The sequence below is a fragment of the Impatiens glandulifera genome, chromosome 9 (assembly GCF_907164915.1).
Source record: "Impatiens glandulifera chromosome 9, dImpGla2.1, whole genome shotgun sequence".
Taxonomy (NCBI): domain Eukaryota; kingdom Viridiplantae; phylum Streptophyta; class Magnoliopsida; order Ericales; family Balsaminaceae; genus Impatiens; species Impatiens glandulifera.
Window position 1 is genome coordinate 38551668 of NC_061870.1, and position 70443 is coordinate 38622110.

At 34.1% G+C, this 70443-nt stretch overlaps 8 protein-coding genes across 12 annotated transcripts; 5 read left to right on the forward strand and 3 right to left on the reverse strand.

Annotated features, from left to right (window-relative positions):
* The first annotated feature begins 9599 nt into the window (after positions 1-9599).
* LOC124914032 (calcium sensing receptor, chloroplastic) lies at positions 9600-14843 on the forward strand. Of its 3 annotated transcripts, none has more exons than XM_047454491.1 (13): positions 9600-9869; positions 10009-10902; positions 11256-11356; positions 11637-11751; positions 12023-12100; positions 12194-12286; positions 12717-12800; positions 13045-13143; positions 13493-13555; positions 13869-13899; positions 14035-14081; positions 14311-14369; positions 14471-14843. In XM_047454491.1, the coding sequence occupies exons 1-13, from the start codon at positions 9813-9815 to the stop codon at positions 14688-14690; spliced, it is 1941 nt and encodes a 646-aa protein (XP_047310447.1). In that variant the 5' UTR covers positions 9600-9812; the 3' UTR covers positions 14691-14843. The 3 variants fall into 3 exon arrangements, with proteins under 3 accessions (XP_047310447.1, XP_047310449.1, XP_047310450.1); XM_047454493.1 differs by having other exon boundaries at positions 10012-10902; XM_047454494.1 differs by having other exon boundaries at positions 9601-9869; positions 10045-10902.
* A 591-nt stretch (positions 14844-15434) lies between these two features.
* Positions 15435-17937, forward strand: LOC124913999 (cysteine synthase, chloroplastic/chromoplastic-like). Its single transcript, XM_047454457.1, has 11 exons — positions 15435-15809; positions 15931-16040; positions 16173-16230; positions 16313-16576; positions 16710-16847; positions 16977-17028; positions 17124-17173; positions 17271-17330; positions 17413-17493; positions 17575-17749; positions 17830-17937. The coding sequence occupies exons 1-10, from the start codon at positions 15585-15587 to the stop codon at positions 17665-17667; spliced, it is 1131 nt and encodes a 376-aa protein (XP_047310413.1). The 5' UTR covers positions 15435-15584; the 3' UTR covers positions 17668-17749; positions 17830-17937.
* A 3275-nt stretch (positions 17938-21212) lies between these two features.
* Positions 21213-22489, forward strand: LOC124916457 ((+)-neomenthol dehydrogenase-like). Its single transcript, XM_047457172.1, has 2 exons — positions 21213-21603; positions 21930-22489. Exons 1-2 carry the CDS (start codon positions 21213-21215, stop codon positions 22487-22489), a joined length of 951 nt encoding a protein of 316 aa, XP_047313128.1.
* A 7357-nt stretch (positions 22490-29846) lies between these two features.
* LOC124915644 lies at positions 29847-32534 on the forward strand. The gene is made up of 6 exons (XM_047456400.1): positions 29847-29984; positions 30436-30716; positions 30823-31136; positions 31219-31278; positions 31388-31881; positions 31977-32534. Exons 2-6 carry the CDS (start codon positions 30454-30456, stop codon positions 32256-32258), a joined length of 1413 nt encoding a protein of 470 aa, XP_047312356.1. The 5' UTR covers positions 29847-29984; positions 30436-30453; the 3' UTR covers positions 32259-32534.
* A 620-nt stretch (positions 32535-33154) lies between these two features.
* LOC124916742 (protein IQ-DOMAIN 14-like) lies at positions 33155-35894 on the reverse strand. The gene is made up of 5 exons (XM_047457502.1): positions 35477-35894; positions 35073-35305; positions 34510-34968; positions 34153-34395; positions 33155-34083 (listed from the first exon to the last, which is right to left on the reverse strand). Exons 2-5 carry the CDS (start codon positions 35193-35195, stop codon positions 33340-33342), a joined length of 1569 nt encoding a protein of 522 aa, XP_047313458.1. The 5' UTR covers positions 35196-35305; positions 35477-35894; the 3' UTR covers positions 33155-33339.
* Positions 35895-39625: 3731 nt separating this feature from the next.
* On the reverse strand, positions 39626-42758 carry LOC124915547 (transcription factor bHLH153-like). Its single transcript, XM_047456287.1, has 6 exons — positions 42681-42758; positions 41459-41584; positions 40768-40833; positions 40439-40504; positions 40256-40303; positions 39626-39975 (listed from the first exon to the last, which is right to left on the reverse strand). Exons 1-6 carry the CDS (start codon positions 42687-42689, stop codon positions 39817-39819), a joined length of 474 nt encoding a protein of 157 aa, XP_047312243.1. The 5' UTR covers positions 42690-42758; the 3' UTR covers positions 39626-39816.
* Positions 42759-53449: 10691 nt separating this feature from the next.
* On the forward strand, positions 53450-59351 carry LOC124915064 (DNA polymerase I-like). Of its 2 annotated transcripts, XM_047455711.1 has the most exons (15): positions 53450-53700; positions 53833-54052; positions 54172-54251; positions 54334-54372; positions 54478-54496; positions 55147-55200; positions 56895-57022; positions 57100-57168; positions 57707-57792; positions 57978-58087; positions 58447-58497; positions 58621-58676; positions 58770-58814; positions 58917-58991; positions 59071-59351. In XM_047455711.1, exons 1-15 carry the CDS (start codon positions 53482-53484, stop codon positions 59182-59184), a joined length of 1365 nt encoding a protein of 454 aa, XP_047311667.1. In that variant the 5' UTR covers positions 53450-53481; the 3' UTR covers positions 59185-59351. The 2 variants fall into 2 exon arrangements, with proteins under 2 accessions (XP_047311667.1, XP_047311668.1); XM_047455712.1 differs by lacking the exon at positions 55147-55200.
* Positions 59352-60458: 1107 nt separating this feature from the next.
* LOC124915256 (DNA-directed RNA polymerase II subunit 4) lies at positions 60459-62145 on the reverse strand. Of its 2 annotated transcripts, none has more exons than XR_007096847.1 (6): positions 61969-62145; positions 61772-61880; positions 61525-61602; positions 61348-61381; positions 61094-61260; positions 60459-60667 (listed from the first exon to the last, which is right to left on the reverse strand). XR_007096847.1 is itself a non-coding variant. In XM_047455940.1 (6 exons), the coding sequence occupies exons 1-6, from the start codon at positions 62018-62020 to the stop codon at positions 60590-60592; spliced, it is 420 nt and encodes a 139-aa protein (XP_047311896.1). In that variant the 5' UTR covers positions 62021-62145; the 3' UTR covers positions 60459-60589. The 2 variants fall into 2 exon arrangements, 1 of the variants encoding a protein (XP_047311896.1); XM_047455940.1 differs by having other exon boundaries at positions 61192-61260.
* Between the last annotated feature and the right edge of the window lie 8298 nt (positions 62146-70443).

The following is a 70443-nucleotide window of genomic DNA, read 5'->3' on the forward strand; positions in this document are numbered from 1 at the left end:
GAATTGGTACAAATTAATTTTTTAAAATACAAATTATCCTTAATATATACTACGTACCTAATGATGTTTATGTTGGATTAGTTTTAATTAAATTTATGAACATTAATATAAATGATAGCATTAAAATGTATTGAAAATTAAAGATAAAATGATGATTTGGTTGTTTAATTCAATTTGCAACATTTTCTTTCAAATTAGTGTAACAAACGCAAATTTATTTAATTTTCTAATTATCACTCTGCACAGACATGTCTTTACTGGAAGGATTTCTTAAATTTTTAATATCTTTTGTTTGAGCACCTATATATAGGCTCATGAGAGTGAATATCGTACATATAGCTTGTTTCCTTAAAAGGGAAATTGGATGAAATGACCCCCCAAATAAGGCTATTTGCATCCGTGGTAATGTTTAATAATTTTTGATCTGATGACCACTTATTTTTTTTTGACGATTTTACCCTTTTCGCGTAACGCGAAGGGAGTTCGCGTTTCGCGAAGTGAAACAGTCTTGATATATATACTCAAATTTTTTCATTTCTCTCATTTTCTTTCTCTCTCCTCCTTTCTTTCCTCCGGATTTTGTCGCCGGCGGCGTAAACTCCGGCGACTTCGACTATTATGAATGAAATCTACAAGATAAGAAACCTAATCCCCGAATCTATGTTTGTATAACAGATTTATGTTCTTATTTGTATTTCTTAATGAAACCCTAACCCTAAATATGTTCTTTTTGGTGATATTTGTTCATATTGAATCATATTTGTTCATATTGGGTTATATTTGTTCATATATGTTCATATTTGTTCATATATTGGTTTATTAGTTCATATTGGTTCATCTTATTGATTGTTCTTTTGGCTGTGATGATATTTGCAGATGATATCGTTTCTGCTAGTTACTTAACGAAGCGTTAAGTACTTAGCGAAGCGTTATGTACTTAGCGAAGCGTTAAGTACTTAACGCTTCGTTAAGTACTTAACGCTTCGTTAAGTACTTAACGCTTCGTTAAGTACTTAACAAAGCGTTAAGTACTTAACGCTTCGGCACGCGCGCGTAGGAAGACGAAGAGGCGCGCGTATATGCACGCGCCATACCATATATTTTAAAAAATAAAACATTTGGACATTCATTTGTTTCCCTCTTCTATCCTCTCGATTCCTCTCTCTCTACAACCGTCTCACTGAAGAACACATTGACAAGGCCGATCTTCCCGTCCCCCTCGTGTCCTCCCTCTCTATCATTTATTCCCCATAAATCTCAGGTTAGTTTTATTTTGGTTGTTGCATGTCTTTTTTTGGTTATGGGTTTTCATATTTGCATGTTTAGTTTTAGGGTTTTGGCTGTTTCAGTTTATTTGGTTAGGTTTAGCGTTTAATGTTTGTTTCTGGTTATTGATTATTGCATTATATTTGCATGTTTGTTTCTGGTTGTTGGTTATTGTTTCTGGTTTAGGGATTCGCGAAGTACTTAACGCTTCGCTAAGTACTTAACGCTTCGTTAAGTACTTAACGCTTCGTTAAGTACTTAACGCTTCGTTAAGTACTTAACGCTTCGTTAAGTACTTAACGCTTCGTTAAGTACTTAACGTTTGATGTGGTCTATGTATATGATCTTACATTTTTGTTGTTGTTCCTTTTGTAGATGGCAGAAACCACCGTTCCTGATTTCCCTGGACGGATTTCTTGGAAAAGCGCCCTCTGCCTTAAGAAGATTGTAACGAAGTTTGAGGAAATGGATCTTGTGGAGAAGGTGTACAATACCCAATTCCGATATATAGTCTCTGCCCCAGTGTTGCAGTTCTCAGGAACTATTGTACATCACATGTTGCTTAGGAGGGTAACCTCAACCTCCAAGGAGATTACTTTCAATATCAATGGGAAAGAACTTGTGTTTGGTATGAAAGAGTACGCCTTGGTGACGGGCCTAAACTTCGGAAGGTTTCCTGAGGTGAACGAAGAAGAATGCCGAGGTTGTCCACCTCTGTTGGTAAAATATTTTAAAGGGAAGTCGAGTGTAGTAATGCAAGACTTGGAGACTGCTTTTTTGAGATGTAGAGATAAGGAAGATGCCTGGAAGATGGGGCTGGTATGCTTGATTTGCCTGTACCTATTTTCATTTGACCCAAGGAGGGTGGTATTTGCCAAAATCCTCCACATGGTCGAAGACGAGGAAAGTTTCCTCCGATTTCCTTGGGGGAAAGTGACCTTTAGAGCCACCCTCAAGGGTTTGAACAAGAACATGAGACATCTCAGTCACACATATTATAAGAAGAATAAGAAGAGTACTACTGATCCTTATGCTCCTTTTGCTTATAACATTTATGGGTTTGCACTGGCATTTCAAGTGTGGACATATGAGGTCATCAAAGGTTTTGTTCCTAAATTTGCTAGAAAGAATGAGCTTAATGATCCTCTACGCCCAAGGTTGTTAGTCTATCATTCCAACAGGAAGAACACCTTGATCGAGATAAAGACTGCCCTGGAGACAACGGATCTGACTGAGATGGAAGAGTCCTCCATGGAGAAGAGGTTATACAGTGGTGAGGACTTTGAACAAATAGATGAGTCAACTGATGAATTTTTTGAGGGATTTACAGAAGGGAAGTTAGTGAAGGAGGATTATGATGATGAAGAGGAGGGAAGTGAACTTGAGGATGAACATGAAGAACCTACTTCCAAACCAAACACCCGGAAGAGAAAGGCTGCGCTTAATCTCAAAGAAGCCGTAAACCTGAAGAGGAAGCTTGCTTATGAATCTAGTCCTGCCCACATTCCTAGCCCTCCATCCGCTACTAGTCCTGGATTACCTCCAACATCTTCTGTTGGATGTAAATGTGAAGAGCTGAAAGAGGAGGTAAAAGCGCTGAAGGAGGAGCTCAAAGAGATGAAAACAGCTTACGAAGAAACTCAAACAAATCACAAGGCTTATATGAAAAAGTTGGTTGTTAGTATGTGCGAACAGTTATTAGCCAAATCCAACCAAAGGATGGCCACGTTAATTGTCAAATTAGATAGTATGGAGGAGGAGAGGAAGAAGAAGAAGAAGAAGAGCAAATTGGAAAAGAAGGGCAAGACTGAGGTAAGATGAAGATACTTATCGCTTCGTTAAGTACTTAACGCTTCGTTAAGTACTTAACGCTTCGTTAAGTACTTAACGCTTCGTTAAGTACTTATCGCTTCGTTAAGTACTTATCGCTTCGTTAAGTACTTAACGCTTCGTTAAGTACTTAACGCTTCGTTAAGTACTTAACGCTTCGTTAAGTAATTATCTTTTGTTGTTCTTAACTAACCACACTGTTGTTTTATTTTTGCAGGAAGGGAATGTGGAGGAGATGAAGACGAATGAGATGGAGATGAAGGATGGGAAGGTGGAGGAGGAGAGTGAGAAGGTGGAGGATATAACTGAAGTAAGTTTTACTTAGCGAAGTCATATGTTTCGGGAAGTAAACGCTGACCACACTGTTATTCTATTTTTGCAGGATGGGAAGGTGGAGGAGATGATAACGAATGAGATGGAGATGACGGATCGGAAGGTGGAGGATAAAACTGAGAGTGTTAATGTGAAGGTGGATGGTGGGGAGATTGAGAACGATGTGAAGGTGGACGATGTGAAGGTGGATGGTGTGAAGGTGGAGGATAAAACTGAGAGTGTTAATGTGAAGGAGGATGGTGGGGAGATTGAGACTGATGTGAAGGTGGATGGTGGTGAGACTGAGAATGATGTAAAGGAGGATGGTGGGGAGATTGAGACTGATGTGAAGGTGGATGGTGGTGAGACTGAGAATGATGTAAAGGTGGATGGTGGAGAGATGTTGCTCTCCGATATGATGCAAGAAATAATTGAGAAAAAGAAGGATAAGGTCAAGGTTGAGAAGGTTGAGAAGGTTGAGAAGAAAGCCAAGGTTGGGAAGGTTAAACTCAAGGTTGGGAAGGTGGAGAAGAAAGTCAAGGTTGAGAAGGATGCCACGGATGGGAAGGATGAGAACGATGGGAAGGATGGGAAGGATTCGAGGGCTGGGAATGATGAGAACGATGATGATGACTTCCAATTATACAACACTCCACCTAAAGGAGTAGTTCCCAAAAAAAGAGTGAGGAAGCAGAAGAAAGATGAAGACTACACCAACCCTTCTTTGTCAAAACAGCCAAAGACGAATGATCCATTAACTATCAATCCCCTTCAAAAATTTGATGATGAGTTGTTGGTTCAATTACAGAATTGGTTGAAAGATGAAGCTACCAATGATGAGACAAAGACTGTGTTTACTTGCGAAGCACGAAAGAAGTTGTTTGTTAGAGTTCTAACAAAGTCCACATGGCTTAAAGATCCTGTAAGTCTTGCATTTCATATTAATTCTTTAACTTATGAATAAGGTTTTTGATATATGCTGCCTTTTGTAGGAAATCGACGCAGTGTGCCACTTGTTGCGCAAAAGGATTGAGCAATATCCCAAGACATATAAACATTGTAAAGTATCAATAGGGGATTGCTTATTAGCAGATATGATGAGGCGAGAGTACCCGAACTATAAACAAGATCCTGAAAATTTTCCAATATCAGACGTCTTTTCTCAGTACTTCTGGGGAGCGCCTCATAGACATATGCCAGAATGGCCACACGTAGACGATATTTACGTGCCTTTGAACATTGGCAACAAGCATTGGGTACTGTGCGTCGTTCGTGTACAAGATAATCACATTGACGTTTATGACTGCGACTCGAGTATTTATAGGAATCTCGATCCATACATGAGACCTTTGTGTGAGATGTTTCCACGAATATATGCAATGGGAGCCAGTGATGCTGAGCTAAAACGGTATCCTAATTTCAATTTCCAGAAACTGACATATAAAAGGTTGCCACACCCAGCCAAAAATGCAGTCGCCAAATATGGGGAAGTCCCTAGAGCAGATGGAAGTGGGGATTGTGGTGTATTTATGCTTATGCACATGGAATACTTGACTGCTGGTTTAGGTGTAGAGAAGGTGACTTCCAATGAAATGGAGTTTTTTCGACAAAAGATGGCGGTCCGGTTATTTCATCAAATTATAGAACCTTAGTTTGTATTGTAATGGTTTATTGATTTTTGGATAGAACTTGACTTGTGCTTATGTATTCTGAACTTGTATTACTTTTTGGGTAGAACTTCAACTTAAGTTACATTTCATGTTAAAATATTTTTAGTTTTAATGTAGTCTGGTTTGTTGGTAGTCTGATATTTTAAAAACCAAAGAATTGAACATATAAATCAATGTACCAAGTAACTAACTTAAACTCACTTAAACCCAGTTTTACTTAACGAAGCGCTTAACGAAGCGTTAAGTACTTAACGAAGCGTTAAGTACTTAACGAAGCGTTAAGTACTTAACGAAGCGTTAAGTACTTAACGAAGCGTTAAGTACTTAACGAAGCGTTAAGTACTTAACGAAGCGTTAAGTACTTAACGAAGCGTTAAGTACTTAACGAAGCGTTAAGTACTTAACGAAGCGATAAGTACTTAACGAAGCGTTAAGTGCTCCTACAGTAAGCAGATAAACTAGATACAACATACAGATTACAACTTATCCGATTACAACTTATCCGAGTTCAACTTATCCGAGTACAACTTATCCAAAACATAATACAACATATCCAAAACATAATACAAATTATCCAAAACATAATACAACTTATCCAAAACACTTATACAACTTATCCCAATCCCAATCAATCTAAAGGCTCATATTGTTGAGATGATGGCTCGTGCTGTTGAGAAGATGAGTCATGATGCTTAGATGATGATGCTTTTGCAGTAGATGGAGCAGGCATGACTGCTTTGCATGTGGCCCTATTATGTCCTAGTCCACCACATGAGGTGCATCGTCTCGGAGCCTTACGTACCTCACCTTGAGATGACCTACGCTTTGTTTGTGGACGCCCTTTCTTAACCTTCACGGGTGGTTTTAGACATACTCGTTCCTTGATCATTTCGGGAATATCCCAATCGTCTTCATCACCAGTAGGGTAACATGTCTCCGCATATGCATTCATCCAAGATTCAGTTGTGTAATATCTGTAAGAATGGAAAATAAAACGATTAAACAATTGGTTAAATAGATTGAACATGTGAGCTGAATAATACCTTGAACAAAAGTCATAACAAACCAAATTGCGGTGACGGGCAGCAGCCATTGCATGAGTACAAGGAAGACCAGAAACTTCAAATACCCTACAAGTGCAGTTCATGTCTTTCAAATTGACTTTAAAATGAGACTGATTGTCATGCACATAAAACTCGAATCGGTTAAGCGATGATACTGTATAGAATCTAGCCTTCTCGAATCCCTCACGTAACCACTTTTCATATGTTGGAGATAACACTTCTCGGTGGTTGGACGCTCTTTCTCTTCTCTCATTAAACCAACCTTGTATTGTCACTCTTAAATACTCCGCCATTGAGGAAATGGGGTACTTTCTGGCTTCCCTGCTCTGACTATTAAAACTCTCAGCATAATTGCTTGTTAGTTGATTGTATCGCTTACCGGGGAAAAATGCTCTACTCCATCTTTAAAATCCAATTTCTTCCAAATAGGCAGCAATCCTATTATCTTTAACCCTTATCTTGTCAAAAAAACGATTGAATTCGTGGACGGTGTACGCACGAGAAGCCATATCAAACTCCATATGACAATTATTAGTTTTGAATTTCGCGTTGATATTCATCTTTATGTGATATGTGCACGCACCGTGGTATGCTTCTGGAAAAACAGCACATAAGGCATTGGCGATGCTTGGGTGTCTATCGGATACGAAGACGAGATCATCAACTAATCCAATTGCTTCTCTCAATTTTTGCATAAAATAAGTCCAAGAGTTATTATTCTCTGAATCAACAACTCCGAATGCGACAGGATATAATTGTTCATTAGCATCTAATGCAATAGCCACCAATAGTTGACCTCCCACCTTGTGCTTAAGAAAACTGGCATCAACACATAATACGGGACGACAAAATGCTTTGAAACCCCTAATAGAGAGGCCTATGGACATGAACATATACTTGAAGTGCCCGAACTCGTCTGTTTGGATGTCTGTTATGGTACCAGGATTATGCTTCTCCAACATGTATAAGTATGAGGGTAATTTTTCATATGAATCCTCAACCGTTCCTCGCACCGCCACTAATGCCATTTCCCTAGCCCTCCAAGCCTTATTATAAGTCAAATTTACCCCATAAGTTGTCTGCATGTCTTCAATTATTTTCTTAGGCAAGTGATTATGGTGATGGTCCATATACTTACTCTTCACGCACTGCCCAATAACCCATGCTGGTGTTTGCATTTTTTTCTCTGGCCTAGATAGAACTGAGCATGAGTGTTGTTGGTCGAATTTCCGGATCTCAAACATCTCAGATAATTTACCTTTCACGGCACGCAATCTCCATTTGCATTTCTCATCCAAACATTTCACATACCAAAGATGTTTTCTTGACTTCTCCACCTTGAATTCAAAATGATTAGCCATCGCATATTTATATAGCATCAGTTGTAGTTCTTTTTTATTTTCAAAGAAGGCACCGACTTCCAATACAGTTTCAGTAGTTAACGCCAACGCAAATGAGGGGTCTGTCGGTGATATGTCTGTCAGTGATATGTCTGTCGGTGATATGTCTGTGGGTGATATGTCTGTCGATGGTGTACCAAATGATGACCTTCTTGCACTACTTGGTGTACCAAATGATGATCTTCTTGCACTAGTAGGTGTACCCGTTGATGCTCTTCTCGCACTATGCGGTGTAGGTAACGATGCATGCAAGTCCTGAGTAAGTGGGATGTGAGGCAAAGAGTTATCTCCGGCTTCATTACTTTCAACAAAGACCTCCGAGGGTAAAGCTTCTGGTACAATTTTCTGAGTAAATTGTGGGAGAATACTTTCTTGAGTTGGGTAGGTAAGTAGTGATATCTTTTCTTTAGTAAATTGTGACTTCTCTACTACAGACACAAACAATGGTGACACAGTTCTACCCAAAATCAAGCGTGATAAATATATGTTCAGATCCTCATCATCTTCAATAAAAACGGGTTTAGGATTTGTGATATTCGGAATATCATACTTCACTTGCAGCACTAAATCATAGGTAGATTTCTGCACTTGAAGTCTTTCATGGAGTTTATCAATTAATTCAGCATAACGAGTACTTTGGGGTAAATCCAATGTTTTGATTGAAGAGGCATCAAAAAACCATATTCCATTAGCATCAACTTTCCACTCTCCATTATAGAAAACGAAAACTTCGGCTGCAAGATAAATTGGAAACGGGATAATTAATACTGTGAAATGGAAACCCTTCGCGAAACGGGAAGTACTTAGCGAAACGGGAAGTACTTAGCGAAACGGGAAGTACTTAGCGAAACGGGAAGTACTTAGCGAAACGGGAAGTACTTCGCGAAACGGGAAGTATCATCAGATGAAACCCTAAACAACGCAGTGATTCGAAAATGCATAAATGAACAACAATAAACTTGAAATACATAAACTTACCAATTGTTACAGTGCTTGTGCTCGTCGTGGAGCTCATTGAGTGCCGCCGTTGAACTCCGTCGCCGGCGAGATTAGAGAGAAGGAGGAGAAAAGAGGAAGGGAAGAGAGAGAAGAAGAAGAAAAGAAATGAAAAAAGATGGCCGGATTTTATTATATAGTAAGGGTATTCTGGACTTTTCACAGAGTCTCACTTCGCGAAACGCGAAGTCCCTTCGCGTTACGCGAAAAGGGTAATTTCGTCCAAAAAAAATTAAGTGGTCACCAGATCAATTTCAATTATCTGGTGACCACGGATGCAAATAGCCTTATTTGTAGGGTCATTTCATCCAATTTCCCCCTTAAAATAAATCATAATTTAAAAAAAAAGAAGTAAAGATATAAATAATAACATTCAATTATTTCTTCTTTATTATTTTACAATTTTATGTTATAATATATTCATAACATTTATACATTTGCACTAGCTCCCAACAAAAATTTCCTACGTCTCATCGAGTTTCGTTTCAAAAAATTAATGCAGTTCAGTTCACACGTTAGAGATTCTCACATTAGATTCCATTACAGGGTTACCGGATTTGTATCAACTTCTCGAAATGAAATTTTGAAAATAGGTTTCCGGCAAAGAAATTAGTACCTTGCTCAACGGACGATTTGTCTAATGCTTCATCTACTGCAATGTTGTATTTGTTGGTTTTCTGAACATTAAACATGAATAAATTCGTTATTATACAAATAAAAAATAAAATAAATATTTTATATAACTAAATATAAAAAATATACCATGAGCTTAAAAGAAAAAAAAAATTGGTAAAAAAGAAAAATAATTGAAAGATTCAAATATTTTTTATTTTTTTCCTCTCTAATATATATATTGTCATTAATAATAATAATAATAATTATTGAATAGAAAAGAATAAAGAAAAAAAATGAGAGGTTTAGAGAGAAGGAGGAGGGTTGGAGAAGAAGCCAGAAGATTCCCTTGGGTGCGTTACTACCTCACATTGAGACATTTTAATGTTAATTCATTGGATTATTCTGCTTCCAATATCCATATCCATTATCCTCATTCCTCTCATTATATTTTAATTTCTCTTCTTCAATCAACCTCTTCCTTATAGTGTGCTTCTCCTTAATTTGTTCCAATTTAATTCAATGGTGGACTGATTGATTAACCTGAAGCGCTCCTTCCTTCCTTCCTTCCTTCCTTCCTTCCTTCTTCTTTTACTAGACCAACTACAATGATCCTTTGATTGATGATCATAATTTTCGAGGTTAACTAACACCACAAGACAATGCTGCCTGTCTGCTCAATCATCACCACCGCCACCGCTTTTCCCTCCAATTCTCAGGTAAGAAGGCTTGCTTGCTTGCTTGCTTAGCTTTGTCATTTGTTTCACAACTTATTCAATATATAGATGCTTTATCTTCTTATACAAGCAAGTGTGTGTGTGTGCTTATTATTTATTATACCCATTGTCCTTGCATCAAAAGGCATTTCAAGCTAAGTATTTTATTATTCAACAGAGGACGACGATGATGATGATGATGATGATGGGTGGAACTCCTCATATTAATGGACTCTCTTGCAAAACTAAAGCTATTATTATTGCACCACCAGGCCACTCTTCGGCTTTCACTCACTCCCTCAGTAGTAGTAGTAGTTGTAGTAGTAGTAGTACCGTTGTTACCATGCCTCCTCCTCCTCCATATCAATATAAACTAGACTCCATCAGCTTCCACTTGTCAGATAATTCTAATTATACACCAGACACGGCAAATTACTTACATTCCACAGGGAACAACAGTTACCTCAAGTTTATAGACCTTGCCACTCAATCCCTTACACAAGATGAAGTCTTCACTCGATCATTCAACAATCCTACTCCTACCTCCATATCTGAAGAAAAAACACTGCTTCTAGATAACACTTTATCTTCCACTGTGAATGCCGATGCCCTCTCCCCCTTTAATGACTCTTTTAGTGCATCACTTCACAAAGGACAGGATTCCCTGAAAGACTCCCTTCATACAATCACTGCCACCATAACCTCTACCCTCACTTCCCTTAATGAAGCTGCAGATAATGTCATCGGTAAAATGACGTCCTCTCTTGATCAAACAGGAGAGGTAGCTACTAGTAAGTTTACAGCAGTAGCCAACAACGTAAGGGAAGCCTCAGGCAAAGCTGGTGCTATAACTGTTGATGCTTTGAGGCATTCGATTATTGTCATAGAGGATTCACTTGCCCAAGGCGCCAACTATGTTGTTTATGCTTACGAATATGCAAAAAGTACACTTCCTCCTCAAACCCAAAATGTGCTCAACTCCTCAGAAGACACAGCTGTAGCAATATTCCGTCCAGTAGGGACACTTCTTCAACAGGTATTCTCGTCAAGGTTTATCTCTTTCTTCTGTCTTCTGGGATGTGATTTTCTTCCTAAAATGGTTCTTATTTTGTTTGATGAAGAACCAACCACATACTATAATATATATAAAAAAAAAAAAAAAAACCTGTATTAGTTGACCAACCTATCAACAGTGATTGCTTATAAATGGATAATTACAAAATGAGTTTCTTCTTGTTATGCCTAATTACCGCGAAACTTTTTGCAAGAAATATTTTTAAATCAGAGAGTAGGTTTTCATTCATGCTATTCATTTCAAAGTGTAATCATGCTGATGATTATGTGTCAGTGCTTGTATCTTAAATTATTTCCCTTTTTTCAAATGAACAGATCTATATTGCCTTGGAGGTGCTAGAAAGAAGTGTTGGCTTGGATCCAAGCGATCCTATTGTTCCAACTGCTCTTTTCCTTGGAACATTAGCAACTTCATGGTGTGGGAATTGCACTAAAACTCTTCTATATGTTTTTTCTCTCCCCATATATGCATATTGTTAGGGACTGAGGCCCAAAGAAAATAAATAAATGAATGAATAGATTGCCTTAGAATTTAGGTTCATAAGGTTGACTTTTATTCATTGAAATTATGATCCGTGGTGGTCATGGTGATACTATGGCAGAAAATTCCTCTTGATTTTTCAGTGGAAGATGATTTTTATTTATTTTGTTATATAAAATCTTGAAGAAAACTTACTGTTTATCAGATCTATGCAGGGGGTTTTATTGGTTCTTCACATATGGGGGATATGCTGGCGATTTGTCTCCTAAATTGACTTTTGAGCTCTTGTCAGGAAAGGAAAATGTTGCTCTCATAGATGCCCGGCCTGAGGCAAGAGACTGTAATTTTTTTCTAGCCTTCACATTTATGAGATACTTAGTTCTATTCCTCCATGGTGTATAAAATGTTTCCACAGTTGGCCAACACTTTTTCAATTTAATTTTTATATGTAATGGCTTCACGTCTTAAGGTATTACCTTAAACTACACTACAAAGTTACAATTGTCTTTATTCTCTAGAACATGCACAAGATATAATTAATTAATTTGGTACTGATTCTCATTTGATTAACTCTATTTTCTTTGGGGATTGGTATATGAAGGATCTCAGGGAAAGGGATGGAGTTCCTGATCTCCGACGAGCAGCAAGGTTTCGATATGCCAATGTAATTCTTCCAGAGGTTAGTGGGCAAAAGCTTAGCATCTGGCTTGTCAAACGAAAAAGAATCTGATGATACTAAGGTGAATTGTTTTATTGATGTTGTAAATTTCAGGTAGATGATTCTGTTAAAAAGTTAATTTGGAGCGGAAAGGATCTTGAAGATTCTCTAACAGCTGTTGTCATCCGGAATTTGAAGATTGTTCAAGTGTGTAATCTTTATTTCTTTTTACTCTAGATTTTCTCCAATCATTAATGGTGTTTGCAATATCATGAAAGAAACTTAAAATGTTTATAAGTTTTTATTATTATTATTATTATTTCAAAGGGAGATTTTAGGATATAAGGGTATCATAGGGATCTTGTACATGCTTTTGTCGTTGTACTTAAACAATGCCAATTTTCTTTAACATGTAGCCAGGTTATTTCTGACGAATTATTCTGGAATAATCTTGTTTCTTAGAAAAAAAAACACATTTATGAGTAGAAGCAAATAGTCTTAATGACCAAAATTGCCAAGGCAAACAGGTGATTAGAATACAGATATGCTTTATGAGTTCCAAAATATTATTGTCATGCATTGTTTAATCCATAAAGCTTTAGTCTTCATTTGGGTAATGTAATTATCGTTCCTATAGGACAGGTCCAAGGTAATAGTTATGGATGCTGATGGAAGTCGGTCCAAAGGCATTGCCAGATCACTGAGGAAGCTTGGAGTTAAGGTAAGTATGTTATGGTAATTCATCAATGTTGTACGAATCATGACGTGAGATTAGAACTTACAAGTTATCCATCTTTGATGAAGCAAAATAATTTGATCACACTAGTCGGTTTAGTGATAGTGGATGTTGGTTACTTAATGCATTCAGTGCATGTTTTGTTTAATTAGCTCTATATAAGCTTCCTTCTGCATTATTCAATATTACATGGCTGAAAGAGTAATTTAATTTGTTTCCATGTATTTAGAGGGCATACCTGGTCCAGGGTGGCTTTCGATCCTGGGCGAGTGAAGGACTTCGTGTGAAGGAGCTAAAACCTGAGACTGCTCTTACTATTCTCAATGAGGTATGAGCCTCTGAAATTTACACTTGCTGACTCCATGTGAAGAGGATAATTTTTTATTGATAAGAGAAGAGTACATTCTATTTCCTCTTTATTTATAATTTTCTTTTTGGTATTCATGTTTTTATGGAGATTTGTTTGAACTGTTCCTTCCTCATATGATTTTCATCTGTGTAAAATTATGTTTCAAATTTTCTAAGCAAATAATTTAGTTTAATTGACAAATATGCACTTAGGAGAAAGTTAAGGAGGACATCAATTAGTTATTGAAAAGAAGGGAGAAATTCACATGCAAGAGATGTTTAACTATCTGACCTGATTTAAACTTGCATCCTTTTGAGGTAAATGTCAGGAAGCCGAGGCAATCCTAGAAGAAATCAAGCCAACTCCTCTACAAGTTCTTGGCTACAGCGTGGTAAGATTACTCTAGTATCAAGTTTGTTTCCAATGGTAATTTTGAAGACCTGCAGGCTTGTCTGAGAGTATAGACACTTTAGGCAAAGCAATTCAACCATTCTTTCCAAGTGATCATAGCCTAATAGTCTCACATTTAAAACCAGTTAACATTTCTTGTAGTTTTTGGATGTGTACACCAAACGTATTTTATTTTGTGTATGGTGAGGTGAGGTGAGGTGGTCAATCATATGTGTTTCTTTCATGCACTTTGGCTGTGTCTGTTCTTCTTTCCACATCTATAACTGATTTGGCTGTGTCTGTTCTGTTGTCAGGCTCTCGTTGCAGCAGCGTATGCAACCCTAGGTGTGTAAATAGCTAATTTGAAGTTTCCGCGTACTTACAAAGAAGTTACATTCTCACACAGACAGGCACACACACCATTTAAAATTTCTTGATTTTGCTGCTTGACTGACTTAGCATGAATTCTTTTTTTTTTAGATTGGGAGAAAACATTACAATATATTGGGGTCATTGGCATTGCTCAGGTGCGCTGTTTAGGAAGTTATCTGTGAAGATTTTTCATGTCTATCGATCATCAGTTCTCATTCTTTAGAAGAATTTCTTGTTTTTTTTAAACAAAAAAGGTGTACATTGAAACAAAAACAAAATAATACCCTTTGAAACAAAACCATCAATGCAACTTCATTGGAAAGCGAACAAGATTCTTTTGCTCGTTTGTTGTCCTTGGATTAATAGATGCACCTGTTTGTCCAGACTATATATAGAAGAGCCGCTTCTTACGAGAGTGCTGAAGACTTCAGAAAAGATGTGAGGTGAAATTCTTGAAATGAGATGACAGTTTGATGATGATGTTGCAACCTAGGTAGTCTATACTTATGAGCGTGTTTGTTGTTATATATATATATATATATAGGGTGATTCTGTCTCCTGTTAGACTCGGGGGCGAAGCAATTTCATGGGCTGCTGGGAAATGGGAAACAAATGGCATTGGTCTGCCAACATCCCCTTCATCCTCAGATGTCCAGAACCGGGTGTTGCAGGCTGCTGCAAAGCATGAATCTCAGCCTTCCGATGGGGAACAAGAGAATCGAGCCTTGTCAACCGATTCCACTGTTGATTTGTCGGAGGCTTAGAGGTTATTATAATTATCCTGTTTCTCCTATGAGTACCCATCAATACTGCAAAAATAATTGAAGCTTGTACATTTGAAACTGCATGCAGCCTTTTCTTTCTACATACACCTTCTTTGGATCTTTTTTTATATATATTATTATTGACTTGTTGTATGAGTAAGTGGTTATTGTGTAAAAGTAAAATAAAAATAAAAATTGCTTGACATGTATGTATAAGCAAAATGGGTTGAAAATGAATGTGTTTGTGTGTGTTTGTTTGTTTTCCATCCCTGAAAGAATGATTGAATGTCCTCCTCCTGAAAGAATTCAATTGTTCCTAAGTGTGCTTCACTGAGCATTGGCCTCAAGTGCTAAAATAACATAGGAGGAAGGAAGTTTGGCATGTCTTTCCTCATCAGAGGATGATCCCCAACTCGCATCTTTCAAGTTTGGTGTGGCTTGGCGGCGCTCCACATAGCCCAAAAATTGTTTTCTTTTGTGTTTGGGTCACTTTGATGGAAGCTCGGATATATTTATATATTTGAAGAAAATAAAATTTCAAATTGGAGTCCTAGGCAAAAGAAACACACTATTGTCCAGATATATCAAAATTTGATTTTGATATAAGAAGAAGTATTAAATTCAAGAAGTTTTTTGTTATTTATTTATTTATTTTTAATACGGAAGAGAAAGGCCTGGCCTGGCCTGGGGGGTTTATCGGTTGGTAAATTAATAATTTGCGAAAGTCTAGGATAAAGGGGAAACTGGAAAAGCCCCATCCTGTGTTACTGTTCCTACTTCCCAGAAGAGAGAAGAGAGAAGGAGAAAGGTGAGAAAAGAAGAGGAGGAGGAGGAAGAGACGGCGGCGGACAGACAGACAGACAGGCAGACAGGCAGCAACCAAGCCAATAAACGATGGCTTCAGTGATGAACAAGCCCTTGACTTCTCTCTACAGCTCCTCCCACTCAGACCCATCGATGTCCTCTGATGCTCGTCTTTCGAGGCGATGTCGGGTTGGGTTCAGTTCCCCGACTCTCAGAAAACCACGTAGGCTATCCTCTTCGATTATCTGCAAGGCAGTGTCCATGCAGCCCAAAACCCACATTGAAGCCCTTAACATTGCCGAGGATGTGACCCAGGTAGGTAACACAGACTTCATACCGCTTCTCCTTTCTCTCTAAAATCCATGGCCATTTGAAATTAGGAAAACTATTTTTTATTTTTATCTTTGTGTTTGAATGAATAGCTTGATTCTGTCAGCTAATCGGTAACACGCCAATGGTGTACCTAAACAATATTGTGAAGGGGTCTCTGGCAAATATAGCTGCCAAGCTCGAGACCATGGAACCTTGTTGCAGTGTCAAAGACAGGTTTCATAATAATATTATTTATTTATTTCAGAAGAAATGTATTGAATGGAATGGAATGGAATGGAATTAGGTTCTTTCTTTAAATATAATTAGTACTACTACTACTACTAATAATAATAATGTTGGTTTCAGAATAGGATACAGTATGATAGCTGATGCAGAGCAAAAGGGGCTTATAAAACCAGGAAAGGTACCATTTATACATCTCCAATTGATCATTAATTAACTAGGTTATTATTATTATTATTATTATTCAAATTGTTTGTTTGTAGAGCATTCTAGTGGAACCCACAAGTGGAAACACGGGGATCGGTCTTGCATTTATTGCGGCTTCAAAGGGATATAAACTCATCTTAACAATGCCTGCATCAATGAGTCTAGAGAGACGGGTCATCCTGAAAGCATTTGGAGCAGACATCGTGTTAACTGATTCCGCAAAAGGAATGAAAGGTGCAGTGCAGAAGGCTGAAGAAATTTTAAGCAATACACCCAATGCTTACTTGCTTCAACAATTTGATAACCCTGCAAACCCAAAGGTGTTTGTTTTGACACCCATCAACCATCCATGCTGCTTTGCTTTGCTTTGCTTTGCTTTGCTTTGCTTAACAAGGGTATCTTTATTATTAATTGTACATTGACAACAAAATACTACTACTGCTAAAATTGTAGATTCATTATGAGACAACGGGTCCAGAAATCTGGGACGATACAAGAGGGAAGGTAGACATTTTGGTTGCAGGGATTGGAACTGGCGGAACAATATCTGGGACCGGTCGATTCCTTAAGAACCAGAATCCTGACGTAAAGGTACGCATGTATGTATGTATGCATGCATATCTATATGCTCTAAACAAGTCTTGGGATTTTTTTTCTTGTATTCATGACCTTATCTGCTTTTTTCTCCATTGGGGGATCGGGTTCTCTATAATCAATCAGGTCATTGGTGTTGAACCGTTAGAAAGCAACATACTTTCTGGTGGTAAACCTGGTAAGAGCCCGTGATATGACCTCTTCTTGGTTTATTTTGTTTGTTTGTTATTATCAAAAGTGCAGATCCTCACAAAATTCAAAATATCGGAGCAGGTTTCATACCGAAGAATTTGGATCAAGAAGTTATTGATGAAGTCATTGAGGTTTGAGATTTGGTGTCCATAGATAGATAGATAGATAGATAGGTAGACCCTTGATGGTCATATGTTAAAATATTTGTTGTTTTATTTGGTTTCTCAGATATCAAGTGATGAATCTGTGGAAATGGCAAAACAGCTGGCTCTCCAAGAAGGCTTGCTGGTTAGTATATCGATTATTTGTTTCTCTGGGCTTGCTGTTTTGGGCGCTTGCTTAGTGAGCATGTTATCATTGTCATCGTCAGGTTGGCATATCCTCTGGAGCTGCAGCAGCAGCTGCTCTCATAGTTGGGAAGAGACCCGAGAATGCAGGAAAGCTCATTGCGGTAATGTCAAGACCATCATAACTACAAACTATATATGTCACGTTTTCAAATAATAAATATATTATCCTAAACTTGTTGTAGGTTATTTTTCCGAGTTCTGGCGAGCGATACTTATCCACCATTCTTTTCCAGTCAATAAGAGAAGAGTGCGAGAAACTGCAACCTAAAGCATGATGAACAAAACAAAGGGCAACGAGTGACCGAACGAGCTTAAGTTGTCGAATTTTGAGGCTTAGCTTTATGGAAACATCGTTTATTTGTTTTGTTTTGTTTTGTTTTGTTTTGTTTTGTTTTGTTTTGTTTTGTTTTGTTTTGTTTTGTTTTGTTTTGTTTTGTTTTGTTTTGTTTTGTTTCTTTTATACATGTGATCTAGAGATTGTGATTATTACAGGTAAAGAAAATTCCCCTGAATGAAGTATTTATTACATGTGAACTTCTATCCAACTCCAATCCAGAAGTAGGTAGTAGGTATAATGGCTACACTCAAAGAGTAGTCTGAGTAAGTAAATTAAAAGAGAACAATTTGAAAGTTGTTCCAAACACAACTTCAAAGGTTGTCTACATTAAAAATAGATGTGTTTGGTTATAATTTAATTTGGGGAAGAACAGACTGAAAATTATTAAGAAATTATTATTTACTGTTGTTGATAGTTAGGATCTTTTACAATAGAATTATTAATTAGTATTAAACTAATTAAATTAGTAAGTTTAGGGTTGAATTTGATTAATAAACAACATTATAATTAAGAATAAAATTTTAGGGATATTATTGTTCATCATCCTAATTCTATGGGACTCCTTAATTAAAGCTCTAGTGGCTTTGGTTAGAAATTGAAAATTTTATCTTAAGTCAATAAATTAATTAAAGAGATTCTACTAATCAAAATTATAGAAATCATTGAACTCTTCAATTTTGTCTTACATTTGAATAATATATATAAAAAAAAAAAATCTAGGCCCTCTAACTCCTTTAATTAGTCAGTATAATTGAGATTGGTGTTAATTATGAATGATTATGAGAAATAAAGAAATTAAGGATTTTGAGTTTTGATTAATTACTTATAGAATCCGATCAATCGAGTTGGACCACATCAGTTCACCGTCCATTGATTGATTAATTAATAATGTGTCAAAAATTAGATCAGAAATAAGTAGGTGAAGCCATGTGAAGACATAACTAATTAATAACATATATATATAGATAGATAGATAGGTAGGTACTATTGAATAAATATATTATTTGCTGGTCTTCTTTTAATATCAGCCGATCCATTGGCTTGCACTTAGCTTAGAGATGGGTTTAATAACTAATTATTATTATTATTAACACATGTGATTAATTAGTTTTGACATTAGGCCATGGTTACTAATTAAACTATAATCAGATAGAGGTCCCGTCCTTACTCTTATAATTTATTATAATTTCTAAACACGTGGAATGTTATGTATTATATTTTAATTTTTTTTTTCAATGTTTGTCATTTAAATTAAAATACTTTAGAATAAGTAGATATCTTATTCCACTAAGGTAGTCAGTGGTAAGAGTCAACTTATGTTCGGTTCTAACTAGAACCATCATGAGTTCAGGGACATAATTGTTAGGTGTCGTTCTCTTTACAAAATAAATAATAATTTAAAACTTAAACACGGAAGAAACATTTATTCTAATACCATTTTTTTGTTTGAAGATTAACTGATAAATCATTCGTACAATGTTGTACGTTATTTGGTAAATAATTTTGTAAAGATTAATTTTAAACTCTAACCCTTTCAAAAACATGTATGGTTAATTAATTAATTAGTCTTCATAAATCTAATTATCCTGCTTAGCTAAGTTAATTTTGATTTTAGTTATATTAAGTAATTTTTGTTTTTATTTTTTAAAAATTATCAAATAAATTTTTTAAAAAATTATTTAATCACAACAAAACAAAATCTGACAAAAAAATAAATAATAAAAAAATTAGAAAAAAAAAACAATGATATTAAAAAATTTATTTAAGCACTGTGAAACAAAATATGACATACAAAAAAAATTTAAAAATAGAGGAAAAAAACAAATACAATAGATCACGTCAACAAAATAATTAACGTGTGCGCCTAATATATATTCAAGAACGGTAATTTTCCAGAACGAATTTCAGATAGTGTCATAATAATGACATTATGAATTATAGACGTCATCGGTCGAATATAATCATTGAACGCACAATGATTCTCTTCTATCCAAATAATTCAATCAAAAGATAATAAACAATGATTCAGATCCATCATATATATTGTCTCGATCTAAACATCCTAACAACTACCGAGAACCGAGAGATTTAGACATCACCACTTACTTAGAGTCCTGCTCCAAATAAGACTATGAATATATATTTTTTCTTGTGAGGCAACAAGATATTATTTTTTACATGTGTGAAGAGTAGAAATTTGAGTAAATAAAAAATGAGTGGGTGTGAATATAGTCAAAAGTCTAATGACAGAAGATTAATTAAACATGTATACTTGAATATATATATATTTTTCTGTAACCAATTTTTATTATTCTATTAGAACTGATCTACCTACAAAGACTAGCTAGATATATAGGTTACTATGAAATTTTAATACACAAGTTGACTGTATAATAACATTTAAATTTAGTAGTGCACATGATGCATGGAAACAGACGACCGACCACAAGGAATAACTATTTAAACTCAAACCAAAGGTAATTAACTTACATATATATATATATATATATATATATATTATATAATTTTTGAAAGGCTAAAACATTTCATTTTAATTAATAGTGACAGTAAAGAAAACAAAAACCCGTACAAATTAACATAAAACATGTTACTGATGTAGTGATGTAATTAGAAAGATTAATTATGTGTATATATATATAATACATATTTAAAATTAACTAATTAAAGCATTATTGGGGAAGAGTTAATATTTGAATAACTCATTGAGTTATTAAATTAAATAATTTATCATCCTATTGTATATCTCTTTATCAATTAATTAAATTTTGTATTAGTTTAAACATTTTATAACTTTATAGTAATTTAATTAATAATTGATCCAAATAATTAAAAAGGCCTCATTAATTATTAGGCAGGCGTGACGTTCATTTAGGGTGAATTACCTTGTAGTATATATGGAATTACATTAATATTGAAATCCACGCATCGTACGTATATGTTTTTTTAGGAATAATGAATTAAATTGCAAGAGTAGGATTTTTGTAATAAATATTAATAATATCTTAATTAATTAATTAATTAATTAATTAAGAGATGTAGAGGTGAATTTTATATATAGTGTTTGGCATTGGCACCTAGCCAGCCACTTGTACGTACGTACGTAGTTAAATAAATATTAATGGCAATATTTTATTTTATTTTAGTTTTTTGTTAAACTTAAAATTATATATATATATATATATATATATGACATTTATTATGATCTATAAGAATTGTCTCTCGTCTCGATCATCATCATCATCAGTCATAATTAATTAATTAAGAAATATAATGGATAAAGTTGTGTGCAAAATATTAGAGCCAGCAGCAGCAGCAGGTTACTCCTCCTCCTCCGATTGTAATTATAATTATCTGCAGCTCCCTGCTGTAGATTGTTCTAATTATTCCGGCGCCAATAACAGGTTGATGATTTGTTTATTAATTAATAAATTAATGAATTATGATGAAATGATGTATGTATGTATGTATGAATATGATAGATGGTGGTCAAAGGAGACGGTGGCGGTGGTGGCGGGAGCGGGAGCGAACAAAGGAATAGGTTTTGCGTTGGTGAAGAGGTTGGCGGAGTTGGGATTGACTGTTGTTTTAACGGCTAGGGACGAGAAGAAGGGAGCGGCGGCGTTGGATTCGCTGAAGAGGAGGGTTGTGGTCGGAGATAACGTTGAATTCTTTGTGCTGGACGTTTCAAAGCCCGATTCAATAGCAACATTTGCTTCTTGGCTCCAAAACACACACGGAGGAGTTGTTGATATACTTGTAAACAACGCAGCAATCAGTAGTACTAGCAATGATTCATCATCAATATCAGCAGCAGAGAGTGTTATTCGGACTAATTTCTATGGACCAAAGCTTTGTTGAGTTATGAAGCCTACACTTATAATAAACTCTACATTATTAATTAGAGTTTATTGGGTTTATCTTTTTTTGGTTTTAGGTTTATTACTGAATGTTTACCCTATAAATATGTAATTATTAAGGGTTTACATTGTGTAGACAGAATTCTAGAGAGATAAAGTGTGAGGCAAAAACTATGTATTCCTTCTTTTTCTTCATAGTAAATTTGGTGGTGGCTGAAGTGGATGTAGCTCAATTTGAGTGAACCACTATAAATCTGTGTGTTATTGTGTTCTTCTTTCTTGTGTTTTTACAGATTGTTTTCAAGCTGGTAGGATTTGGGAGTTACAAATCCTAACAAGCTTGTCATCGAGGCACTCCTCCCCATGCTCATCAGGCGCCACCCAAGCATCTCTAGTAGTCCTCCTCTTCCTCCTCCGGCTAGGATACTGAATATCAGCTCCAGGCTGGGCTCTCTCGACAAGCTCAGAGATTTAGACCTCAGGGCGTCCATGGAAGACCTGGAACACCTCTCCGAGGACAAAATAGTCGCCATGTTGGATATGTTTCTATCTGATTATAACATACAACGACAACAAGGTGGTTGGCCTGAGGTGTGGACGGACTACTCCGTCTCAAAGCTAGCTAGCCTTGAACGCTTAGCTTACTCCAAGCTCCTCGCCAGGCGCTACAAACACCAGGGCATCACCGTCAATTGCTTCTGCCCCGGTTTTACTCAAACTTCCATGACCCAGGGAAAAGGGACCCACACCCCCGACCACTCAGCCTCCATTGCCTCCACCTTCGCTCTCCTTCCTCCTCATTTATTATTGCCTACCGGCATCTTTTTTCTAGAAATTATTATTTTTTATTTTAAATTGTGTCATTATTGGGTTGGGCTCTAGAAATTGTTGAATCAGAATTATTAATTAATGTTCAACACAAATTCTATTGCTTACCCTGCAAATGTGACATTTCTTAGTTAGTGTGATTAAGAGTTTTCTATTAATATATATTCAATTTTCTTAACAATAAAATAAATTTAATTTCTTTAAGAATAAAAGAAGATTGGCATGAGTTAATGGTTGCATCATGTTTAAAGAATGTTTATTACATTTATTAATTAATTCGTTTGTAAGTTCATTTTGAGGAATAATTATTTTTTGACGGCGCATTATTAGCATCTTTATTCACTTGGATTTTACCATTTTAGTTTATGTGTCTTTACTATTCTATCTAAAGTTTGCTTTAATTTATCTTTGGATATATCTTAACAAAAAAAAAACATATTTAGAAAGTAAATTAACTAGCTTAGAATTTATTTATAAAGAAGAAAAAGACACTTATTATTAATCACATCCAAACTTGCTTTTTTAATTTATTATTATTATTATTATGTGAGAAATAATTTGTAACCTCTTAACAAATGTTGTCATCTCATTTTATGTTGTTTCGTACTAATTATAATTAATGTTTTTTTTGGTTACTTCCAATTTTTAATTATAAATGAAATCATTTTATTGTTAAAAAAAAAAGTTAATAATAATAATAAAATAATTGAATAGATAGATGTATAGATAGACAGGGGGAAATTTGATGAAATGGCCCACGCCTAAATCCACTTGATAATGTTTGCAAAATGGGTCATTTTGTCCTACGAGACACCTACGAGACACGAGGAGGAACATATTTATTAGTTATATCATCTGCAATCGCCTAGATCTTTTTCCTCCTAATTATCGTTATAGTACGTAAATAAATAGTATTTCTATCGCCAAAATCCATCTAGACCGATATTTCTTCAACCACAATATTTCCTCTTTCCGAAGAACTGAACCCTTTCATACTCCCGACATGTCTCTAAGCTTTTCAAAAAATGTGAACTCCGACGAGTGTCCCAGTTGTTGGGAAAGATAAAGAACTATGAATTTCACGATTACAGTGATTAAACCCCTTTCTATGACTCTATAATATCCTTCATGCGCCTGATTTATCGCTCAATTACGAGAAATGTCATTCACGCATTTTCAATAAAAACGCGTGAGTTCATAAACGCGTTTTAGATGAAACGCGTGAGTGGCATTTCCAGTAAATGGAAAGTCGAGAAATGTCACTCATACGTTTCATTTAAAACGCGTTTATGAACTCACGCATTTTAAATGAAAATGCGTGAATGACATTTCTCGTCTTTCATCGTATATATAATTTTTTTGCTCTAATTTAAAACAAAACCCCATTCATGAATATCTATTGACTCTCTCCCACTCCGACTTCCAAAACTCCGTCTTTACAACTATCGACTTTCCATTCCAACTTCGTTCAACATCATCGATCAACTTCGTTCAACATCATTGTTCGTCGTTCGTCCGTCTCTTCGATCATATATTCAGGTGAGTTTAGGGTTTAGAGTTTAGGTTTATGGTTTAGGTTTATGGTTAATCTGTAATGTTCTCTTCGATCATATATTCTGCCATTTATATTGATGTATATTGATGTATCCTTAGCTTTTAGGGTTCATGTATCTTATATTTGTTTACATGTGTATATGATGTTGTTGTTTATCTAGTGTTCTTCACTCACGAGTATTATATCAATGTTCTTATTATGCATGCATGTATTTCTCGTTTATTCTTTCACGAGAAATGGTTATAATTTTCACGAGCATTGTACCGTTTCTCATATATCAGTATTTTTAACAAACGAGAAATGACATTTGTTATGTTCTTGTTAAGGTAATTATAATTTTCAAGCAACTTGTTAAGAATTCTTAACAAATACCTAATTAAAGTGAAACAAAGAATGCAAACATATAGAATTTTCGTGTATTCTTTGATGTTGCTTGAGTTGCTATGTTCTAGTTTAGGTAATTATAATTTTCTGGATTTGCTTACTCCAATGTTGTTCCTTGTTTTGTAGATGGAGTCCACCATAATTCATTTGTTTGTTGGGAGGGTCTCATGGAAAACCAATATTGAAAGAATTGTTACCAAGTTTGCTTCAATGAATCTAACGAAAAGGGTAAAGCAAACCCAATTTAGATTCTTATTCAAAGGATCCACGTTACTGTGGTTCTCAAGAACGATAATACATTAAATGCTCCTGAGGAAGTGCAACTCAAATTCTATGGAGACGAAGTTCATCGAGAATGGATAGGAGTTGTGCTTCGGGATGAAGGTGTTTGCATTGGTCACAGTCCTCAATTTTGGGAGATTTCCTGTGGAGGAAACCATTTTCAATCAAGTTGAAGAATGTCCACCTTTGGTTGTTAAATATTTTAAAAGTAATCAACTTGTTAGAACAACAAACCTTCATTCAAAATTTGTGTCCTACTATAATAAGGAAGATGCATGGAAATTGGGATTGGTATATCTAGTTTGTCAATATCTCTTCACCCTTGACCCAAAGAGGATAATAAATATCAAACTCCTCAGCATGGTCGAGGACATCGACACTTTCCTCAATTTTCATGGGGAAAGTTGTCCTTTAGAGCAACCATAAAGGGTTTAAACAAGGACCTTGGTCGCTATAAGTTTCTATATCTGGATAAGAAGAAAGCATTGGGGAAGAAGAACAAAGACAAGAATGTCGATATTTCTTATACCGTATATGTGTTCGCACTAGATTTACATGTGTGGACCTATGAGGTTATCCAAATATTTGTCCCCAAACTTGCAAGGAATACGATGCTTCAAGCGCAAGAGTCTGTCTGCCCAAGGATAATATAGTACAAATCCAGCAGGAAGAGCACCGCCTATAATTTTCATACTGCCCTATAAGGCAAGATTGTCAAAAAGATATAATTATCTAAAAAAGAGAAGATCTTATATGCTGGGGAGGACTTTCAAGATATGGGAGGTAATGTTTATGATGTCTTTTTAAACTTGATTGCAAAAAGAGGAAATTTGGATATATTGAAGATGTAGTTCCTCATAAACCTGACATGAGGAAGAAAATACAAAATACTCTTGCCAAAGTCAAACATTCCACGAGTAGAAGAACCCGCAACCCTACCCCAGCACCAACAACTCTTATTTTGTCGAGAGTGCCACGAGTAGAAAAGATGATGAATCCTTTCCCATGACTCCAACAACAACAACTCCCCAAGATAGATGTAGATTAGATGAACTTACAAATGAGCTAAATGAACTAAAAACTAAAATGAGAACTGAAATAAATCTCATAAAAGAGATGTTAAACCAACTACAACAACAGTTTGACATATCTTCAACCACACTAAGAGAGGAACATAGAAGGATAAGATTTAATGAGGAATATGTGGATGTGGAGAAAAAGAAGGTCAATGAGAAAGACAAGGAGGAGGAAGATTTGGAGGAGATGGATGAGGAAGATTTGGAAGTGAATGATGATAATATTGAGGTATGGTCTAATTCGATCATTTGGTGTATTTCTAGCATATGGTGTATTTCAAGCATTTTTTTGTAGGATGTGCTTATGAAGAAAGACAATGATGGGATTGTGGAGAAGAAAGACAATACCGGGCTTGTAGAGGAGAAGAAGAATGATGATTTGTTGAATGATGATAATATTGAGGTATTGTCTAATTCTAGCATTTGATGTATTTCGAGCATATGGTGTATTTCGAGTATATGGTCTAATTAAAGTATTTTGTTTTTTTGTAGGATGGACTTATGGAGGAGAATAATAATGAAGATGTGATTGAGGATGATTTGGTGAATGATGCGATTGTGGAGAAGAAGATTGATGATATTGAGGTATGTATGGTGTGTTTCTCGCAAATGGTGTGTTTCTCGAAAATGGTTTAATTCAATCATTTTGTTTTTGTAGGATGGATTAGTGGAGGAGAAGAATAGTGATAGGATTGTGGAGGAAGCTAATGTGCTTGATGAGAAATCTAATGATGGGATTGTGGAGAAGAATATTGAGGTATGGTTTAATTCTAGCATTTAGTGTATTTCGAGCATATGGTGTATTTCAAGTATATGGTCTAATTAAAGCATTTTTTTATAGGATGGGCTTATGGAGGAGAAGAATAATGAGGATGTGGTGGAGGATGATTTGGTGAATGATGAGATTGTGGAGAAGAAGATTGATGATATTGAGGTATGTATGGTGTGTTTCTCGCAATTAGTGTATTTCGAGCATATGGTGTGTTTCTCGCAAATGGTCTAATTCAATCATTTTGTTTTTGTAGGATGGGCTAGTGGAGTAAATTGACGTTATACATTCTGGCTTTCTCAGCTTTCTCACGTAAGAACTTTTCATAATATTGAGATAAACGTTCTTTATGAGTGTCCGTTTTTTCTCTTTTAATTTGAAACCAATCATGTATTGTGAATCTTAAATATTCAGCTAAGGTTGATATGAGATACTTTCTAGCTTCCCTACTCTGACTATTAAAACTCTTAGTGTATTGCTTGCCGTTTGATTGTATCGTTTACTGGGGAAAAATGTACAACTCCATCTCTCCATCCTAATATCTGCCAAATAGACAGTTATACGAGGGTCCTTAATCCTGATTTTGTCAAAAAAACGATTAAACATTGAGACGGTGTATGCACGAGTAGCCAAATCAAATTTTGCGTGGCAGTGATCATTTTTAAATTTGGTCATTATATTCATCTTGATGTGGTATGTGCATGCCCCGTGATATGCTTCTGGAAAAACTGAACACAATGCATTGGCAATACTTGGGTGTCTACCGGATACGAAGACAAGATCCTGGACTGATTCAATTGTCATTCTTAGTTGTTGGATGAAGTATGTCCAGGAGTTATTATTCTCTGAATCAATGATACCAAAAGTAACAAGATATAGTTGCTCATTTGCATCCAATGCTATAACCACCAATAGTTGACCTTCAACCTTATGCTTAAGAAAACTGGCATCAACGCAAAATACATGACGACAACTGATTCTGAAACCTCTAATTGAGAGGCTTATGGACATGAAAATACACCTGAAATAGCCGTGCTCATCCGTCTGGATGTCTTTTATAGTATTCGGGTTATTCATCTCCAACATGTAGAGGTATGATGGCAATTTACCATAAGAATCCTCTACAGTTCCACGCCCGCCATTATGGCTTGTTCCCTGGACCTCCAAGCCTTATTATAACTCATTTTTATTCCATAAGTTGTTTGCATGTCTTCCATTATTTTCTTATGCATGTGGTCATGGTGATAGTCCATGTACTTGCTCTTCATGCATTCCCTAATAACCCATGATGGTGTTTGTCTTTCATTCTTTCGCCTTGTCATAATTGAACATGTATAATCATTTACGAATTTCCGAATCTCAAATATTTCCGAAGATTTTCCTTTCACAGCACGCGATCTCCACTTGCAATTCTGATCCAAACATTTCACCACCCAAATATCTTTTTTTGACTTCGTCACTTTAAATTCAAAATGATTAGCCATCGCATATTTATGTAACATAAGTTGAAGTTCTCTTTTATTCTCAAATAAAGAATTGACTTCAATTTCCAAAGTTAATGACTCAGGTATCGGATTTTCAATGTCAGGTATGTTACTATCAACTCAATCATTGCAGCTTGGTTGGAACCCAAACACTACTTGGATTGGTACTAGCAACCCAAACAACACTACTAGGTTGGGTAATAAGAATCCAATCATCATCTCCCTTATTCAGACACAAACATGGTTCATCTTCAATGTCATTTTCATTTTTAAAGAAAATCTCCCGCTGCTTCAGGAATACGTCAGGATCATCAATTTTTGGAACCACTACACTTTCTTGAGTTGGGTTTGTTGGATTTCTAGGTAGTGACTTCTCTACTAAGGATACACACAATGGAGTGCGGTTGTGGACTGAAACTGCTTCATATAAAAAGAACTCCACATTCACATCTTTTTTTATATCAGTTATATAAGAAAATTTGACATTCATGTCAGGAACATTATACTTGGCTTAAAACAATAAATCATATCTAGATTTGTCAACATCAGTAGCAGAATAGATTATATCAACTAATTGGGCATAAATAGAATTTTGGGGAACAATCATACCGCTGTTTGACTTTGCAGAAAAATGAGTAACATCATCTGTAGTTTTTCACTCTCCATTAAAGTAAAGAAGTACTTGAGTTGCAATTGAAAACATTTCAACAACATTACAAGAATTACTTCGATTGTTGCTTTTTGAAGATGGCGTGAACAATAACCGATGAGGAGTTTACTGGTAGAGTTTCAGGAAATCCAATGCAGTAACTTTTCCATAAGTTTTGCTTCAATGAATCTAATGGGATAGGAGCCCCCTATCCAATAGGTCCATTGAAGCAAACTTGTGGACAATTCTTGGCACATTGTATTTCCACGAAACATACCCGCAAACTCCTCCTCAATGAGTATTTCGCGTGAGTAGGAAACAATACGCGTGAGTGAGCAAAATACGCGTAACATCTGTCTTTGATTCACATTCATTTAGGAGCTATACTATAATACGCGTAACAACCTATCTATACTATAATATAATCAACCTAGTGTTCATAATCACTAAAGAACATAAAATAAACATACCCATTTTGAGAACGAAGAGTAAGAGTAGTGGGTCACGACTTCAAACGAAGAGGTCGTGGTCGTAGTCGTCGTCAGTTGCTGCTCGTGGTCGTGGTCTTTAGGGGAGTAGGGTTTGAGAGTAGAGTCGGAGTGGGGAAAGTGAGAGAGTCGATATTCGTGAATGAGGATTTTTTTTAATTAGGACAAAAAAATTATATGTACGATGAAAGACGAGAAATGTCATTCACACATTTTCATCTAAAACGCGTTTATGAACTCACGCGTTTTAAATAAAACGCGTGAGTGGTATTTTTCGTAATTAAGTGATAAATCAGGTGCGCAAGAGGCATTACGAACTTTTCGCAGGATAAAAATGTCCTTTTTACCCACAATATGAAGCGAGATCCATTTATGAATTTAGACTGTCATTTCATCCAATTTCCCAGGGAGGGTTTATTAAATAAGAAGGAAGAAATCCCCTCTTCTAGCCTAGTGGCAATAAGAGGTGGATATCCCCCAGGCCTCCATGAGGTCCTGGGTTCGAGCCCGTCAGGCGGCAAGTTCTGCGCCTGGTTAATTGGTTAAGTATGTTTGCGGGCTATGTACTTAACCCGCGGGGATTAGTCGCACTCCATAAGAGTAGCGGAACCCAGCGTTCAAAAAAAAAAAAAAAAAAAAAAAAAAATAAGAAGGAAGAATATATATATATAGTAGTAGTTAAGGGGCAGGAGGGTGTGCTTAACAAAAAGCGGGAACGCTACTTAAAGCGGCGGCGGCCCTCCCGACCCATATTTTAGGTTTTTAACAACAACAAACACACTCTTCTTCTTCTTCGCCCACATACCTCATACCGTACTCTCTTTTCCTCTCCTCGCCGCCTGACCCAAATTCACCTCCTCAGGTCTCTCTCTCTCTCTACTTGAATCAATGAATGAATGATGTTTTGTTTGAATTCTGTTTCTAATTGTTTCTGGAAGAACGTCATCTCAAACAAACAAACTTATGATGCATACATAGCATGGAAAATGTTATTGCTATTTTTTATGAAAATCCCTCCTCCTCCTCCTCTGCATTACTACTCATTTATCTATCTGCTTCAATTACTCTTTCTTTCTTTTTCTTTCTTTTTACTCATCTCGGATCATTCAACTTTGTTTGAAATTTCTTCTTTCCTTAATTTCACGTCGGATTTCTTCTTTTCTTTCCCTTCCCTTCCCTTCCCTAATTCTCACTCGCATGCTTCATTTTCTCATTTCAATCATCCATCCTCCCTCCTATTTCAAAACTAGTCATTTTTCTTTTCTTTTCAATTATATTAATAATAATAATAATGAAAGTTTTAATATTTGCAGGTGAAAAGATAATTTCACATGAATCAAGATTTAGCCTTTGAACTGGGTTGTTGGGGTGTAGAGATGGAGGAGGAGGATGTTGACATAACTGGAACCAATTGTACTACTGATAGCCTCAGTAAGATTAAAACAGGGGAGGACCCAGATGCAACCGAGCGATCAAGCTCATTCGATGGCACTCTTTCTGCTAAAGATAATTGTTCCCAGACAAGTGATGCCGATGTTGAGTCACGCTTCTATGGACAGGAAATTGACAGTTTTGAAAGCCTCTTTCCTGTGAGGTAATTGTTGTTCCAGCTAGCTAGCTTGCTTGCTTATTAATTAATTCACTTGATATGTAGTTGTTGTTGTTGTTGTTGTGATGGAAATGATTTTCTTCCTGACCAGGAAGAAGAAACTGACTGCTCATTGGAAGAATTTCATACGGCCTTTAATGTGGAGGAGCAAATGGGCAGAGCTGAAAATCAATGAGCTGCAGAAGCAGGCAAGGAAGTATGACAGAGAGCTTACAGCGTATGAAGCGAAAAAGAAATTACTAATAAATGAGCAGCAGACTTCACCTGATTTCGGTTCCAAGTTAAGTCCGTTTAAGAGGAAGACCGCCGTGACGACGACGATGAGGAGGAGGAGAAGGAGGAGAGTTGAAGATGTTACCGACATTAAATCATACTTCTCGAAACACAATCTTTTCTCCTATCATGGTAAAATAAAAATATGTGCATCTTTCTTCACAAATGTTTTATTGGCTGTATTGTTTTTTTCTCTAACTGTAATTTTCTTCAGAAAATGACAAGTCCAACTTGGATGGAAGTTTCATGTCTGAGGAGGAGACTGATTATCCAGGTATCCTTCTAAACTAATTAATTAATTAATTAATTAATCAATTAATTAGCAGCAGAGATACATACTAGTAGTGTGTTTTGATATTTGATTGTTGCTTTGATGTTTATAGAAAAGAAGATTAATGTTGGAGGAGAAGGTGAAGTGATGAATAGGAATGATGATGATTGTTGGTTATTTCCAGAGTGGGAAGAAGAAGAAGAAGAAGAAGAAGAGAGTAATAATCCTTTGGAGCAATTCATGCGTAAAATTTTGAATGCCAAGTCTCATGTTGAGAAGCTCAAGTCTGAACTGGCCTCAGTGATTTCTGGGGGTGATAAGGCAAACAAGGAGGAGAAGTTGGGCATTCTAATCCAATATGATGCGCGAAGCAGCAGCTCTGAGGACGGTCTGTCGGATGAAACAAATTCAAGTGGGGGGGGAATGATCCTATATGGTTTGGAATATGATGATAATATGGGCATGGAGGATAGAGGCGAGGTTTCAAGGTATAGTAGCATAGTTGTTGTTCCTGACATAATAGAAAGCAATGTTAGTAAGTTGTCATCTGTCGACGTCACAATGCATCATCAGCTACCGCAATCTGGAGATTCTAATTCTGAAGCTGTAAGTAAGCTGTTTCTCTCCTGGATCTTCATGTCTGTCTGTTTATATTTCTTCTTCTCTTTTCCTCTCATTTTTATTATTGAATTATGAGATAGATAATGGATAATGGGCACATACATAGTAGAGAGGCAATGGAGGAAAGAAGGTCGAACAATGAAGAAGAAGAAGAAGAAGAAAAGGAAAGTGGGCAGGAACAAAGCAGCAACTCAAGTGGTGGTGGTGGTGGTGGTGGTGCTGCTGCTGCTGCTGCAAAATGTGACATTAATGAAGAAGTAGAAGAAGGTGGTAGCAGGACAAATACAATATTGTTGTCCAAAGGGAAGCGAGGCAAGCGCAATGCTGGATCTGCTGGTTGGAAAAACATGCTATTATTATGACCAGGGTTCACTATGGAAACAAAAAAAAAAATGTTATGAATCAAGTAAGGGACTAACAACAACAATTGATTAGTAAGTAAGTAAGTAAGTATACCCAGTAGTCTAGAACACTTACTATACTTTTTTTTATTTTATTTAAATTGTAGCTTACAATTAATTATTATATTAGCTCCATCTAAAACTCTGCCAATGATCAAATTGATCGAATTGATGTTGAGAAAAAAAAAGTACATTAATATTGCTGATTGAAACTAAATTTGATGTGGCTGGCTTTCTTTATATTCTAAACTCTTGTGTTCCATCTTTCTTTATTTTTATTATTAGTGTCTCCACTTTTGGTCACATTAATAGTATTTTGTCTTAAAAAGTATTATTATTTAAAATAAAATAAAATTACTATCATTTCTTTTTCTTTATTTTTTGGTTTAAGAGCTGAATAATTTATGATGGTCTAATAATAATATTTAGGAGCTAGAAGATATATGAAGCCCAAGAAGAAGTCGTTGTTGTTGTTGTGTTCATTTAAGTTTTCGCAAGACAAGTGCGTCAAAATGAATGAAAAGGAATTTATCCGCATTTTGATTTCTGTAGTAAAAAGATGAATCTGGGTTTAGTTCTGTATTTACGTTCATTCCCTTTAGCAATCAAACATTTTGTAAGTATAATTATTGTGGCTCATATATATGTATATAGTAAAACCGAAAAGATCTAAAATCATCAGATTCATTCCTTCCTTCCTTCCTTCAAAAGATGCAACTTTTAAACATAATAATATTGAAATTGAAGCAAAGAAAACAAGCATCAACGGGTGATAGCAAGATCAGATCATTGAACTGAAAATATAATATATATATATATATATATATATATATATATATATATATATATATGCAACAGGAGCAGAATCTTTTTTCATTTTGACAAACTCTGAAATGTTGTTGTTCCCTATCCGAAATCACACTACAATCAGCCAGCACTCTTTTCAAACACACACACACAAACAAACAAACAAACAAACAAACAAACAAACAAACACAAATTAATAGATAAAGAGTATCTCAATTCTCCTCAAATGGTTAGATCACACAAATCGGTTAAATGGTTTCCTGTCGAGAATATTTCTTGAAGTCACTGAAGTGGGTGAGCCCATGCTCAGCCGATCCACCTTATCATGAAGACCACCACTCCCCTGCTGTTCAATGCTTTCTCTGAATTTGGAAGATCCAGAAATGGATGGTGTTGTAGGAAAAGAAAACCTCCTACTACTTGATTCAGTACCACCACCAGGACTCTGACTCATCCTCCCCGGCATCATCCTCTGCCTAGGATTACTTTTTGGCCTTACCTTAGCCTTGGCCGAGGCTGTCTGTTCCATGTAGTGTCTGTGAGGAGATGAAAACGCTGGACAGCTCACTAGGCTGCTGCTGTCGTCGTTGTTGTTGTTGTTAAAGGGACGGAATTTACGTGCACCAGCAGCTGAACTGCCAGGCCTTGATCTTGGGTAGTAACTCATTGGACTTACCTCTCCGCCAAGCGTATCTTTCTTCAAAGATGACGGATAATGATGATGATGATGATCAAAAGAAGAAGAAGAAGAAGAGTTGTTGTTGTTATTAGTGGGTGGGAGCACGATTAAAGGTAGTTTGTGATCTATCCAATTCCACCACCAAGGGAGATGTGAATTTGAATGAGGAGGATATCTTAGGTGCTGTTGAGTGTATGCATAAGACATTGCTTTCTCTCTGAGTAGGATTGCCTCTTGCTTCTTCTCTAGTCTTGCTTCCCTTTCATGCTTCGATAGCATACTGTCATCCCATTCATTGCTCTGCATTGTATTCACACTTTAGATTAATTACATCTTTCTTTCCGGACAGAATTAATAATAATAATATACCTGGGTGTCGGCGGCGGCTGATTCCCTGTTGTTGTTGTTGTTGTTGTTGTTGATCAATTGAGCCTGTCTTTGGAATGCTTTGCTTTCCAATTTCTGAATTCTCAGTAATCGAATTTCATTTTGTAGCTTTGAAAAAGATTGCATCGTTTTCATGGCATTCATAATCTGTTTCTTCACGCTCTCACTCTTTGTCACTCCTTGAAGCCTCACCAGACCCTTTAAAGCCTTATACCCTCTTCTTGCCTGCACACATACATTATATTTATTATATCTTGAAAACAGAAACAAAGAGCATATCTTCTTCTGCTTCTTCTTCATAGTCTTGTGGACTTAAATTATCAGTAAAATTAATCTTACCACATAGCCTCTGTAGGCTGCCTGGATCTTTGTTACTGATGATGAAACTAGTTTTGGAGGAGGAGGAGCTTGATCCGCGTCCACATGGCCTCTTCTGTTAGCTGCCTGAATCTTTGTTACTACTGATGATGAAACTAGTTTGGGAGGAGCTTGAACTTGATCCACGTCCACAAAGCCTCTTTTGTTGGGTGCTGCCTGAATCTTTGTTGATGATGATGAAACTAGTTTTGGAGTTGGAGGAAGTTGATCGTCCACAATTGTGGAAGAAGTAGTAGTAGGCTTAGTAGGAAAAGGGTCTTTTGGGGACGGTGGTGCTATTTCTTGTGAAGAGGAAGACGGAAGAGGCTTGAGGGAGAGTGTTTGTCGTTCTGCATCTTCCAAGATCTTCTCGATGCTGCTCGGCTCATTGAATATGGGAATGAATGATTTATGTCCATTCCTATTCCTCTTAATCTTCTTCTGTAAGTTTGGATGTGATGATTGAAAAACAGAAATCAATTTATTGTATTGTAGTATTAATTAATTTAATTATGGTTGGTTGGTTTGGGAAACAAAAATCTTACATCGGAGGAGGATCGTTGTTGTTGTTGTTGTTGTTGTTGTTGTTGTTTGTCTTTGGAGAAGCAGATACAGCAGCAGGTTGCTGCTCTCTTAATTGCGGAAAAACGGCTCACTTTCTTCACCATATTTAAAGAAGCATTGATTGCACTACTTGTACTACTATTACCTAACAACAATTTAGGCTGAAGCGGAAACTGGAACGATGTGTTGGTACCTCAATTTCTTTGGAAAGCTCCTACTTAAAAAGTAAGATAAGAAATTTCCAGATTAAAAACCTCAAATCAGAACTCAGAAGAGAAGAGAAGAGAAAAGAGACCTCGATTATGTAATGAAAAATTGCGAATTAGGAGAGAATTACAATTAAATCTCTGTACGTACCTTAAGAAGAAGAAGCAGCTTTACTTACTTGGTTGCTAAAGCTTGACATATATGTAAACAAGTCGGTTTCATGAGTAGCTTTTTTAGGTTGGGTTGGGTTGGGGTTGGAGTTGGATGATGACTTTTTTTTTTATCTATATAAATAAGAAGAGAGTTGTACAACTTTGAATCTGGTTCTGGGTTGGCACGGGGTTTTACTTTTCCTCACCACCACCACCTTTAAAGAAGAGGGTTTTTTTTTATATAGAAAGAAAATTCTAATAAATAAATTGGTTTAGGGTTTGGAGAATTGGGCAGCAGCAGCAAGCAGCAGCAGCTTCAATTCAATTGCTTCTTTGTTATTGACGACGACGACAATTCATGGATGATGATGGATAGAACAGGCGGCGGCCGGGTATAGGTAATAGAAGTAGAAGTAGAAGAAGAAGATAGCTGATTATTATAATAATTAAATTATGTTTTACTAGTAGTTAATGGATGGATGGATGTTTATTTCTTCATCTTCATCTTCGCTAATCTCTACAGCAACCGCGTTAAAGCGCGTCACAAACAAAAGCGTTTTCGATGTTCCATTGACTCAATCTTTTTCTCACTTGTTTTAATAATTCTTATAATCTCTCCCTTTTTAAAATATTACCAAAAGTCTGGTTTTGGGATTATTAAAATAACTAAATCAATTCTAAAGTTATAATTAAACCCAACCAAATTCATATTTAATTACACAAAAAGTAAACACTTACTTTTCCCTAAAATTATTATATACATTCCCTCTTCTACTCAGTCTTAAATCATAATAATATAATTGTTTTTCACATTACAAATTCATATATTACTATAACAATACTCTCTTTAGTAGACTACCAGTACATTAAATTTGCAGCCCACTTAAAATACAATTAAACAAATAAATGGACCTCAAAGATTGTCCAGTTTTAAGATTTGTAATATTGAAGCCCCCCATTAATGGGTAAAAATATAAAAAAAAATAAAAAGAAAAAAGAAAGAAAGAAAGAAAGAAAAGAAGGTGAAACAACTTCAGCCTTTTGAGTTTGGTCCAAACAAATTTAACTTCCTTTGGTTACAAACAAATTGGCTCGATATCTAGCATAATAATGTGTTTTAAGATGGGCCCAATATATATCCCTGGTCTATTTGGTCTATGATGTGGTACAAAAGATTATCTCCCTTAACAACAGTTTTAATAAACAACCTCAACATTAATTGTCCATTATGGACAAATCCTAAAAAACGGTACAGTATTTCTTGATTGTATCCAATTTGTTTTCACAAACAAGCTCAACATTCAACCAAATCCAAAATATTGGAAGTAAATCATAATAATCTCGTGAGGAAGTGGTGGGCCCATCCACAGTTGTGGGGACTGGGGAGACCATCGTTTATTATTTCTTTCAAACATAAGAATCTCAAAAATTTCATTAAATTATAGAGACGGGTCAATTATGGCTCCCTTCTTTCTAACATTACTAACGTTTCCCAAGATATTGATATCATTGACAGGTTAGAAGAAGAATGAGATGTGACTGAAGCTGAAACCTCTAGCAGATATACTCTCATGGAAAAACTCAACTTTCTTTATAAATGAGAAAAAAAATAACGCAAGACAAAAATTATGGTGTAAATGGCTTAAAGAGGGGATTCAAATAGCATATTCTTCTATAACTTTGCAAACTATCGAAAAAATTATAATCAGATATATATATCCTTAAGGTGAATTTAATTGAAATCATTGAGGCAAACTCCATTCGGGATTTCATTCTCTTGCTATGAGAATCTTCTCACAGAGCCTGTTTGCGAGAGGCCGATTTTGGGTGAAAACGGCTTTAACAAAATTAGCAAGCAATAAAAGTTCTCTGTCGAGCAGGATTTCACAATTGTGGAAATTTGGGAAGCTATTAAAAGTTGTGATGGAGATAAAGCACATGGTCCGGATGGATACACAATCGCTTTCATTAAGGAGTCTTGTGAATTTATTAAGATGGACTATTTGAGCTCGTTCAAACACTTTCATGCTACGACCTCCTTTGAGAAATGTTGGAATTCTAGCTTTATAATCCTTATTAGGAAGATTTGAGGGGTTAAGGAACTCAAACACTTCAGACATATTAGTTTTGTGACGAACTTCTATAAAATCTTGGCAAAAAACTTTAATTAATAGGCTCAAAATTGTTTTGCCATAACTCATTTCTCCGAACTAGATGGTGTTTGTACAATATATACAGATCACCGACGCTTCTCTTATTGCAAATGAGTTCATTGACTTTATTATTAGAAGAAATGAGACGGAATGTCTTTGTAAACTTGATATCGAAAAAGTTTTTTATTACGTCAGTTGGATTTTTATTTTCTCTCATTGAGAAGATGGGTTTTGAAGTGAAATGGAGGAGGTGAATCAAAATTTGTGTTACTGAACTTAAGTTTTCAATTCTTATCAATGGTACATTGTATGGGTTTGTAAAGAATTCGAGAGGGCTTAGACAAGGGATCTTTTATCACCCTCTTTTTCATGGTGGTTATAGAAGGTTTGTCAAAACTTTTTGAGATAGATATCAACGCTAGTCTTTTTACGGGAATTAATATAGGAACGACAAAAGATCAAACTACATATCTCACTTATTTTTTGTTGATGACACTTTTTGTCTTACTAAACCTATAACAGAAAACTTTAATTCTCTTTGAAATATTTTTATTATTTTTTAAGAATGCTTGAGGCTGAAAATTAATAGAGAAAAATCTGAACTTTTTTCATTGGTAACGTTCATAACACTTAATCATTATTCGAAACTCTATGATTCATAATTGGTTATCTCTCATTAAAATATTGTGGCTACCCTCTCGATGTCAAATCAGTTGCAAAGATATTTGCATGTTTGCTCATTAAGAACTCCCTTGGCACAATCCCAACATTCACTATATCATTCTTCCATATCCCTGCATTGGTGGCCAACAAAATGGACACCTTTAGGGTAGCTCCAACTCATTTAAAATCACTCATTTTGTGAGATGTGACACAACAAAGCTTGACATTGTTGACGGTGAACTCGGAATCAAAGATTTCACCATTTTCAACACTTTGCTCCTCTGTAAATGGTGGTAGAGATTTCCCAACAAAAACACAAGTCTCTTTCTGGGAGAAAGTTTAAGGTAGAAGCCTATGGGGCTGTATCTCTAAAAATGGGAGAAGCTCCACCCCTTCTCATTTTACGGTTGGTAATGATAAAAAAATCGATTTCTGAAATGATATGTGGCACTCCAATGGGAAATTGTCACTTTTAATGGAATTTTTTTGAGATCTCTTATAAAAAGATGCTAAAGTGATAGACTGTTTTCATCTCACATCTAATCAAATTGTTTGAAGAATTCCTTTAAATATACGATTTTCCATCGAAGATGATAAGAGTCGGGATCTCCTCATAGATGTTATTACCAATGTTTCGATTGACATAGAGACTGGTGACAAGTTTTCTCTATTAGGCTCTCCAAGTCTTAAAATTAGTTATATTTATCATATGTTTCTTCAAAAAAACAACATCTCAGTTTCCTTGGAAAGAGGTGTGGAAATTAAATTTTTCATCAAAAATCTTATTTTTTAGTTGGTCAATTATCAATGAATGAGTCTTGATATCTAATAAACTGAAAAAAAAAATCATCTCGCTAGCAGATGCAACATTTGTTTAAAAAGTAAAAAATTCATTGAACATATTCTTTTTCATTGTGACCTTGACAAAAGCATGTTGGCTCTTCTACAGAATTCCTTCAATTTCAATGGAATACACCAACAAAAGTTGCCGATTTTTGGGTCAAATTGAATGAAATGAGTTATAACAACAAAATCGCGGACGATTAGAAGCATATTTCTCTCCTAATGTGATGGACAGTCAGAAAAAAAAAATATAAGAGTTTTCGAAGGAAACAGTTATGGATACGAACGTCTCAAATGATTTATGTTACACTCGTTCGTTTCAATCCGAAAAAGAGCAATTTATACAAGATAAGAATTTCTCGATCTTATTGGCATTTAAAATTTTACGTTGTTTTTTTTTTGTTTTATTGTTTCCTTCCATTTTGTAACTTTTCCGACATTTTTCATTATTTTTAATAAAAAAAATAAAATAAAGGTAGAACTGCATTTATGTAATGTAAAGTAGTGGCTTGGTTGTAAGACAAGAATAAAAAATAATTAGCAACTGCATCATCAATGTTTGATCTTAAAAGTGAAAATAGCTTTTGATTTTTCATCCCTCATGCCCCACCCCATCAGTGGATGATGATGATAATGATATACAAAAAATAAAAAAGGGGCTTTGTTAATAAAAATCAGTTGTTGAGTCTTACACTCTTGTCCTTTATTCAAAATCTGGGGGAAGTAGTAGTAGTAGTCTTGATGGGTGCCCATATATCTGCCCCATTGCTGCCACAAATTCCATCTGTAAATGTCATCGGTACAAGACATAAGCCCTTGCTTCTCAACCTGCTGCTGCTGCTCCTGTTGTACACTTCATCTCCTTCCTTCAAAATACCAACCAACCATACATACATACATACATTAAAACCAATCCCAATTAACACAAACAAGTATTATTAACATTCTCCCTCTCCCTGCACAGACTTGTGTCTGCTTCTTCACCAGCAGGAGATCAACCCAGATTCTACACCAACTTTTCTTTTTATGCCCTTCCAAGCATTTTTTTTTTTTTTTCTCTTACTCTAAAACTATGTCAAAGAGCTACACTACTACTTGGACTGGAGTTACACAATTAAAACTTTATATCAAGAACAACTGAACCACCTCTAACTTATCCATTGGGTTAGTCTGGAGATATGGAGCACTTAACACCTGACAACAAATTAAATACCCAAATCAGCACAACAATTACTAAAAAAATCCCAAAATATCTAAATACACCCTCATCCCCACCCCCTAAATATAATTACCCTTTAGAGAAGTTAATAAATAAGCCAAGAAACAAACCTTCACTTGTTCATGGAGAAATGTAATGTATTCCATAGCCTCGAGAAGAACAGAAGCCGTATCAGTCTGAAATCAACCAAACCCAAGCATCAAATTATTTATGTGGGAAAAAAGTGCTAATATCTTATGAAGGTAATCTCCCATGCCATTGGAAAGCTAGAAGCAATTATACAATATTATGCAAAATTATAACATCAACAGAGAACACCATTTTTTTTCTTCTCTATTTTCATGCCAAGAGACTCATAATGCAGTTGCTTGTGAATCCATTTTTTATATTACCATTATCCGTAGACTCCTAATTGCATGCGTTTACTAAGTTTCCATACCTTGCCATATGGTGAAACAAGGTGTTGGAGTGCTGAAATTTTTTCTCCAAGCTTCTCTTTTCCCTCCTGTCAATCAAAATTCATGTACGGGTCAACAAGAAGATGGTGCACTCAATCACTTCAAATCTCCACTATCTAACATGAAAAAAATATCCCATTCAGATTGTCCTGCTTTAAGGGGCAATCAGATATTCAACTAACTGACATATGAACAAGCTCGAGAGGAATTAACTCATAAATTGTATGTGAGGGTGAATTCGGCAATCAGTATTTGAGGCTATCTGAACAAACTAGCTAGCTAGCTAGATTCATGTGGAAAGAAGCATTGATATTGATACTAACTAGATGTCTTTGCAAAGAACATTATTTATATGGGATTTACAACCCAATATTATTTATTTATTAGTAGTATCATGTTCAATCAGCAAAAACTAGAATGGTTAATAAGCAACATAACTTAATTCTTCTATATATTATTAATATTACTACACATTGGATTCTGTACATGACTAGAATGAAAGAAATAAAAAGAATATAATCAAATAGAAAAAAAAGGAAAGTGTAAATAATCAAAAGAGATGCGCACAAGTATCTGGAATCCAATAATAATATCACTGTGCAAAGCACAAATGTTTATAATCCAATAGGGAATATGTACTACGTAACGTGAGAGGTGATAAAGTCGACGGACCTTTGAGGAATTGCACAGATCAGGCTTAGATCTTTTGGACACGAAAGAGGTTAAGCTTCCTTGCTCAACAGAAATGGGACTCCGTTTGCGTTCCATCATGTTTTCACCACGACCTGATGCTGCTATCTATTTGATTTGATGAAGAATGTCAAAAATTGTTGTGAACTTGCATTGAAAAGAAGTTTAAATTTGTTGTTTAGTAAGTCCCTTGACTCGTACTGATGTTTTTAATAAAATCAGAAATTATAATAGCTAGCTAGGGAGCAGAGACTTGCTCAAGCACTTGTTATTATACCAAATTAATGGTTTTATTATTAATATTGAGTTATAAGTGTCATCCACTTTTGTTCAATTTTATATTTTGCTCAAACACCTCATCCAATCAAATCAAATCAAATCAAATCAATACCTTATTCAACATTATTGATGTCCCAGGGAAGTGGTAAAAAACTTGTAAGTGTAATTCACAATAAAATATAATCACACAATCACTTAAGAATGTTTGGATTGATAATTAATTGGATTAGAAACAGAACAGGGGCACCAATTAGCAGTAGTAGTATCAGCAGCAGCAGCAGCAATGATATTGAGTAGGTTTCTCTATTATTATTATTGGACCACACATCTATTTGGGCCACTCGTACAGTTGATTGATCAATTGAATAGAATGACATTTTATTGATAATAATAATAATAATAATAATAATAATAATGGGGGGTGATTGTGTAAGAAAAATCAATCATCCTGCAGTTTGACCGAAATGAAATGAAATGAAGTGAAAGAGGAGGCAGTCTAGTAATTAATGAGGAGTGCATGACATAAGATGATGCTGCCTGACTTTGAGAAAATGTTTGGTGGTCAGTGTGTTGTTGCTTATTTGAAATACCAAAAATGTGGATGGGTGGGTGAGTAGGTTGGTGGGTCAATTTTAAAGTTATCTAATGATAATAATATCTTGTTTACTTTAAGCTAGCTAGCTAGCCATGAATAGAATTAAATAGTAATAGTGTGATCAAATATAACTCTTTCTCTTTTTAAGGAATGAATGAATAGAATTAAGTTAAGTAATGATGAGAATAATAGTGTGATCAAACAAACATATATAGATGAGATAAGCATTAGCTAGCCATTCAGCAAATTAACCAGTGCAATTAAGTAAGTAAACATAAAAAAGACTTAAGAGGAGAGGAGGTTGGATGATGATGATGATAAGGTACGTACCGAAAACATGAAGGAAGAAGAAGAAGAAGAAGAAGTGGAATAAAAATCGAAAAGGCGGCGATTGGAATTAGGGATTTGTGAAGCTCCTCACTACTCAAGAGGGGTTTATGATGCTTATAAGCAGCATATATGATATATATATATACAAGGAAGGAAGGAAGGAAGTTAGCAAGCTAGCTAGGTGCTGGAACTTGGGGGACCTCTCTCTCTCTCTCTCTCTCAGTACTACAATAACAGTAGATAGATAGATAGATAAATAGCGTCGTCTGAAATGAACAAGGAAGGAAGGAAGGAAGGAAGGAAGGAAGAGGCAAATCAATAAGTCAAGAGAAGAGAAGAAGTATAAGAAGAATAAGGGTTGGGGCCCTTGGGGGTGATAATATATATAGCATGTTCAAAATCAATAATAATAATAATTATTATTATTATGGATTTTATCATCCATCCAGTAGTAACTCAAATATATTTGATCACCTACAAACAAAAATAAAAAATAACAAAAAAATAAAATAAAAAAATAAGTTTAGATGACAGCTAATATCCAACCAGGAAACGCGGTTAAATTAACCGATCACCATTTTTAATCGTCTCACTCTCTAATGACGTACTATGTCTACTCTCCTCCCTCCTATTTCTATCATTAGATTAGTTAGTGGTTATTTTTTTATTATTCTCATCACTCAAATAATTAAAATTTATACAAATAAATTAAAAATATTTTAATATTTTAGTTGAAAATTAATAATTTAATAATTGAAAACAAATTTATATTTAAAAATTTTGAATACAAATTCTAAATAATATAAAGGACTTCTTAAATAGAATTATTTGAAATAACTAATTGGTTATTTAAATAATTTATTATTATTTTAATTTTTTTTTATTAATTAAAATACTAAAATAATTTAATTTTGTTTTTAAAATAAATATTAATTTATTTAATAAAAGAGCTCCTTTTATCCTTTTATGTTGGTTTTTTATTGGAAAAAACTGGTTTAGAAAAAAATAATTTAAAAATAAATGATTTTTTAAATATATATATTACTTAAATACTTTTTATTTTGGTAAATAATAAAATTGTGAAAATATTTAAATAGAAGATAAATTAATGTTTTGTTTAATAAATATAATTATTTAATTATTAATAATAATAAAATGTGATGTGGTTTGTTTGATGAATGAGTTATTGGGATAAATTCAATTTTTATTCCAAAACTCAACAATTACATATTATCTATTTATTTATTAAAATATTAAAATTATTATTTATAAATTTTTTTATTATAAATTAATTATTAAATAAAAATTTAAAGATAAAAAATAATTTAATTAAAAAAATAAAAATAAAACCCAAAAAATTACCTCTTCAAACAACTCAAACAAGTCTTACTTGAGATTTTTAGTAAATCTCAAAATAACTAGTAATAAACCCCTAACAACATTATTTACAACTAAAATAAAATCCTAGCTAGGAGGAGAAATCAAAATATGTTCATTTACAAGTCTCATAACTAAGGATAGCAACGGGTAGGGACGATTAGTTAAGTATTCATTCTCGAATCTGATTTTCACTTCACTACCCGACTTCGACCCTGAACCCAACGAGTAATTCTACTTCTATCCTCATCCCCAACTAGCAGTTCAGATCTTCTGCTACCGATTGTCGTGTTCCCCCTGTGGCGGACCAATCAGATTGCAGCATTATTATTTTAATAATAAATCAATCTGGGGAGGAGACGGAGGGAGGGAGTATCCGGAATCCGGGTTTCGGCCCGGGTTCACACCAGACGCCGTTAACGGAAGCGCCTGTTAACGCCAGGAAATAATATAATAATCATATGATACCCAAATAAGATATCTTCGCTCCGGGCACCGTGTCAAAGGGATGAATTCCCCTGCAAATATGAAGGTGTAACTGTCAAAGAGTTTCGGCAGCTGAAAGAAAATACAATACATTATTAGTAATCATGGACAATTGAATATCATATGGAGGAGTAGGAATAAGACAAAACTTACATTGTTCAAATACCGCATTCTGCCAGCTCTTGGACCGCCCACAGTCCCATGATTATCTCGTTGCACCTCGTATGGTTCCTCGTCCACGTAACAGTTAAATCTGATTGATGATTTTATCCCTGTATAAAAGCAATAGGTGTTTTTAGTTTCATATATGTGAAAATGAATATTGAGTTAACAGTAAAGGGTTAAGAATAACAGAGTCTCACAATCAATGGTAAGGACCCAACTCCCGTTCAATATGCCCTTCAATACTTTGATAGTGCGACCGCATCCACCATTAGAATCGGTGGATGCTATGACGTGGGTCACATCGTCTCGCCACCTAATTGTCACCGTGGCACCACATGTGTTAGCATATTGTTGCATCAAGTGCTGTTTAAGAACAATCATAAATATTTCAGTTAAACAGGATGAAAACTTAAACAATATGGAACAAAAAGGGAGAAATGTCACGAAGAGTACTATCTCTTCACTTGTTAATTGATTTGGGCATAAAATCCAGTCTTTGCCAAAGTTTTGGACGGATGCTGAGGCGGTTGCCTGCACGTGCATGAAAAAAAAAAACGGTCTTTGTTAGTATGTACTAGGGTTTCAGGGAAATAATATCCCAAAACCCAACACTAGGTAATTTTTCCTAAATAACATTGATTTACAGTCAAGGTGACATTTTGAGAGTAGGGTTTCCTAAAGATTAAAGAGACAACAACATCACATAACAGAATCTAGTGTAGTAGTTCCATAATCCTAAATATGAAAAGTTACTATTCAGGAATACGTACCATTGTGGAGTCGTGAAGATGTGGATTCAGGTTCGGTCGACGGGGAGCCGGTTACGAATCGCCGTGAAAAGGAGGCAGGAAGAGAGAGATGAATCGGGCGGAAATGATTATAAAATAATCATATTATGGGGTATATATATTCATGTAACCGGGGCGAACATGTCTTCTTTCGAAAAGCGACTATTCATTCCATGTCACATGACACAGGGACCAGGGGCGAATAAGTGTTCTCTCGAGAAGCGACTATTCAATCCATTTTACATTGAACATGGTCTAGGCGAACAAATATTCTCTTCCAGCAAAAAAATTTAAATAAAAAAAAATATTAATGAATTAATTGAAGCGAATATTATATCGCTGCATGTCATTTTAAATTAATTGAATTAACATTTATTAATAAACGGAAATAAAAAAAAAAAGAAAAAAACTAGCCGGTAATTGAGGCGAAGATTTGTTCGGTTGCTGCATGTCATCTTCAATTAATTAAATTAATATTTAATAAACGGAAATATAAAATCCATGTCATTTTGGTCTTTACATAGACGGGTAAGTGTCTTTACATGGTAGGCAAGCGGTCTTCTCATGGGTGGGTATGGGGGTTTTACATGAGGTTTTTATTAGAATTAATTTAAGCAAATATATCTTCGCTCATGAGGGTCTCCAGCCAAAAAAAATGAAATAAAAAAAAAAGGAAAAAATAGCCAAGGAATTGAGGCGAAGATTTGTTCGGTTGCTGCATGTCATCTTCAATTAATTGAATTAATATTTAATAAATGGAAATATAAAATCCATGTCATTTTGGTCTTCACATAAACGGGTTAGTGTCTTTCCATGGCAGGCAGGCGGTCTTCTCATGGGTGGGTTGGGGGGTTTACATGAGGTTTTAATTAAAATTAATTGAAGCAAATATATCTTCGCTCCAGAGAGTCTCGAGGCAAAAAAAAATAAATACAAAAATTAAATAAAAATTCCTAGAAAAAAATGAATGAATTTATTGAAACGAATATTATATCGCTGCATGTGTTTTTTAATAAATTAAATTAATATTTAATAAACGTAAATATAAAATCCCTGTCAATTTGGTCTTTACATAGACGTGTAAGTGTATTTTCATGAACGGCAGACGGTCTTCTCATGGGTGGGTATGGGGGGTTTACATGAGGGTAAGGGCAACGGGCGTGTAGATCTTCGCTCCCATCGCATCTCACCCTTCCCTCTGACACGGTGCCCTAAGCGAAGATATCTTATCTGTTTATCATATGAATATTATATAATTTCCTGGCGTTAACAGGCGCTTCCGTTAACGGCGTCTGGTGTGAACCCGGGCCGAAACCCGGATTCCGGATTCTCCCTCCCTCCGTCTCCTCCCCAGATTGATTTATTATTAAAATAACAATGCTGCAATCTGATTGGTCCGCCACAGGGGAACACGACAATCGGTAGCAGAAGATCTGAACTGCCCAACTAGTACCCATTACCCAATTAAAGATTATAAATATTGAAAAAATTAAATACAACTTTAATAAATAATTTTAAAATTAGTAATATAGAATGTTAAAACTACAAATAAAATATTATTTACCAATAATAAAAAAAAATGAAAAGAAAAATTAAAGAAAAAAAAATAGAGATTGAACATGAAGAAACATGAGAGAAAAATAAAATTTTATTATTAAAATAAAAATTGAAATTGAAAATTAATATAAAAAAATATTATTTTTGTGAATATAAGAAATTTAAATATCGAGTTAGTATTTATGACGACATCAAATTAATGATATATTTATGATATAATTGTAATGATGAATCATTTAAAAAGTCACACATAATTAAATTTTAATAAAAAAAATATTTTTAATATTAATATAATCAAGTATCAGTTTAGTTTGACTTTCGCACACTCTCCATCCCAACCCCATATTTACCGGATATCTTCTCCCCCTCCTCATGCCCGACATCGAACCCGATTAAAAATACTCGAACTCGACTATCGGATACCCATGAGTATCAAACATACAAATACCCATTACCGTCTCTACTCAAAACTTGTTAGTCAATTTAAGGTTTGAATGATTTTTTATTACAATAATTTGTTTTTCTTTTTAAATAAAAAGTAATTAAGTTAGGTTTTTTATTTATTAAAATTTTAAGGACTTTTAATAAATAAATAAATATATATGAGATTTGGCGCGAGATCGCTGTCAGAGCAGTTCTGCTTTCAGTTTGGCGGTTTCTTCTAGGTGGGATGGGGGCCCACTAATCCCCTGCCTTGTCGTCGGTTATCAGAAAAGAAACTGAATTGTTTCCAGTCTTACACGTATACAGACTCTGTCACGTTGATATGCGAACCAAACTTTATAATTTCATTTACTAATAAGTTCAGTTCGCATTAATCTTTTTAATTATCCAATTATCAGTTATATTAATTAATTTTCTCCTTCTTACTTATAATATAATATAATATAATATAATATAATATAATATATATATATTAATATATTAATATATTAATATATTAATCTAACAAATTTAGGATATTTGTAGCAAAATACTTAAAATGTGTTTTATCTCTATTATAAATATAAATAATATAAAAATTATAAAAAAAATGTTTTATCAAATTCTCTATCCTTATAATTTTTTAGGGATGATGAACAGTGAATCCTTATATTTAGGGATTACTGTAGCATCCCTAAATAATAAAATAATATATTTTCTCTTTGGCTAACAATAAATATTTAAATATATATGAATAAGTAATTAAGTGGTTGAAGTGGTTGAAGTGGTTGAAAAGTTGGTTGTTTTAATGAATATTTAAATGATATATGGATAAAGATAAGGAAGCTGATGTAGAATAATTTATATTTTAATTCTCTAAAATATGAATATTATTATTTTATATTATTTTTAGGGATACAAAATAGGGAAGCTGGTATAAATGCCCTTAGGCCTTGTTCCGACTGGAGTTATTATAATAACTTAAAAGGGGAAAATGAATAATGATTGACGATAATTTTGAAGAGATAAAAATATTTTTGATAAAATTACTTAAAGGATTTTAATATATAATAATATAATAATAAATAGTAATTTAAAATAAATGATATTTTAGTATTTTTGAATAATAAATTAAGTGATGTAATTGATGAGAGAGAAAGTAAAAAGATGTTTGAGTGGATTGAATTATTTAAATAACTCAAACCGGGCCTTCTATATATTCTTGAAAATTACAAAATTATATTTTAAAAACACCTTTAAAATAAAACTGCATAGAATAATACCTAACCATTCAAAGTCAATATTATTAATTATACAAATAAGATTTATTAATGTAAATAATAAATTAAATGTTACGAAACTTATTTAATATGTAATTAATACCAAGACACTCATAACACATATATAATTACATTTTCCAATTTACACCGGTGGAAAGTTTTGTTGTGCTCTCTCAAATCTCAATACATATAATATTATAGCTAGACTCATATTGGTTCCAAAATTTATAAAATCTGTTCTAGCTTGTCAATTTTTATTTTTCATTTTTATTTCTGTTAAATTTTTATAAATCACCTGTACAATTTCTACATTTCTGTAGAAATTTAAATTTATATATTTTTGTAATTCATATTAATACACTAGTGAAATGAACCTAAAATAATAAACAAAAATCATTTAAACTCAAAGGGTTACTTTGTTTCAGCTTATTCCCTATGTGCATACATAAGTTTAATTGTATTTATCAGAGTTTGTTTAATAACTCAACTCATTTAGATTTGTATTAATATATTTATAATATTATTAATAAATAATTATATTTATATATATATATATTAAAATGGTTCATTTTACAACCATAAATGATCGCACTATCAAATAAAATAAATTAAAAAGAAAAAAACAAAATACAAATACTACTTTATCCAACCGGTTATCGAGCTAATAAATCTTTAAAAATAATAAAAAATATTTTAATCAACTTTACCAATTTTTTAGAACGTAATAATTATAATATTATGATTAATAAGCATAAAACAACCACAATCATGGAATATTTAACGATCTCTCGAACTATATTCTATATATAGTAAATTAGAAAATAATTGAGATGGTAACAAAATATATATTTTTGTCATACAGAAATAATTGAGATGGTAACAAAATATATATTTTTGTCATACAAATTGCCTCATACTTCAAAAAACACTTTATATACTAGTCACTATTGACAATACAAAAGTAAAGCCAAACGTCAACTTAGTTTTGTACTTATCCCTGGAGGAGGAGAAGCGCTCACTCGATGATATTTTGTACTTTTACTTTTACCGTTTGCACACACATAAATTTATTATAATATTTATAACTATTTTTTATTATTTATAATTTGGTATATACATTTATGTATAATTATTAAATATGATAAGTCAAATCATTTAAGTGCCCTCCAATTATTATGATCGTTTACTTTTAGTCCCTCAAATTATTTTTTTAAAACAAGTTGCTCTCAAATTTTCAGTAAATGTCAACATTACCCCTCTTTGACAATCTTTTTCAGTGACTCTAACTAAAAGCTTTCCAATTATTCTGACAATTTAATATATTCAAATTTTAAATTATTACAAAAAAATGAATATAAAATTTTATAATATACTAAACATAAATAAATATACTAATAAACTGTAAAAAAAAAAAAATTAAACTCTATACAAATTAATCATTATTCATTCATTTCTTATCCATCACTTCACTTAATTTATTATTTAAAATATTAAAATATTATTTTTTATTTTTTTATATATTAATACCTTAAACTTTTATTAAATATAATTATTACTTATTCAAAACCATCTTCCATCATTCTTTTTTTTTCTTTTTTTTTTTTTACACAAACTTCCTTAATTATATATATATATTGAAGAAGTAAAATCAATTTTATTTTCTGATTGTAATTATAAAACAGGTTACCAAATAAGCTGACAGTTGGACCCACACAGCAGCTCGACCGTGCGTCAAAAACTCCATGAACAAAATATTAATAGTCATCCAAATGGGACCACGCGCTTTCAAATTAATATTTGAAAATTCAAATGTATTATGTATATAAAGCCTTCTTCGGATTTGGGTTTTCAAATAATTTAACAAAATTAAATATAACTTCAATTTCTTTTTTATTTATTAATTAATTAATTAAAATATTAAAATATTTTTTTATTTTATTTATATATATATATATATAATACCTTTTAAATTTTAAAAAATAACACATTATTATTTTTTTAAAATCATCACTAATAATTATTATTTTTATTTTTTTAGATTATTTAAATAACTTAGACTGAATAAGACATTAACCTAAGTACATTGAACTTAAAATGTATTTTTTAAGAAAACATATGCATAATTATTTATTCGTTACCAAAGATTATTATTTAATTTCCCACCAAAATAAAGTATTATTTTTTATTATAGAATCAAGAAGTTATTTGATATGAGGTTATATATTAAAAAAGAGTGTCATGTAGGCGAAAGAAATTTGGGAGGAAGAATAAAGTGTTAATACATTGGACCAAAATAAAAATTAAGGAGAGATAAAAGAGAAAAAAATTATTATTTTTTCAGCTTAAATTGTCTCACGTATATATTATAAAAAGAATAAGTTATTTGAGTTTAATTGATTGAATTATTATATATATTTTTAATTTTTAAAAATACATTATTTGAGTTTAATTGATTGAATTATTATATATGTTTTTAATTTAAATATTATAAAATTTTAATAAAAATATTTTTATTGATTATTTAAATAAATAAAAAATCACATAAATATAATTAATTATTTTAATTTAGATTTTAGATTATCAATTAGTTCGTTGGATATTTTTATTGAAAATTTTATTTCTATAAATTGTTATTAAAATTTGATATCTAAATTATTAATTAGTTATTTTAATTTTGTAAATGTTATTTTGTATTATTTATTAATTACTTTTTTATGTAATTTTTAATTAAATTTAATGATAATTAATTTCTGGTATATAAAAAAGTGAAAATATATGTCATTGTATTGAAAAAATAACTAACTTTAAATATGGTCTTAGAAAATGGATGTCTGTCTGTTTTGACAAAGTGCCTGAAAATATTATTTCCTTTTCACTAAAATAACTTTGAAGAATTTTTTCATTTAATTTCAAATATATATATATATATATATTTATATATTTTGTGATTTTGGTTGTCCCTTCAATTCAAAATTGTAATTACTTTGCTCTAAGTCACCATCAATACATTGTTTTTAAATTGAAAGCATCCTCATTGTTCAGTTCTTTAATGTTATTTGATTCACATGTATATATAATGGTTAAATATATAGTTGTTTAGGGCAATGTGTTTACTTTTATGAATTTAAATTACAATTTTAACTTGAAAAAAGTCATTCCATATCTATTGGAATTTGTTTAATTGTACTGTTTGGTGGTAATATTTATCAGCTAAATTTCACTGGTCGGAAAGAAATAGGAATAAAGATGAGACAATTTATTTTGAAGTAGTCTCTAATGTATTTTATTTTTGTATATGGTTCACCTCTTGATTTTGTATACTAAATATATTTTTATTTTAATCTATTGTTTAAAAATTTAACAAAAACATAAAATAAAATATATTTTAATAAAAATGGTTAATTGATGTAAAAGGTAATTTATTTGGGTAAATGAGAATAAAAATTAGTATTTATAATTTTAAACTCATCAAATTATCTAAATTAGAAAAAAAAAAATGACCAACACTAGTTTAAGTTTTGGTCTAAAAGGTACTTATTGAAATATGAGTATGCTATAGAATAAAGTATCATTTGAAAAATGAATTAAAATTTTAAAATATAATAAATATCATAACTTAATTGTATTAATTAAAAAAGTGAGTTAGACGGTCTTCTTCTTCTACTACTCATGTATGTTTGACCTTATAATTAGAAACGGAACGGAACGGAAATCATGGCGCGAAACATGCATTCATTACCGTATCAAAATAAATCTTAGAAAGGGACACACACTTATTTTCTATAATATTTATTGTAAATAGCCAATATTTAAAAGTGTAAATATATAGTTGATGTGGTCTATCAATAATATATTTTCTTTCAAAAAAATGATAATAAAAAAAAAAAAAAAAAGTCAAAATGTTATGAGATACTCCATCCATCCATCCAATTAAGGTATTACAATTTCAATTATACTAAATGTAAGCCCAACTTACGTAAGCTTAATATATTTTATTAAAAAAGAAGTACTAAATCTGAAATTGATACAATGTTTGAATATATTTTTTAAATAATTAGGAGCTGGTTGAAGGAAGGAAGGTGAAAATAAAAAAGAATTCCTCCTTTGGGTCGCTTGTAATTATGAAATAAAGACATCCGTATATATATATATATATATATATTTTGATGATGAAGACAATTAGGATTTAGGACACAACAACAAGGTAAAAGGTAAAGGGTAAAGGTAGGTAGGTAGTAGGTACGCTAGCACCATATTGTTGACATAATGCATAATCTTTTATTTATGAAGGAATAAAGAATCCACACATTGATTATTATTATTATTATTATTATGGTAATGGGCTAACAAATTTAAAACGAAACGAGGGGGCGGCCCAATAATAATACTTGTTTGTGTTTGTTGTACGCAGTAGTGGTAGTAGGAAAGAAAGGCTCCTTCTCCTCATAAACAAACAAACAAACAAAGAGCTTCAAATATTTACATAATTAATTTTTGAGTTAATAAATGAAGAAGACATTTCATTTATTATTTTTATTTAATAAAAAAAAATGCACTAGTTTTGGGCCAGGGCAGGCTGATGAAGTGTCCAGCGAGCGAGAGAGGACATTGGCCCAGAAGGGTTACTTACTAGTACAACTTTTATGCTCCTTTTTATTTTTTATCCAAGACTAGATTAGAGACTAGACTAGACTACTGAGCTTGTTTTTTTATCCAGCTAATGTAATGTGGCTCAGTAGCATATCATGCTATCTGTCTATCATCTCATTGACGAGCCCCTTCTTTTGCGTCGTCGGTCGTATCTCCACCACCAGAAAATCGTTCATGATCCATAGAGCCGTCGCAACTACCTTCTCTTGTCTTAAGAAGAAGAAGAAGAAGCCGATTCGAGGAGGAGGAGGAGGACCTCATTCCTCAGTCCTCCCCATACAACACTTGACAAAGGTACGTAAGTAGTGTACACACTCTCTCTCTCTCTCTCAGAAGAGACTAGGTAGGTTTTCCTTTATGATCTATAACCTCCTCATCCTCCTCCTCCTCCTCTACTTATATGCTATCTATCTATCTATCTATCAGCACCCTTACAGCAGCAGGCTCTATGGCACTTTGGATTCCAATCTTGTTTCTACAACACCAACAACTCTTACACTATCATCATCTAACAATAATCATGATCATGGAATAACTAATCAATATTTGCAAAGTAGCAGCAGCAGCAGCAGCAGCTCTTCCAATGTTAAAGTTATGCTTATTGATGGCACATCAATTATTTTTAGATCATACTACAAGCTTCTTGGTAATTATTTCTATCCTATCCTATCCTATCTTCCTTCAATATATTATCTATCTATCTATCTATCTATCTATATACATTTCAGTCTTCTTCTTCTTCTTCTTGCTCATTTTAACAAACAGCAAGATTGCAGCACGGTCACTTGTCAAATGCTGATGGAAATGGGGATTGGGTCTTAACCATTTCAACCGCCTTATCCCTTGTCAGTCTTACTCTTTCATCTTAACCCTAAACTTCTTCCTTCCTATCACATTAATTATGTCTATTATATTTTTTTGATGCAGATATTAGATGTTCTTGAATTTTTCCCTTCACATGTAGCTGTAAGTTTCTCATTCCTAGTTGTTTGGTTAATTACCATCAACTAACTTAACATTCCTTGATTAATTATTAATTAATGAAATTTCCCCCTTTTCTATTCTCTGTAGGTGGTTTTCGATCACGATGGTAAGCAATACGGAGGAGCATTATTGTAAGCTGTTTGTTTACTCTAAATTTTAACTTCTTTAAACCATTTTACATTGCATTTATTTATATATAATTATATATATATATTTGATTTGATTTGAGCTAGAAAACAATCCTTTTTGCCCCTAACTAAGCTGAGATTCGTCCCGGCTTTAAGTTGGTATTGAGCAAGGCTGATAACGTTAACCAGCCACTGATGCTATCACTTTATTGGGTAAATGACAATTTTTCCAAAAATTGTGTCCTTCAGGTTTTTGCTATCGCTATTAGTTAGACACGTTAATTAAGTTCTTGAGATTGTAGTATATATTCCTTACTCCAGTGTGCATAAACACACATAAGTTATTGGACAGAAGCAAACTTGTTAGAATCATGCTGCTGCGCGGAGAACTCTGTTTTGCCTTGCTTGGAGTCAGTCTACCATTGGGTTATGGATGTGATTAGGTATCCAATGTTTTCGCTCCCTTTGAATGGTTTACTTGAACAAGGGCATGAGTTTGAAGGTCGAACTAGTGAAGTGCTATACGCTGATAGTTCCTTAGCATGGTTGCAGGACATGTCTTCTTTTAGGGTTTCAAATAGGATCGTAACTTAAAACTGTTTTGATAAAAGTACACTTTTCTTTTCAGGAAATCCATTTGGTCAAACTTCTATTTCATCCAAACAAAGTTTTGTAGCAAAAGGTATGCCTTCCTAGTATTTTGTGTGGTGAATTAAAAGGATGTTTGGTAAATTTAGCATGCGTTGAGTTGAGTTGAGTTGAGTTGAGCCACAAGAGTCATGTTGCAAGCATAGCCCATAAATCATAATAGTCGTCCACCCACAAGGTGGCTCGTGAAGAAGTGGACTACCCGTCATGTTCGCTACACTCTGGATTTGAATTGCAATACACTGCCTACCGTCTTGGCTTAGACAGGTGTAATGATATTAATGGCAGAAATAAAGTATTTAACATATGTATCAGAGATGTAAATGAAAAGGCGGACATGTTTATTCTGATATGCCAGCAACATAGAACACCTGCACAGTCTCATAGACTGCTATATAACTAACATATTATTGTTTCATATAGATCTACGTAAGCATTGATCAAACAATAGTTCAGGAATACTATAATTTATTTTAAAATAACAAATCTGTGTAATGTCAATTTAGTAAAATTTCAGGATTCTATTTTTATTTCTTACTCCAGGCCCATGCCTTCTTTTCTTTTCTTTTTTTGTCTTGTGTAGAAACACAAAGAGTGCTGTGTTATGAGAATGTGTTAACTTACAAGATAATATCGTTAACATAATCAAATCATGATTATCATTAGTTAAATGATACAAAATAATATTATATAAGATAAATATTTAATAGTCCAATAACCCCTCAAATCCAAGTTAATAAAATTTAGGATTGATTTGGATTTGCAATGTAGTTTTAGGTTTTAAAAGTAGTAACACCTTGTTTTTAGTGATAATGTCCTGTTTCCCGCTCTCCTGGCTTTGTCTTCTACTCTCTAAGTCTAAGCTTTGTTTCCTGCTCTTAAGGCAAGACAATTTTATTACCCAGTCTCGTGAACTTGGTCTCTAGTGACTTTTCTACCCTTAGCTCACTTTTGGCCTCAGTTTTACTATTTTTTTTTCTTTTGAGTGGGGAGAGATGAAACTTTAAGACCTTTTGTCTATTAAGTAAATCTATATTTGAAATCGATAATCAACAAAACAAAAGACCAAACAAAAATAACATGATGAGAACCACACGAGCTGGATGGTGGAGGCAGTGGAGGAAATCCTTATGTCTTTACCAAAAGCTGAATGAACAAGGAAAAATATCTTGAGAATGGGTTAATATCTATTTATGTGATTTCAGGAGGTAATAATATCCTAATCATGAATTATGCATCATATCATATTTATATTCTATTACGAATTATGAGTCATATCAAGCAATGTCTTTGTTTCTTGCTCTTATGCCTCCTTGCAAGCTCGTTTGAAAACATCTTGAGATTTGCAATTTTGAACTAATTAATTGTACTTCAGGAGCTAATCAATTAAAATGTGGTTTTAGTAGCCATGTAGGTGATAGTTCATTTTCAGTATCCTTAAATCTGGAAAGCATTTTCAATAGTATTATTGGCACCTGCTTTGTTATTAGGCCTTAATTATTAGCATTCTATCACCCATGTGTTTTCTTCTCATTCTCTACTCTCATTTACTCTGTATTTCTCCTTTCCATGCCTTGCCATTGATATCAAGGCTCTAGTCAGTTAAGTGTCTAATGAGAGATCAAAAGCCTTGAAACTAGATGATTTTGCAGCATGTCTTTATCATCTACTTCAGATGTGCTTTGTGATTTCTCTCACTCTAACAATGTTGGCTAATTATGCTTCAAGGCCTAACCTTTCGTCATACGATGTACCCTGCATACAAGAGCAATCGCCCCCCTACACCTGATACCATAGTTCAGGGACTTCAGTACTTGAAAGCATCTATCAAAGCTATGGATGTCAAGGTCATTGAGGCAAGTGTACTGAACACATAATTTTCACTGTGGACAGTGGCGGTAACAGGGATTTCTTACAAACCATTCTAAAGTAGGTTCCAGGTGTTGAAGCTGATGATGTGATTGGGACATTGGCTGTAAGAAGTGTTGATGCTGGGTTTAAGGTTACTATTCTCAAACTTATCTTGAAATTTGATTTAGTTTTGTCTGCACTTGGGTAGTTACATGTTTCTTGGAATTAATTCTCTTTTGTGAGCGGAGGGGGGTGTAATGCTAGTTCTCCTTATTTACAAAAAACAAAAACAAATTCTCTTTTGTGGTGTCCGTATAAGTATATTGACCATGGAAGCAATAAGTCTCCGTAAAGCCCTACTTTCCATTTGCAAATTGTATGGTGAATATTAGTATTCTTATTAAAGCACCCAAACAACAACTTAACCCTGCTCATACTCAATACCAAAAGAAAAGGCAGGGATGGAGAATCAACTAATTACAATAGACTCCTAGCGTCTCAAGCAAATACTTGTTTTTGCTAAGTTGGCTTATAGATTGCAAGTTCATAATGGTTCTGATTTTCCGAGTACCATGGTGTTGTTCGTAATCTTCATAGCTTTGGCAACTGTTTACTACTAATTAGAAATATTGACATTTGTTTGGCTTAAAAAATCATTAATTTGTCACGCACCTATCTTATATACCCAGGTCCGAGTTGTATCTCCTGACAAAGATTTCTTCCAGATACTTTCTCCTTCTTTACGTCTTCTAAGAATTGCACCACGTGGACTTAAGTGAGTGCCCCCTTCAAACTTTGAGTTTCACTAGTGTCGTCTAGATTGCTTTTCTCAGATAGTTGACTCTCATCAGTGACTTTTGTTTATATTTTGTACAGGAAAGATTGTTATAAAACCCTTAAGGTTATCTCATTATTTTGTCCATAATAGCGTGTTTCAATTCTTTCTCTCTTTTTTTACAGGATGGTTTCCTTTGGGATGGATGATTTTGCAGAGAAATTTGGGACGTTAAAACCTTCTCAATTTGTTGATGTTATATCACTTGTCGGTGACAAATCTGATAATATACCAGGTTCTCTCATTGGACTTAGAGATTTATCATTTCAAATATTATGGTTCATTACTGAAGTTTCTCATTAGTCTTATGATTTACTGCCCATAATAAGGCCATGTATATTGTATAGGTACTGTGGGATACTTTTTAACAATCGTGCAATTATTTTGTTAATTCAAAATGACAGGATTAAATGGATGTGTATATATATTTGTATTAGGCTATTAGCTCATTGTGGTGTTACTATAAAGCCCAGTCTCTATTACTTTACCATGACTGCTACAAGATACAATTCAATTGTATATTTATGTTTCTGTTCGATTCATCAAAATTATGTGACTTTTTTGTAGTTACAAAATGGAACTCTTTTTATGCAGGAATTGATGGAATTGAATATGAACATGCTGTGCAGTTGATCACTAAATTTGGTAAGTCATTTTCTACTTGGATGGAATTGGTTATGACATGGACCTTTACAACTTTGCGAAGGGGCCTATTGCATTATTGTTTGACTTGGAATTAGTTAGCTCATCCATCTTTGTGGTTTATAGGGTCACTGGAGAATTTATTACAAAATGTTGATCATGTTGAAGAACGTACTAGAGAGGTCAGTGAGTGATTGACATAATATGTGTCATTGTGACTGGGATTTAGTATCATTAACTAAGCTTATAAAGAAATGATATCTATAATATTGTAGTACTTGAGTGAAAATGCTGAGCAGGCCATCCTGAGCAAGAATTTGGTAATCCATCCATCCCATCAACTTTGCTTAATTTTTGTTTTGCATCTTATCTTAACAAATGGATTGATACTTTAAAAACAAATCAAAATGAAATTCTTTCAGGCTCAGCTGCGCTCAGATCTTCCGTTTTACATGATTCCATATGCTGTAGATGATCTGGCCTTTAAGAAACCCCAGGTCTATATCAATCTATTATTACTATTCACTGTTTGTTTGCTGGTTGGAGTGAAGAATGAACAGTAGTGTTGTTTCTCAGGACGATGGAGAAAAGTTTAAGAACCTGTTGACAGCTATCAGTGCATACGCAGAGGGATTCTCATTGGATCCCGTAATTAGAAGAGCCATCCATTTGTGGAAAAAGCTTGAATGAAACATGATGATGCAAAGACTGTAATCATTCACCATGTTATTAAATTCACATTTCCTTAACAAGGAACCCCCTCCAATGAACAAAAGAATTATATTTCACTTCTCCATCTACAACCATTTTATTTATAGCCTGTACTTGAATATATATATAAAAAAAATTGAACAACATTTCACTGCTACTTTTAATGTCCTGGACCACTTGGGCTAGGACCTGAGGACAAGCTTTGAAGCCAATATGACATGTTGAGTTTGGCCCTCTCGTAGTAGACGGAGGAGGAGGAGGAGGGGTACATGGTAAGGTGATTATCCTGGACAAAACTGAACTCCGGTAGGACTCTTGCGGCCTCTGTCCGTGCCTGGCTCAAGAGCACAATAAAGACAACAACTAGGGTCATCAACTTTGCAACAATTGACCTGTTGAAAGTCATAATAATAATCTCTTTCTAAGAAGAGTAAGAGGAATGAATGATTAGGATTGATTGTGTTTTGTTGTTTAGAGAAAAGTTTGAATGATAAAAAACACCAAACCCAATTGAGGTGGTATTTATAGCATCATGGACTGGAGGTAAGTGTTTGAATAAAGAGCAAGGAAAAGAGGTTTCATGAGTTGTATAATATTTACCTACGTGTTGTTGACCTATCATCACACACAAAACACCGGTTGGGTTCGGTCCATGCATGACCACTATGCTGCTTGCTCTAACATTAAACACAATGTTTTCGTCCAATTCACACAAACCTGAATTACGGCCTTTTCGAGAGACCCCTTCAGACCAACCATCGACATTCCAGGACAATAACATTTTTATTTTTTCTAGTCAAATGTCATACTAGTTAGTTAGTTGTACATGTTTTTCTCCTCCGAATTGTTGTTGTTTGACTAAAATCTGGCTAAAGATAACATGTTTGAAAGTTTCATATAAAAGAAAGACAGTCTCTCACTATTATTATAAAAATAATTATATCTTTGCTATATAATAAGCAAGTAAAGACTTTAAAACATGTTCATTGTAACAAACCTAACAAAAGAGTTGAAATTTGACTGCTTTTTAACCTTTATTTAAATGAATTAAGTATATTCAAAGATAGAAAAAAAAGAAAAAAAATGTATTTATCTCCAACGGGTGCACTGGCTGAATTAAAATGTAATGAAATTTCAAGGCAACTTCCCTCACATTAGACTTGACCATTTCAATTAAGTTAAATATGGAATGGCAGCTTCATTGAAAGGTTGAATTCTAAATATGTTGTAATTAGTAATAGGGGACAGACACATGAGGCAAAGCAATTTCTATATAGAAGAAACATACACAGCAGATGGAATCCATCACCAAGTTCAGGAGTTGGTAAATTACAAGTCAGTTCAACAACATCTTATCAAATAGAGTAGGTAGGTAAATTTAAAGCTATTCAAATTTCTTTATAAGCGACAAGTCGTTCAACATCTTCTCTATGGCCTCGTCGTCAAGTGCACGTCCTCTACTCTGCAAATATTCAATCAAAATATTAAACATCTCTTCAATGAAGTGGGGGGATATTTCTATTATAACCAACAATACTTCCTTTATCAACCCAAGTAAGTAATTAAAAGTTTCCACCAACGAAAGTAGACTAGGCAAGTTTTATTCTTTTAACAAAACAAGTGTCCAAGTCATCTTATCAACCCAAGACAAATAATCAAATAACACAGCAAGTCTAAAAGAAGCCAGACAGACAGCAACAAGATGCATGAAGGGAAGAGTGAACATTGTTATACAGTGCAATAAATGATGAAATAAGATGGAAGGGGAACAAAGTTGGTATTGTGCATCATGATGGATGATAATATGCCCTTAGTAGCTGAGCACAACAAAACAACATATATTAATTAAGACCTTGCTGCGTACGTACGTACATACATACATACATACATAATAATGGATGATGCTTCTTCATTTTTATGAATTTTTCTCTCCAGAAGAAGAAATTTCTTCAGTTGTGTGGGGGAAAGCAATTAAGAGTAAACAACCTTGATAGATGGAACCATTGCAATTGCTTCCTCGACAGTTTCAGGCCCCAGATTTCCAAGCACACAGAGCTGCATCATACACATGATATGACATGAAAACAGATAGAATGATTTAAAGAAAGAATTATCATCCTAAAGGAGTGAGATGTGAAATACCTCGAATTCAGCCAGCTTGTACCTACTTAGGATTCTGTATATGATGAGTTAAGGAAGACATTATCAAATAAATAATAATAATAATAATAATAATAAGAATAAGAAAACAACAGATAAGAAACAATTTGTCTCTTTTCACTTGAGCTAGCTAGGAAGGAAGGAAGGAAGGAAGGATACTCTCGTGCTTGTCTAACAGAATCTGGATTCTTATAACGGCTAAAGCGTTTGACATACTGCAGAGATTTCTCAAACACCCTGAAAAAAAGAATCCTTATTTATTATAGATTGCTAGGAATAATGAATGTATTGTGTGTGTGTGTGTTTAAAAACATACATATATACTGATCAGAAATACTATGTTGATAAGTTTGTTTGTTGGTTAATAATTAGACCTAAACTAAAGGTGAGATGGGGGGATACTTACTGAGAAATTTGGTTAATGGGATCCTCAGACATCTGTTGAAGTTGCTCATACTTGTGTTCAAGAATTAAAGCAACTTCACAATTCATCAAACACTTGGCCTTGAGAAATTCTGAACAACAACAACAAAACAAGAAAATGTAATTTAACAAAGAGAAAAAAATATTAATAAATTATTATTATTATTATTATTAGGTTACCGTCTCCGATTTTGAGTTCGGCGGCATTTTCTTCCTCTTCAGCCGACGACATGTTGAAAACCCTCGAGTGCCAAACAAAGAAGAAGAAGAAGAATTGAATTAGTATTAGTATGAGAGATTCTTCTTACCTTTGAGAATTCTTCACACACACACACACACCACGTATTGATTCTTTGATTCATTGATTGATTTTGATACTTGTTCTTAAGTCTACCACCAGCGTGAATCTAAAGTCTACGGGCCTTTTGTTCTTATGATTGCAGCCCAACCAACTATAAATTAAATTATTAAGGCCCAACTATATATTGTATATTTCTATGTCAGGCTGGACTGGGACTGGACTAGCTGAAAAGTGTCAATTACAACTTACTTACTAGTCCAATTCAGTTGGATTTTACATGTAAAAGGCTTTTACAATAATTAAACCATTACCTCATTTACAGTATTTTATGAAAAGGGCTAAGAAACAAAAATAAAATGTACCTGTCTCTCTCCGGAAATTTGACGAAATGACCTAAAAATCACCCTATTTAACTTTTTGACCGGCGCCTAAAATAAAATGTGCTGGTGACACTTTTATTTTTATTTTTGGACGATTTTACCCTTTCGCAAGACGCAACTCCAATTGCGTCTCGCAACCGAAACCTTATAAAATCTATTTTTTTATTTGCTGCTTCATTTTCTCTCTCTTCTCGGTCTTCTCCGCTCTAAACCCTAATGACGGAGAAAACTTTCTTTTCTTTTCATCGGCGAAGAACACAACGTCGAAGAACACAAAACACAATTTCGAACAACTGCCAACGACGAAGAACTTTCAATAGCGAACTGCGAAGCCCCAACGACGAAAGATAAAATTACCATTTTTTCATTTATAGATTAATGTTTTGTGTTTATTTCGTTTATAGATGATTGTTTTGTGTTTATTTTGTTTATAGAACGACATTGTTTCGTTGATTCGCCTAATTGATTGAATGCATGTGTTGATAGGCTCTCATGCTGGTTGCGTCACGCGATTGCAATTGCGTCACGCTGTTGCGGTTGTGTCACACAGTTGACACGTGTCACAATTTATTTCAAATTTATTGGGTTTTATTTGAAGGCGGGTTATAATTTATTTCATATTGCTCTCTCGCACCTGCCGACTCTTCCTGCTCTCTCTCTCTCTCGCACCTGCCTCGACGACTCCTGCTCGTCTTCTCGTTCATTCATCGACTTCATCATTAATCATGTTAGTGTTAGTTTTGTTGGTTATTATTTTAGGGTTTAACTTTATTGCGTCTTGCGAATGGTTTATGTTAAGGTTTAGGGTTGCGTATTGCGAATGGTTTATAGTTTATGTTAGGGTTTAGGGTTGTGTCTCGCGGTTGCGGTTGCTTCTCGCGATTGACTGTTGTTTCTAGCGATTGATGGTTGCTTCTCGTTTGTTTATATTTGTTGTAAAAGGTTTTCACAAACAATGTTGTTTTTGTTTTCCTTTTTGTAGATGGAAGACTCCATCGTTTCTGATTTCCCTAGTATAATTTCTTTAAAATATGTCCAAACCCTAAAAAAAATAGCTAAGAGGTTTGAAAAGATGGATCTTATGGAGAGAGCTCTTAATTGTCAATTTCAGTATTTATTCAAATGAGTCCCGGACTTGTTGTTCTTAGGAACAATTCTACATCAGATACTGTTTCGGAAGGTTAAGTCCAATTCGAATAGGATGATTTTCAACTTGAATGGGGAGGATATGACCTTTGGTATGAAAGAGTATGCCTTGATTACAAGCATCAACTTCGAAAGATTGCCTGAATACAAAGATGAATGTCGAGGTTGTCCACCCTTGCTGATAAAATATTTCAATAGCACCGATAAGGAAGACGCATGGAAGATGGGGCTGATATGCTTGATTTGCTAGTACCTCTTTTCATTTGACCCAAGACAGATTATAAATGTCAAAATCATCCATATGGTTGAAGTATTGAAGATTTCCTCCGATTTTCATGGGGAAAGCTGTCCTTTAGAGTCACCATGAAGGATCTTAACCAGGACATGAAACGCCACATGTCCTTATATATGTCCAAGATGGGGACTAAAGTTACTAATACTTTTTGCTTATAACGTTTATGGATTTGCACTAGCACTACAAGTGTGGACCTATGAGGTTATCCAAAACTTTGTCCCTAGATTCGCCATAAAGAAGAAGGTTGATGGCCCTTTACGCCCAAGGATACTATTGTATCAATCCAAAAAGAAGAACATCATTCAAGAGGTACATTCTGCCATTCATAATATTGTGTTGTCTACGATGGAGGAGTCCTCAACGGAGAATATATTGTACAGTGGGGAAAATTTTGAACAAATTGACAATTCATTCGATGATTTGTTTGAGTGAGTTACTGAATGGGGGAGAAAGAGAAAGTTTGAAGCAAAATCAGATGAAGATGTTTATGAAGATGAAAATGAAGAACCTACTACTTTCCAACCTTCCAAGAGGAAGAGAAAGCTTAAATATGATGTTGCTCCCAGCAAAGTAGCCAACATGCATCGTAGGCAACCTCCCCTAGTCCCCCTAGTCCCATTAGTCCTCCAACCGTAACTTCAGCACCTACATCATCACCGACATCTCCTATTCGATTTATATGTCATGAGATGAAGAACGATGTCAAAGAGATGAAGAAAGATGTCGAAGAGATGAAGGGAGACAAAGGAGACATCAAAGTGAATCAAAAAAACAACATTATTCTGTTTCAAAATATGATTATTAGTATAAGCAACTAGTTTGCCAACCATGTGACCAACCAGATGGCCATAGTAATAACCAAACTAGATGAGAAGACCTACCAGGTAATTCATGCAATGCATCTTCAATGTTAGATTAAAAATATTATGGTTGCGTCTCGCAATGCAGTTGCGTTACGCGGTTGCGTCTCGCGAATGCAGTTGCGTCTCGCGGTTGCATCTCGCAAATGTAGTTGCGTCTTGCGGTTGTGTCTCGCGAATTACTTAAAGCTAATTTCTTTTTTCATTCTATAGGAGAAGGAGAAGATAAATGATATGGATGATGATAATTTAGATTCAAATATTGGAGCCATTTTGCATGACATTGTTGATGAAGAGGACATTTTAGAGGAGGAGGAGGAGAAGAAGGAGCCGATTGAGAACATTGTAGAAGAGGAGGACATTGTAAGAGGAGGAGAAGAAAGATCTGATTGAGAACATTGTAGAAGAGGAGGAGAAGAACATTTAAGAAGATGAGAAGAATGACGAATGGAGAAGTATAGAAGAATAAAGAAGTGGAGAATAAAGAAGAAGTAGAGAACAATGAAGAAGTGAAGAACATTGAGAATGATCGGATGGAGAACATTGAGAACGTTGAGAATGATCTGATGAAGAATATTGAAAACGTTGAGAATGATTTGATGGAGAATATTGAGAACGTTGAGAAGAATCCAATTGAGAAGAATAAGCAAAATGAGGAGAAGGCGAAGAAGGTAGTGAAGAAAATAGATGAAAAGAAGACAGTGAAGAAAATGGAGAAAAATAAGGTAATGAAGAAAATGGATGAAAAGAAGGGAGTGAAGAAAATGGAGGAAAAGAAGGAGGACGATGATCTGAAACTATTCAATACTCCTCTTAAAATCGTATTTATCTCGCGAAGGACAAGGAAGCCGAAGAATGATCCATATATGACTAACCCTAATCTAAAACTACCCAAGTTAAATGATCCTATGACCGTCAATCCCTTCTGAAATGTGACGATCAAATGCTGACTGAATTGCAAACATGGCTGAAATATCTAGACACCGACAAGAATAAATTGATGATCTCAATAGTTCGGAAGGTGATAAGGCATTATTTCGTAGAGTGCTGAAAAGGTTCGTCTGGCTGCAAGATTAGGTAAATCATCTTCAATGTTAGAATAATTTCATAGTTGCAGATTGTATTTTGAATATTTTTCTATCGTGCAGGAAATCGATGTGTGCTGCTTAAATCTGAAAAGAAGATTTTCGCTATAACCAAAGACATATAAAAATAATTTCACAATTGCAGATTGTTGGCTCGGCCCTAGATTCATTTCTGATTACAAAGATTTTCTTAAAGATCCTGTTCTTTTTGACATTTAGAAATTTTATAGATTACTTCTGGGGTGATGAAAAAAGATTTATGATTAATTGGAAATTATGCGATGATATATATATTCCTTTGAACATAAAAATCGTCAACTGGATACTTTGCGTTGTTCGTTTACAAGAGTGGCGAATAGACGTATATGACTGCGATCCTAGATGTTATGTTAATCTTGATGAATTTATGCAACCAATGTATGAAATGCTTCCGTATATATTTGATAAGGCAATGTTTGATCCTGAAAAAGTAAGGTTTCGTCGGCTTTCTTTAGACGTTATGCCATACATAAGACTTCCAGAGTCACAAGTCCCAAAAGCATCTAAGAGTGGAGATTGTGGTGTCTTTGTACTAATGCATATGGAGTACTTGACAGCAAACCTAAGTCTAACAGAAGTGACCTCAGATGAGATGAAACTTTGGAGAGAAAAGTGGGCGGTCAGGTTATTTCATCAACTTGTAGAACCATAGGTTATTTATCAAACTTTTGTAATATGGTTGATGTAATGTTAATACCAAATTTTGTAATATGGTTGATGTAATGATATCAAACTTTGTTGATGTTTTAAATGTTATATGATATATGTTATTGTTTCTTGGTTCTGAGCTTTCATAGAGAAGAAGTTGGTTGCGTCTCGGGGATGTAGTTGCGTCTCGCAGTTGCAGTTGCTTCTCGCAGTTGCGTCTCGCGGGTGCAGTTGTGTCTCACGAATGTAGTTGCGTCTCGTGAATGCAGTTGCGTCACGCGAATGTAGACTTAATTATCAAAACTAATCATCTGCATATATATATATACTTAATTTCCAAATAAAGAGACATACCATCTTTGACTGGAATAGAGCTCCGACAGCCATGGCCCTTCTTCTGCATATGCGGAGACTTAGTTCAAGTTCATTCTACTGCAAGTTCAAGTTCATTCTACTGCAAGTTCAAGTTCATTCTACGACAAGTTTAAGTTCATTCTACAATAAGTTCATTGATGGTCTTCTAAGCTAAAGGCTCGTACAACTGAGATGATAGCTCGTACAGTTGAGATGATGGCTCATGCTGCTGAGATTAGGAATGACAACGAGTACCCTACCCGCCGGGTAGTGAAGTACCCATCTCCGAACCCGATTTTCAAATTACTACCCGACCCCGAACCCGACGAGTATCTTTATTTAAATCCCCATCCCTTATTCGTCGGGTACCCGATCCCTGACAGGTACCCCATTACCCAATATTAAATATTAAAAAATCATATTTTAATTAAATAAAATTATCTAAATTAAATATAATATGTTACTACAAAATATAATTAATCTAAAACTATTAATAAATATTATATCCTTAAACAATAGATAGAAAATCATTCACACTATATAATATAAATTCATCCATACTACATGATATAAATTTATTCATACTACAAAAATACAAATAAACTTAGAAGTGATAGAACATAATTCTTAATTAAACACAAAAACTTCAAAAATCACCAAATTAGTTTTCTCACTACATTCTTGAATACACTTCTTCAACACAGATAAATTACAACCTACAAAGTCAATAAATAAAAAATCAACATTAACAAATACAAAAAATAAAATTAAGATTAAAGTATTTAACATACATCAATTCTTCGACAAAAATAATAAATAACTAATATGTTAAACTATTATTCCATAAATATAGTTAAACATAGTATTTAAAAAACTCTTTTATTTTTTGAACTAATATATTGAATTAAATATAAGGAAGTTTTAATATTCCTTCAAAAACTCCTTGACCCTTTATTTTTTATTTTTGCCTTATAAAAAATAAATTTATTTATTGTATTACTCTATTAAATTAAATATTATTTCATAAAAATATTTAATAATATTAATATTCTACTATAATTTACAACCTTGTGAGTTGTGAAAATCCATTAACACTTATAAATTTATATAATTTTTAATGTGATTTATTTAATTTGAGTCAAATAACTGATAGACATATTATATATATAATGAAAGTATGTCGGCATATATCAATCATGCCTATATATATATAATAGGAAAATGTCTAGCTAGTAATAAAGAGATTCCACACATTAAACAAAAAGTTTAAAAACAATGAAAGTATTACTTACTTACGTGTAAAACTTACAGAAAAAAGCAACTTTGTTGTTGTTAAAACGGAAGAAGAAACAACAAAATAAAGATTGAAAATTAAGTTAATAAATAAATATAAGATTGTAAAAGTTGAAGAACATGCATAACTTTATTAAATGGAAATATTGCTTATTTGCATAGTTATTTAACTTATGTGGTAGAGGTTGAAAAATATAACATTTTTTTTTTGTTATTGGAGATTTTGAATAAAACTAGAAGAAGGTTGAAGAAGATAGAAGATGAAGACTTGAACTCTTGAAGTAAGGTTGAATGGAGATACTATGAGAGAGAAACACTTATTATAAATAAATAAAATAATGTTAAGCATGATGTGTATAAGAAATGTTGTTAAGCGTGATGTTAAGAGTAATGATAAAATAATTAATATATTTATTTAATGATATTTAGTAGTTACGACTTGGAATTTGATAGGTCATTTAAATTTTATTAATATATATATTAATATTTATATTCGGGTATCGGATTTGGGTTTTCAACACTCTCCATCCCCGACCCGGAACCCGATCGGGTACCATTTTTCACTCCCCATCTCCGACCCCGACCCCGAACCCGATCATCGGGTACTCACGAGTAAGCGTGATGTTAAGAGTAATGATAAAATAATCAATATATTTATTTAATGATATTTAATAGTTACGACTTTGAATTTGATAGGTCATTTAAAGTTTATTAATATATATTAATATTAATATATTCGGGTAATGGGTATCAAATTTGGGTTTTCAACACTCCCCATCCCCGACCCCGAACCCGATCGGGTACCATTTTTCACTCCCCATCTCCGACCCCGAACCCGATCATCGGGTACCCACAAGTATCAGTTATACGGGTACTCATTGTCATCCTTAGCTGAGATGATGACTCATGCTGCTGAGATGATGATGTTCTTGCTCTTGCAGTAGATTGTGCAGACATCACTACTTTGCATGTTGCCCTATTATGTCCTAGACCAGCACATGAGCTGCATCATCTTGGGACCTTACGAACCTCACATTGGGATGTCCTACGCTTAGTTTGTGGCCGTCATTTCTTAACCTTTATAGGTGGTTTTAAGCACACGCGTTGTTTGATAATTTCTGGAACATCCCAATTATTTTCATCACCAACAGGATAATATGTCTCCGCATATGCATTCAACCAAGATACAGTTATGTAATACCTATGAGAAGGAAAATAGAACGATTAAACAATTGGTTAAATAAATTGAATTTTTTAGTCGAATAATATTTTGAGCATAAGTCATAAGAAACCATATTTCGGTGACGGGCAGCAGCTAGTGCATGCGTACAACGAAGACCGGAGACTTGAAATACCCTATAAGTGCAGTCCATGTCTTTAAATTGACTTTAAAATGAGACTCATTGTCATGCACATATAACTCGAATCGGTTAAGAGATGATACAGTATAAAATCTGACCTTTTCAAAACCCTCGCGTAATAACTTTTAATAAGTTAGAGATAAAAGTTCTTGGTTGTTTGACGCTTTTTCTCTTTTATCATTAAACCAATGTTGTATTGTTTATCTTAAATACTTAGTCATTGCTGAAATGAGATACTTTCTAGCTTCCCTACTCTGACTATTAAAACTCTCAACATAATTACTTGTGAGATGATTATATCGCTTACCGGAGAAAATTGCTCTACTCCATTTTTGGAACCCAATTTCTTTCAAATAGGCAGCAATCCTTTAATCTTTAACCCTAATCTTGTCAAAAAAACCAATTAAAGTGGGGGATAGTGTACGCACGAGAAGCCAAATCAAACTCCATATGACATTTATCAGTTTTGAATTTGGCCATAATATTCATCTTTATGTGATATGTGCACGCACCGTGGTCTGCTTCTGGAAAACAACACACAAGGCATTGGCGATGCTTGGGTGTCTATCGGATACGAAGACGAGATCATCAACTAATCCAATTGCTTCTCTCAGTTTTTACATAAAATAAGTCCAAGAATTATTATTCTCTGAATCAACAACGCTGAATGCGACAGGATATAGTTGCTCATTCGCATCAAATGGAATAACCATCAATAGTTGACATCCCACCTTGTGCTTAAGAAAACTAGCATCAACACACAATACAAGACGACAAAAGGCTTTGAAACCCATAATTGAGAGGCCTAAGGACATGAACATATATTTGAAGTGGCCAAGCTCGTCTGTCTGGATGTCTGTTATGGTACCATGATTATTCTTCTCCAACATGTA

Coding starts and splice junctions, on each gene's coding strand:
- LOC124915644 (XM_047456400.1), top strand. CDS start 30,454: ATGAATCAAGATTTAGCCTTTGAACTGGGTTGTTGGGGTGTAGAGATG. Junction 30,717..30,822: donor GAAAGCCTCTTTCCTGTGAG/GTAATTGTTGTT, acceptor CTTCCTGACCAG/GAAGAAGAAACTGACTGCTC. Junction 31,882..31,976: donor GAGATTCTAATTCTGAAGCT/GTAAGTAAGCTG, acceptor ATTATGAGATAG/ATAATGGATAATGGGCACAT.
- LOC124915256 (XM_047455940.1), bottom strand. CDS start 62,020: ATGTCGTCGGCTGAAGAGGAAGAAAATGCCGCCGAACTCAAAATCGGA. Junction 61,261..61,347: donor ACAAGCTGGCTGAATTCGAG/GTATTTCACATC, acceptor TGTATGATGCAG/CTCTGTGTGCTTGGAAATCT. Junction 60,668..61,191: donor CAATGGTTCCATCTATCAAG/GTTGTTTACTCT, acceptor GAATATTTGCAG/AGTAGAGGACGTGCACTTGA.
- LOC124916457 (XM_047457172.1), top strand. CDS start 21,213: ATGTATGAATATGATAGATGGTGGTCAAAGGAGACGGTGGCGGTGGTG. Junction 21,604..21,929: donor TTTCTATGGACCAAAGCTTT/GTTGAGTTATGA, acceptor AGGATTTGGGAG/TTACAAATCCTAACAAGCTT.
- LOC124915547 (XM_047456287.1), bottom strand. Junction 40,505..40,767: donor TTGTTTCACCATATGGCAAG/GTATGGAAACTT, acceptor GGTTGATTTCAG/ACTGATACGGCTTCTGTTCT. Junction 39,976..40,255: donor ACCCAATGGATAAGTTAGAG/GTGGTTCAGTTG, acceptor GGTATTTTGAAG/GAAGGAGATGAAGTGTACAA.
- LOC124914032 (XM_047454491.1), top strand. CDS start 9,813: ATGCTGCCTGTCTGCTCAATCATCACCACCGCCACCGCTTTTCCCTCC. Junction 10,903..11,255: donor TAGGGACACTTCTTCAACAG/GTATTCTCGTCA, acceptor TCAAATGAACAG/ATCTATATTGCCTTGGAGGT. Junction 12,287..12,716: donor GGAATTTGAAGATTGTTCAA/GTGTGTAATCTT, acceptor TCGTTCCTATAG/GACAGGTCCAAGGTAATAGT.
- LOC124915064 (XM_047455711.1), top strand. CDS start 53,482: ATGTGGCTCAGTAGCATATCATGCTATCTGTCTATCATCTCATTGACG. Junction 57,169..57,706: donor GTGTTGATGCTGGGTTTAAG/GTTACTATTCTC, acceptor TTATATACCCAG/GTCCGAGTTGTATCTCCTGA. Junction 58,498..58,620: donor GCAGTTGATCACTAAATTTG/GTAAGTCATTTT, acceptor TGTGGTTTATAG/GGTCACTGGAGAATTTATTA.
- LOC124913999 (XM_047454457.1), top strand. CDS start 15,585: ATGGCTTCAGTGATGAACAAGCCCTTGACTTCTCTCTACAGCTCCTCC. Junction 16,577..16,709: donor ATAACCCTGCAAACCCAAAG/GTGTTTGTTTTG, acceptor CTAAAATTGTAG/ATTCATTATGAGACAACGGG. Junction 16,848..16,976: donor ACCAGAATCCTGACGTAAAG/GTACGCATGTAT, acceptor ATAATCAATCAG/GTCATTGGTGTTGAACCGTT.
- LOC124916742 (XM_047457502.1), bottom strand. CDS start 35,195: ATGGTGAAGAAAGTGAGCCGTTTTTCCGCAATTAAGAGAGCAGCAACC. Junction 34,969..35,072: donor AACAACGATCCTCCTCCGAT/GTAAGATTTTTG, acceptor CCAAACTTACAG/AAGAAGATTAAGAGGAATAG. Junction 34,396..34,509: donor CAGCCTACAGAGGCTATGTG/GTAAGATTAATT, acceptor GTATGTGTGCAG/GCAAGAAGAGGGTATAAGGC.